General features: G+C 38.2%; 1 protein-coding gene across 1 annotated transcript; it reads right to left on the bottom strand.

Moving 5' to 3' along the window:
* Positions 1 to 43655: 43655 nt before the first annotated feature.
* DMP1 (dentin matrix acidic phosphoprotein 1) lies at positions 43656 to 55149 on the bottom strand. Its single transcript, XM_060654659.3, has 6 exons — positions 55058 to 55149; positions 50701 to 50775; positions 50205 to 50252; positions 47917 to 47949; positions 47681 to 47728; positions 43656 to 45844 (listed from the first exon to the last, which is right to left on the bottom strand). The coding sequence occupies exons 2-6, from the start codon at positions 50752 to 50754 to the stop codon at positions 44474 to 44476; spliced, it is 1554 nt and encodes a 517-aa protein (XP_060510642.3). The 5' UTR covers positions 50755 to 50775; positions 55058 to 55149; the 3' UTR covers positions 43656 to 44473.
* Positions 55150 to 72089: the final 16940 nt, after the last annotated feature.

Genomic DNA, 72089 nt, shown 5'->3' with positions numbered 1-72089 from the left:
TTTTAAGAGTTTCTTATGCTTTGGCTGTCTCCCACTCTAACCTCTTTTTTTTTTTTTTTTCCTTCCCCTCTCCCATGGGTTTCTGTTACATTTCTCAGGATCCACATAAGAGTGAAACCATATGGTATCTGTCTTTCTCTGTATGGCTTATTTCACTTAGCATCACACTCTCCAGTTCCATCCACGTTGCTACGAAAGGCCATATTTCATTCTTTCTCATTGCCACGTAGTATTCCATTGTGTATATAAACCACAATTTCTTTATCCATTCATCAGTTGATGGACATTTAGGCTCTTTCCATAATTTGGCTATTGTTGAGAGTGCTGCTATAAACATTGGGGTACAAGTGCCCCTATGCATCAGTACTCCTGTATCCCTTGGATAAATTCCTAGCAGTGCTATTGCTGGGTCATAGGGTAGGTCTATTTTTAATTTTCTGAGGAACCTCCACACTGCTTTCCAGAGCGGCTGCACCAATTTGCATTCCCACCAACAGTGCAAGAGGGTTCCCATTTCTCCACATCCTCTCCAGCATCTATAGTCTCCTGATTTGTTCATTTTGGCCACTCTGACTGGCGTGAGGTGATATCTGAGTGTGGTTTTGATTTGTATTTCCCTGATAAGGAGCAACGTTGAACATCTTTTCATGTGCCTGTTGGCCATACGGATGTCTTCTTTAGAGAAGTGTCTATTCATGTTTTCTGCCCATTTCTTCACTGGGTTATTTGTTTTTCGGGTGTGGAGTTTGATGAGCTCTTTATAGATTTTGGATACTAGCCCTTTGTCCGATGTGTCATTTGCAAATATCTTTTCCCATTCCGTTGGTTGCCTTTTAGTTTTGTTGGTTGTTTCATTTGCTGTGCAGAAGCTTTTTATCTTCATAAGGTCCCAGTAATTCACTTTTGCTTTTAATTCCCTTGCCTTTGGGGATGTGCTGAGTAAGAGATTGCTACGGCTGAGGTCAGAGAGATTTTTTCCTGCTTTCTCCTCTAAGGTTTGGATGGTTTCCTGTCTCACATTCAGGTCCTTTATCCATTTTGAGTTTATTTTTGTGAATGGTGTGAGAAAGTGGTCTAGTTTCAACCTTCTGCATGTTGCTGTCCAGTTCTCCCAGCACCATTTGTTAAAGAGACTGTCTTTTTTCCATTGGATGTTCTTTCCTGCTTTGTCAAAGATGAGTTGGCCATACGTTTGTGGGTCTAGTTCTGGGGTTTCTATTCTATTCCATCGGTCTATGTGTCTGTTTTTATGCCAATACCATGCTGTCTTGATGATGACAGCTTTGTAGTAGAGGCTAAAGTCTGGGATTGTGATGCCTCCTGCTTTGGTCTTCTTCTTCAAAATTACTTTGGCTATTCGGGGCCTTTTGTGGTTCCATATGAATTTTAGGATTGCTTGTTCTAGTTTTGAGAAGAATGCTGGTGCAATTTTGATTGGGATTGCATTGAATGTGTAGATAGCTTTGGGTAGTATTGACATTTTGACAATATTTATTCTTCCAATCCATGAGCAGGGAATGTCTTTCCATTTCTTTATATCTTCTTCAATTACCTGCATAAGCTTTCTATAGTTTTCAGCATACAGATCTTTTACATCTTTGGTTAGATTTATTCCTAGGTATTTTATGCTTCTTGGTGCAATTGTGAATGGGATCAGTTTCTTTATTTGTCTTTCTGTTGCTTCATTGTTAGTGTATAAGAATGCAACTGATTTCTGTACATTGATTTTGTATCCTGCAACTTTGCTGAATTCATGTATCAGTTCTAGCAGACTTTTGGTGGAGTCTATCGGATTTTCCATGTATACTATCATGTCATCTGCAAAAAGCGAAAGCTTGACTTCATCTTTGCCAATTTTGATGCCTTTGATTTCCTTTTGTTGTCTGATTGCTGATGCTAGAACTTCCAGCACTATGTTAAACAACAGCGGTGAGAGTGGGCATCCCTGTCATGTTCCTGATCTCAGGGGGAAAGCTCTCAGTTTTTCCCCGTTGAGGATGATGTTAGCTGTGGGCTTTTCATAAATGGCTTTTATGATGTTTAAGTATGTTCCTTCTATCCCGACTTTCTCAAGGGTTTTTATTAAGAAAGGGTACTGGATTTTGTCAAAGGCCTTTTCTGCATCGATTGACAGGATCATATGGTTCTTCTCTTTTTTTTTGTTAATGTGATGTATCACGTTGATTGATTTGTGAGTGTTGAACCAGCCCTGCATCCCAGGAATGAATCCCACTTGATCATGGTGAATAATTCTTTTTATATGCTGTTGAATTCGATTTGCTAGTATCTTATTGAGAATTTTTGCATCCATATTCATCAGGGATATTGGCCTGTAGTTCTCTTTTTTTACTGGGTCTCTGTCTGGTTTAGGAATCAAAGTAATACTGGCTTCATAGAATGAGTCTGGAAGTTTTCCTTCCCTTTCTATTTCTTGGAATAGCTTGAGAAGGATAGGTATTATCTCTGCTTTAAACGTCTGGTAGAACTCCCCTGGGAAGCCATCTGGTCCTGGACTCTTATTCGTTGGGAGATTTTTGATAACCAATTCAATTTCTTCGCTGGTAATGGGTCTGTTCAAGCTTTCTATTTCCTCCTGATTGAGTTTTGGTAGTGTGTGGGTGTTTAGGAATTTGTCCATTTCTTCCAGGTTGTCCAATTTGTTGGCATATAATTTTTCATAGTATTCCCTGATAATTGTTTGTATCTCTGAGGGATTGGTTGTCATAATTCCATTTTCATTCATGATTTTATCTATTTGGGTCATCTCCCTTTTCTTTTTGAGAAGCCTGACTAGAGGTTTGTCAATTTTGTTTATTTTTTCAAAAAACCAACTCTTGGTTTCGTTGATCTGCTCTACAGTTTTTTTAGATTCTATATTGTTTATTTCTGCTCTGATCTTTATTATTTCTCTTCTTCTGCTGGGTTTAGGCTGTCTTTGCTGTTCTGCTTCTATTTCCTTTAGGTGTGCTGTTAGATTTTGTATTTGGGATTTTTCTTGTTTCTTGAGATAGGCCTGGATTGCAATGTATTTTCCTCTCAGGACTGCCTTCGCTGCATCCCAAAGCGTTTGGATTGTTGTATTTTCATTTTCGTTTGTTTCCATATATTTTTTAATTTCTTCTCTAATTGCCTGGTTGACCCACTCATTCGTTAGTAGGGTGTTCTTTAACCTCCATGCTTTTGGAGGTTTTCCAGACTTTTTCCTGTGGTTGATTTCAAGCTTCATAGCATTGTGGTCTGAAAGTATGCATGGTATAATTTCAATTCTTGTAAACTTATGAAGGGCTGTTTTCTGACCCAGTATATGATCTATCTTGGAGAATGTTCCATGTGCACTCGAGAAGAAAGTATATTCTGTTGCTTTGGGATGCAGAATTCTAAATAGATCTGTCAAGTCCATCTGATCCAATGTATCATTCAGGGCCCTTGTTTCTTTATTGACTGTGTGTCTAGATGATCTATCCATTTCTGTAAGTGGGGTGTTAAAGTCCCCTGCAATGACCATATTCTTATCAATAAGGTTGCTTATGATTATGAGTAATTGTTTTATATATCTGGCGGCTCCGGTATTCGGCGCATAGACATTTATAATTGTTAGCTCTTCCTGATGGATAGACCCTGTAATTATTATATAATGCCCTTCTTCATCTCTTGTTACAGCCTTTAATTTAAAGTCTAGTTTGTCTGATATAACTATGGCTACTCCAGCTTTCTTTTGGCTTCCAGTAGCATGATAAATAGTTCTCCATCCCCTCACTCTCAATCTAAAGGTGTCCTCAGATCTCATATGAGTCTCTTGTAGACAGCAAATAGATGGGTCTTGTTTTTTTTTATCCATTCTGATAGCCTATGTCTTTTGGTTGGCGCATTTAATCCATTTACATTCGGTGTTATTATAGAAAGATACGGGTTTAGAGTCATTGTGATGTCTGTATGTTTTATGCTTGTAGTGATGTCTCTGGTACTTTGTCTCACAGGATCCCCCTTAGGATCTCTTGTAGGGCTGGTTTCGTGGTGACAAATTCCTTCAGTTTTTGTTTGTTTGGGAAGACCTTTATCTCTCCTTCTATTCTAAATGACAGACTTGCTGGATAAAGGATTCTCGGCTGCATATTTTTTCTGTTTAGCACACTGAAGATATCGTGCCAAGCCTTTCTGGCCTGCCAAGTTTCAAAGGAGAGATCAGTCACGAGTCTTATAGGTCTCCCTTTATATGTGAGGGCACGTTTATCCCTTGCTGCTTTCAGAATTTTCTCTTTATCCTTGTATTTTGCCAGTTTGACTATGATATGTCATGCAGAAGATCGATTCAAGTTACGTCTGAAGGGAGTTCTCTGTGCCTCTTGGATTTCAATGCCTTTTTCCTTCCCCAGTTCAGGGAAGTTCTCAGCTATAATTTCTTCAAGTACCCCTTCAGCACCTTTCCCTCTCTCTTCCTCCTCTGGGATACCAATTATGCGTATATTATTTCTTTTTAGTGTATCACTTAGTTCTCTAATTTTTCCCTCATACTCCTGGATTTTTTTATCTCTCTCTCTCAGCTTCCTCTTTTTCCATAACTTTATCTTCTAGTTCACCTATTCTCTCCTCTGCCTCTTCAATCCGAGCTGTCGTCGTTTCCATTTTGTTTTGCATTTCGTTTAAAGCGCTTTTCAGCTCCTCGTGACTGTTCCTTAGTCCCTTGATCTCTGTGGCAAGAGATTCTCTGCTGTCCTGTATACTGTTTTCAAGCCCAGCGATTAATTTTATGACTATTATTCTAAATTCGCTTTCTGTTATATTATTTAAATCCTTTTTGATCAGTTCATTAGCTGTTGTTATTTCCTGGAGATTCTTCTGAGGGGAATTCTTCCGTTTGGTCATTTTGGATAGTCCTTGGAGTGGTGCGGACCTGCAGGGCACTTCCCCTGTGCTGTGGTGTATAACTGGAGTTGGTGGGCGGAGCCGCAGTCCGACCTGATGTCTGCCCCCAGCCCACCGCTGGGGCCACAGTCAGACTGGTGTGTGCCTTCTCTTCCCCTCTCCTAGGGGCGGGATTCACTGTGGGGTGGTGTGGCCTGTCTGGGCTACTTGCACACTGCCAGGCTTGTGGTGCTGAGATCTGGCGTATTAGCTGGGGTGGGTAGGCAAGGTGCACGGGGGCGGGAGGGGCAGGCTTAGCTCGCTTCTCCTTAGGTGATCCACTTCAGGAGGGGCCCTGTGGCAGCGGGAGGGAGTCAGATCCGCTGCCGGAGGTTTGGCTCCGCAGAAGCACAGAGTTGGGTGTTTGCGCGGAGCGAGCTAGTTCCCTGGCAGGAACTGCTTCTCTTTGGGATTTTGGCTGGGGGATGGGCGGGGGAGATGGCGCTGGCGAGCGCCTTTGTTCCCTGCCAAGCTGAGCTCTGTCATCCGGGGGCTCAGCAGCTCTCCCTCCCTTTGTCCTCCAGCCTTCCCGCTTTCCGAGCAGAGCTGTTAACTTATGACCTCCCAGACGCTAAGTTGCACTTGCTTTCGGAACACAGTCCCTCCGGCCCCTCTGCTTTTGCCAGCCAGACTCGGGAGCTCTGCTTGGCCGGTGAGCCGCCCCTCCGCCCCGGCTCCCTCCCGCCAGTCCGTGGAGCGCGCACCGCCTCTCCGCCCTTCCTACCCTCTTCCGTGGGCCTCTCGTCTGCGCTTGGCTCTGGAGACTCCGTTCTGCTAATCCTCTGGCGGTTTTCTGGGTTATTTAGGCAGGTGTAGGTGGAATCTAAGTGATCAGCAGGACGCGCGGTGAGCCCAGCGTCCTCCTACGCCGCCATCTTCTGTCTCTATTCTTCTTTTTAAATATTGCTTTGGCTCTTCAGGATATTTTGTGGTTTATTCAAATTTTACAAATTTTATTTGTTCTAGATTTGTGAAAAATGCCTTTAGTGTTTTTATAAGAAATGCATTGAATCTGTAGCTGGATAGTATGGTTATTTCAACAAATTAATTCTTCTGGTCCGTGAACATGAAATATCTTTCCATTTATTTGTGTCATCTTCAATTTCTTTCATCATTGTCACAGTTTTCAGAGTATAGTTCCTTCACTTCATTAAATTCATTTTTAGGTATTTTATTTTGATACAATTATAAATGGGCTTGTTTCTTAATTTCTCTTTGCCTTATATATTTAGGTGCTTCTAGGTTTGGGTGCATAAATATTTATGAATGTTATATCCTCTTCTTGGATTGACTCCTTTCTCATTATGTACCGCTCTTTTTGTTGTTGTTGTTGTTGTTATACTCTGTTTTAAAGTCTATTTTGTCTGATATGAATATTGCTACTCTTTCTTTTCATTTCCATTTGCATGGAATATCTTTTCCTTCCTTCCACTTTCAGTCTGTGTGTGTCTTTAAGTATAAAGTGAGCTACTTCTAGGCAGCATATAGATAGGTCTTGTTTTTTATTGATTCACCTGCCCTATGTCTTTTGATTGGAAGATTAGTCTATTTACATTTAAAGTAGTGATAGGTATAACTATATGTATTTTAAATGAAGCTTAGGCCAAAAGTGATCTTGGATGAGAACAGAGGTTGGCAGTGGGGGTGTGAGGGTGGAGTCTCAGTTACTGAGAGCCCTTCTGTTATGTATGAGCACATTGTAGAGTTACATGTACCTCAAAAATTTACCAAGACACCTAAGATGCTATGAGAAGATTCCTGGGAAATACTGTTCCTTAGCATTTTCTCCAGTCTTGAAGAGTGAGCAGGAATTTTCATGATGAAAGTTTGGAAAGCAGCTTGTATAGAAGATACCAAGCTGAGGGAATTGAAAGCATTAACGACACAAAAATGTGTCAATGTAAAACAGAAGTTTCAGCCTGGCATAAGGTGAGTCTGTAAATGTATTGGCTAAATCCAACTTGCAAGAAGTATGTACCCCTATTAAGGAGTTATGGCACTGAGTGAAGAGAGCCTAAGATGTTTGCTGGAATGTCAGAGGCTGGGGAGTTGGCAAGGGAAGACAGTGGAGAATTATAATTAGTAAAAGGTCATGATCCAAGTTAATTTTAGAAAATAACTATAGTGGGGATTTTCTCTTAGTACTAATTCATGTTTTTACACACATTTTCCTCTTTTTTCTTCCCCTATTCATGTGGATCAAGGCAGCTTCCTTCCCTTATGGAAGGTTTGGAACATGGTTTCCTGGCTTTTGTTTTCAAAATCTTAAATCTGCTCAGAGAACAGGTTATGTCTCTTGGAAAATGAGAAATAAAAATAGATGAAAGACACATGATAGATAGATTGATTTCCCATGCTAAAATGAAGTTTTTCTTCCAGTTTGGGGAATTAGAATGAGGCTGATGATTTGGGAGCGATGCAGAAGAAATGAAACATATGTTTTATCTGTGATGTTGATGATGAAGGCTGCATGTGTGCTAGGAGGGGATATGTGAGAACTCTGGGTTTTTTGTGCTCAGTTTTGCTGTGAACCTAAAATTGCTCTAAAAATCAAGTATTAATTTTAAAAAAGTATTTATACTTTTTTGGACAAATAATAAACCACCCATTCTCCTTCCTTCCTATTACAGTTTAAGGAAATCAATTTATTTTCCCTTTAGAAAAAAATCAAATGCAGGACTTTCAGTTTCCTTATTCTTGGGTATTTGGGGGTATGTAAAGATGATTTTGGAACCATTACATACATCCACCAGGCTTTTCAGAGGTAGCGAACCCATACAGAATGCTGTATTTTCCATTGTGAAAAATAAACAATTTTTACTGGAAGAACCATTTTAGCCATATAAGCAGTTTATTTGGAAATAGAACAATCAAGCCAGTATGGTTTTTAAGTTTGCTCCGGAGTTACTATCCTGGGTTAAATTTCTAGCTCTACCAATCATCAGACACAGATTCTTGGTCAAGTCTTTGTTACAATCTATTTTTTTTTATTTTCTTCATTTCTAAAATAGAGCTAATAGGAATACATATCCTTCATTGATTTATTTGCAGATTAAAGTGAGAAAATGTATGTAAAGCATGTAATATAATTCCTGGCATCAGAAACTCCTCAATAAAATATATTTTTGTGATGGAGAATATTGTCCAGTCACCAAATAACTGTCTTGGAAAAAAATTCAATCATTTATTGAACAAGAAATTAACTGAGTTTTGAAAATCCCAACTTATGGCTCTATCCATAATTTGTCCAGGGAAATGGAGCCTGAACAGAAAGCAGCTATATGAAATAGCTGGTCATATGAAACAGAATGTGAAGTTTGGGACTGCTGAAGCAGCTGGAATTTGCATATCAGGGTACCAGAAGTAAGAGAGCTTAGTAGAGAAGGAACCGCAGAAATCTACATAGATGTCCTCTTGACTTAGAATCTGTGCATGCATATGGTCAAACTCAGAGAAGCCTAGTAAGAAGCAGCTACTTTGGGAATGTGAGCTGAGTATAAATACCAGAAAATACACAGTGCTGGGAGACAGTCCACTTCAACAACCAGAACAGTCATAATTTAGGCGTAGCACTGCTCCAGCCCTAGCATAAGGGATACTCTGGAACACTTTAACAATCTTAAAACCAAGCCTCAGGAGAAACATGTGCAGCTGCCAGTAAATTAATTCTCTGCCAGAGTAAAGCCCAACATTCTTTATAGGAAGATAGATTCAGAATCTAAACAAAAGCAGTCCATTGTCCAGCATAAAATTTAGTAATTACTAGGCACATGAAAAATGTGACCAAAATAGGAGGAAGGAAGCAATAGAAAGACTCACAGATGATAGACATGTTGGAATTAACAAAGACTTCAGGCAGCTATTATAAATATAGTCAAAAGTTTAAGAACAAAGATGAATATATGAGTAAACAGGTGGAAGAAACTCAGCAAGTAAATGAGAGAGGAAACAAATGGAAACTGTAGAACTAAAAAATGCCTGAAATTTTTTTAATTGGGAGAATTGGGCTCTAAACGCAGTTTGTATACTGCAAAAGACAGGTAAATAAAAACTATGCAGACTGAAACAGTGACAGAAAAAAGGCTGACAAAAAAAGTGAAAAGAGCTTCAGTGACCAGTTGAGTATTATAAAGTCATCCAACATATGAAGAAGAGAGAGCTGGGCAGGGAAGAAATATGTTAGAAGAAATAATAGTCAAAGAAGTGTTCAAATTTGATGGAGGATAACCCACAGAGAACATTGTCTATTACCAAATAACTAATGTCTCCAAGGACACTTATAATCATCTCCTCAGCAAGAGGTGAACATCTAAAAACTTAGTTTTGAAACTCCCAACTTCCCATTCTGGCCATGATGGAGGAATGAACCACAAGCAGGACAAACAAAGTAAACCACATCTGGGCATATTATAGCACAATTGCTTTAAACCAAATTAAAAATAAAATCTCAAAACATCCATAAGAAAAAGATATACTGCATGCTGGAAAGAAACAATAGAATATCCACTGGATTCTCAGAAATAATATAAGCCAGAAATAATGTAAACCAAAAAACAATGGAATGACAGGTTTTTAAAATTTTTTTAATTAACTTATTTTTAATTTACATCCAAGTTAGTTAACATATAGTGCAACCATGATTATTCCTTAATGTCCCTTACCCATTTAGCCCATCCCCCCCCCCACAACCCCTCCAGCAACCCTCTGTTCTCTAAATTTGAGTCCCTTATGTTTTGTCCCCCTCACTGTTTTTATATTATTTTTGCTTCCCTTCCCTTCTGTTCATCTGTTTTGTATCTTGAATTTCTCATATGAGTGTAGTCATATGATATTTGTCTTTCTCTAATTTCGCTTAGCATAATCCTGTAGTTCCATTCACATAGTTGCAAATGGCAACATTTCATTCTGTTTGATTGCTGAGTAAAAAAACAAAAAACAAAACAAAACAAAACAAAAAAAGAACAAAAAACCACACACATACAAAAAGCACACCACATCTTTATCCATTCATCTGTTGATGGACATTTGGGCTCTTTCCATACTTTGGCTATTGTCAATAAGATTGTCATAAACTTTGGAGTGCATATGCCCCTTCAAAACAGCACACCTGTATCCCTTGGATAAACACCTAGTAGTGCAATTGCTTGGTGGTAGGGTAGTTCTATTTTTAATTTTTTGAGGAACCTCCACACTGTTTTCCAGAGTGGCTGCACCAGTTTTCATTCCCACCAGCAGTGCAAAAGAGATCCTCTTTCTCTGCATCCTCCCCAACATCTGTTGTTGCCTGAGTTGTTAATGTTAGTCTTTCTGACAGTTGTGTGATGGTATCTCGTGCTTTTTATTTGTATTTGTATTTGATTTGTATTTCCCTGATGATGATGTCATCTGCAAAGAGTAAAAGTTTGACCTCCTCCTGGCCGATTTGGATGTCTTTTATTTCTTTATGTTGTTTGATTGCTGAGGCTAAGACTTCCAATACTGTGTTGAATAACAGTGGTAAGAATGGACATCGTGTTCATGACATGTCATGTTCCTGATCTGAGGGGGAAAGTTCTCAGTTCTTCTCCATTGAGGATGATATTAGTGGTGGGTCTTTCATATATGGCTTTTGTGATCTTGAGGTATGATCCTTCTATCCCTACTTTCTTGAGGATTTTTATCAAGAAAGGATGCTGTATTTTGTCAAGTGCTTTCTCTGCATCTATTGAGAGGATCATGTGGTTCTTATCCTTTCTTTTATTGTTGTGATGTATCACATTGATTTGCAGATATTGAACCAGCCCTGCATCCCAGGTATAAATCCTATTTGGTCATGGTGAATAATTCTTTTAATATATTGTTGGATCTGGTTGGCTAGTATCTTGTTGAGGATTTTTGCATCCATGTTCATCAGAGTAATTGGTCTTTAGCTCTCCTTTTTAGTGGGGTCTTTGTCTGGTTTTGGAATCAAGGTAATGCTGGCTTCATAGAATGAGTTTGAAAGTTTTCATTCCATTTCTATTTTTTGGAACAGCTTTAAAAGAATAGGTGTTAACTCTTCTTTAAATGTTTGGTAGAATTCCCCTGGAAAGCCATCCAGCCCCAGACTCTTGTTTTTTGGGAGATTTTTTGATTACTAATTCGATTTCTTTACTGGTTATGGGTCTGTTCAAATTTTCTATTTCTTACTGTTTCAGTTTTGGTAGTGTATATTTTTCTAGGAATTTGTCCATTTCTTCCAGATTTCCCATTTTATTGGCATACAATTGCTCATAATATTCTCTTATTATTGTTTTTATTTCTGCTGTGTTGGTTGTGATCTCTCCTCTTTCATTCTTGATTTTATTTATTTGGGTCCTTTCCCTTCTTCTTTTTGATCAAACTGGGTAGGGGGTTATCAATTTTGTTAATTCTTTCAAAGAACCAGCTCTGGGTTTCATTGAACTGTTCTACAGTGGTCAATTTTGTCTTCTAAATCTATCTGTTTTTTGGTTTCGATAGCATTGATTTCTGCTCTAATCTTTATTATTTCCTGTTTTCTGCTGGTTTGGGGTTTTTTTTTAAATTTTTTTTTTAATTTTTTTTTTTTTTATTTATTTTTGAGACAGAGACAGAGCACGAATGGGGGAGGGGCAGAGAGAGAGGGAGACACAGAATCGGAAGCAGGCTCCAGGCTCTGAGCCAGCATCAGCACAGAGCCCGACGCGGGGCTCGAACTCACGGACCGTGAGATCATGACCTGAGCTGAAGTCGGACGCTTAACTGACTGAGCCACCCAGGCGCCCCATGGTTTGGGGTTCTATTTGCTGTTCTTTCCCCAGATCTTTAAGGTATAAGGTTAGGTTGTGTATCTGAGCCCTTTCTTCCTTCTTTAGGAAGACCTGGATTGCTATATACTTCTCTCTTATGACTGCCTTTGCTGCATCCCAGAGGTTTTGGGCTGTGGTGTTATCATTTTCATTGGCTTCCATGTACTTTTTAATTTCCTCTTTAATTTCTTGGTTAGCCCATTAATTCTTTAGTGAGATTTTCTTTAGTCTCCAAGTGTTTATCTTTCCAAATTTTTTCTTGTGGTTGACTTCAAGTTTCATAGCATTGTGGTCTGAAAATATGCACAGTATGATCTCAATCTTTTGTACTTGTTGAAGGCTGATTTGTGTCCCAGTATGTGATCTATTCTGGAGAATGTTCTATGTACACTGGAGAAGAATTTATTCTGCTGCTTTAGGATGAAATGTTCTGAATATGTCTGTTTTTTAAGTTTTTTTTAATGTTAATTTACTTTTGAGACAGAGCACAAGCAAGGGAGGGGCAGAGAGAGAGGGAGACACAGAATCCAAAACAGGCTCCAGGCTCTGAGCTGTCAGCACAGAGCCTGATGCAGGGCTTGAACCCGCAAGCCGTGAGATCATGACCTGAGCTTAAGTCGGACGCTCAACTGACTGAGCCAGCCAGGCACCCCCTGAATATATCTGTTAAGTGCATCCAGTTCCAGTGTGTCATTCAAAGCTATTGTTTCCTTGTTAATTTTCTATTTAGATCTATCCATTGTTATAAGTGGGGTGTTGAAGTCCCCTACTATTATGGTATTATTATCAATGAGTTTATGTTTGTGATTAACTGATTTACGTATTTGGGTTCTTTCACGTTTGGAGCATAAATGCTTACAATTATTAGGTCTCTTGGTGGATAGACCCCTTACGTATGATATAATGCCCTTCTTTATCTCTTTTTACAGTATTTATTTTAAAATCTAGATTGCCTGATATAAGTATGGCTATTCGGCTTTCTGTTGGCGATCATTAGCATGATAGATAGTTCTCCATCCCCTTATTTTCAATCTGAAGGTGTCTTTAGGTCTAAAATGGGTCTCTTGTAAACAGCATATAAATGGATCTTGTTTTCTTATCCATTCTGTTACCCCGTGTCTTTTGATTGGAACATTTAGTCCATTGACGTTTACAGCAAGTACTGAAAGATATGAATTTATTGCCATTATGTCTCCTGTAGAGTTGGGGTTTCTGGTGGTGTTCCCTGGTCCTTGCTAGTCTTTGTTGCTTTTGATCTTTTTGTGTTTTTGTTTTGTTTTTTTCATCTTTTCTCCCCTCAGAGATTCCCCCTTAAAATTTTTTGCAGAGCTGCTTTAATGGTCACGAACTCCTTTAATTTTTGTTTGGGAAACTTATCTCCTTCTAGTTTTAATGACAGCCTTGCTGGATAAAGAATTCTTGGCTGCATATTTTTCCAATTCAGCACATTAAATATATCCTGCCACTCCTTTCTGGCCTGCCAGGTTTCTGTGGATTGGTCTGCTGTGAACCTAATCTTTCTTCTCTTGTAGGTTAAGGACTTTTTTCCTCTGGCTGCTTTCATAATTCTTTCCTTGCCTGAGTATTTTTTGAATTTGACTATGATATGCCTTGTTGATGGTCAGTTTTTGTTGACCTAATGGGAGTTCTCTGTGCTTCTGGGATTTTGATGTCTGTGTCTTTCCCTAGGTTAGGAAAATTTTCTGCTATGATTTGCTCATGTAAACCTTATACCCCTTTATCTCTCTCTTCGTCTTCTGGGACCCCTATGATTCTGATGTTATTCCTTTTTAATGAGTCACTGAGCTCTTTAATTCTCATTTTGTGCTCTTTTGCCATAGTCTCCCTCTTTTTTTCTGCTTCATTATTCTCTATAAGTTTGTCCTCTATATCGCTGATTTGTTGCTCCACTTCTGCTGTGGCATCCATTTGAGATTGCAGCTCAGCTATAGCGTTTTTTAATTTCATCCTGACTAGCTTTTAGTTCTTCTTCTCCACAGAAAGGGATTCTAATCTATTTTCAACCCCAGCTATTATTCTTATTATCGTGATTCTAAATTCTGGTTCAAACATCTTGCTTGTATCTTTGTTGATTAAGTCCCTCACTGTCATTTCTTCCTGTTATTTCTTTTGGGGTGAATTCCTTCATTTCATCATTTTGAAGGAAGGAAAGGAATTAATAAAGTAAAAAAAATAAAAATTAAAAAATTAAGAACAACGCAAAAAAATAAAATAAAGGATGGTAGGTCCTAGGTGTGTTTGGTCTGGTTGTTGAAAGAAGCTTGATAGATTAGAGGAAAAGGGAAAGATAAGAAAAGGAAAAAAAAAAGGAAAACATTTGAAATTTTGAAAAAATGGATACAATAAAATAGAATAAAATGAAATGATGGAAGTAAAATAGAATTTTTAAAAATTACAAAAAAGTAAAAATAGAGTAGAAAAATTTAAAGGAAAATCTTTTTAATAAAAATGGATAATGAAAATAAATGTTCTTTCTGTATTCAAGAATAAGACAAGAAAAAGAAAAAATAATGAATAGATGGACCAGCAAACAGATTGAAATATGATTGAAATTACATCAGTTTCCCCTAGAAGTCAAACTGTGAAGTACTTTATAGTCCATAAACTGTGTAGGCAGAGAGACTTGTGGTGTTCCTCAAGAGCACGGTTGGCCCAGTTGGACGGGGCTTAGTGTAACAACTCTGTTCTCCACTAGATTGTGCTGCTTAGCTTACTGGGGTGGATTGGTGTGGCACTTGTAGGCATGTATGCACATGTGTGGGAGGGGTGAAAATGGCATCACCCAGCTACCCAGTCTCTAGTAGCAGAACCCTGGGCTCTCCCTAACCTGCAATCAAGCACCCCTCCTTTGTCTCTGACTTCCGTCCATTCTCTGCTTCTACACTGTCTGTGACCAAGCTGTCAGTCTGCTAGGCAGCTCCTCCCTCCAGAGTTTTATCTCAGATGTGGCTGTTTACCAACCCCTCACATCTGAGGGACTGCAGCTTTGACCCATTCTGACCCTCTGGGGAAGGGTCTTGCTGAGCAATGGCCAAGTGCTGGCCACCCCCAGGAACGTTTACAAGACCATGCTGCTACTGATTCCCAGAGACTGCAGCTGGGCACCAGCCCACCCCAGAAAAACTTCACACGGTGGTGTAACAGCAGCAGTTCAGGGATTATGGCAAATCACAACACACGTCTGGTGCCCAGCTTCCCCCTTAACATCCTTGCTCCAACACCAGTGAATGTGGCAGTTCTACGGAATCCACTGGGACCTTTGCCTGTGGGGTGGTTGCACTGCCTCTACCAAATGTCCTCCCAGCGGGGGAACCGCCTCTGTTTGTCTGATCTTGGGGATTTGCCCTTCCCACCAGAGCACTGCCAGGTGGCAAGCTGCCGAGTTTCAGACTCTTGCACTCCCCTGTTTATAGAGTCTTAATGGAATTTAAATCCTCTCCTTTCTCCTTTCTCCCTTTCTTGTTTCAGTCCCTCATAGCTGTTTCTACTTTTCCTTTTTCTCTCTAGCTGCTTTGGAGGGGAGGTGCTTTTCCCATATTCACCCCCCATCTTCATCCTCTGTCTGTAAGCAGAAACAGCTCCCTGCCCTCTGTGCCGTCTCTCTCCTCCAGGTCACCTCTCCACGTGACTTAACTGCCAAGTTCTGTGGTTCAGGTTGTGCAGATTGTTGTGTTAATCCTCTAATCAGTTTTCTAGGTATGCAAGATGGTTTAGTGTTGGTCTGGATGCATTTCAGGGATGAGGGATGCAAAAAAAATTTCCATGCTATTCTGCCATCTTGGCCCTCTCAGTTTTTGTTTTTGTTTTTTTTAATTTTTATAACCTCTTATTTATTTACCTAGAATTCTAAATTTAAAAATATTATATTTCTTAACACTTTGAACAATTGTATGAGTGAGACACAACATGCTAGACTGTATTAGCCCCATTTTGCATGCAAGAATGGAAATATTACTCCTGTGTTTAGTATAAAACAGATCTGGGATAGAAACCCTGTGCTTCCATACTCACAACTGCTTATTTCTGTTGAGATTAAGAGTCAGTCACTTAACCAACAGGGCCACCCAGGTGCCCCCAAGATCACTGTTTTAAATAGAGTCACAAATATTAGAATATTGAATAATTAAACAAAATGTAATTTGAGTTTCCAAATTAATTTATCCTATCCTTTTAATACATATTACTTTGCTAATAAGTGTAATTTTTTATTTATAAAGCAGAAGTACCAAGTGGAAATATACTCTCCTCATCTGTCTGAGGAGATGTACCCCAGATGTACATTTTCTCTTTAATCTTTTCCAAATCAGTTTTTCTCTCCACCTCATCAAAATGTGTCTGTCAGTCAAGGTTAAAGAAAAACAGCATAGATCTATATTTAGATGAGAGACTTAAAAGAGGTACTTGCAATAACCTATTATAATTACTATTGTTACAAGTGGTTTTGTTGGATTATAGAGGGTGACCTTCTTGAAGTGTTTTTCAAACATGAATCAAATTCAAAACATGTTTTCTCCCAACTTGTATATCTTAACTCCCTTAAATACATGAGCATTTTAAGTGCAATATGAAGCCTTTCATGTTTATATTCAAATGCATATTTTCTCCTAAGCTTTCCCCCTTAAGGAAGTAATGGTAAAAAGATCAAAGTTCTAGTAAGATTATTTAATTCAGAGTTGTAACTTGGTCAGATCTCATTTTAAAACAGATTTTTCCCTAGAGGTTTATTTACGTTCTCCTGCCTCTCTATTCTATATTGTCCTTCAAGATTATATTAATCTATCAAAGAAAGATTATATTAATCTATCAATATTGCAGATTTTTAAGTAAAGAACTTTAATAGACTTTGATGAAAATATATCAGGTTTAATAATTTAAGAGTGTACCTAAAATATGTTCCACATATAGAATGGAAGGTTTCTGCCTTAGCAAAATATTTCAAGTAGCCATATTCTCCATTTTGTCTTACCTAGAAATGGAAGAGCAATAAGTTGTCTATAATTGATAGTGTCGGCATCATCCTTGCTCTATTACCATCTGGTTTTGACCAATGGGAGTCAGCATATCAGGACATCAAATGGTGAGAGGAGAGGTCAGGGTATTAACCTGTCCCTCTCCCCGCCCCATGTCTTGCTGTTATTGCCAAAACCTACCAGGCAGCCCCTGGTCAGAGAGCCTCAGACAGTTTAATCTCTTCCCAGGTTCGGCAACACTATTCCCTCCTATGGACCCTTCAAGTCCATGAGTGGTAACAATTTCTCACTGTTGCAAAAACGTGACTACCTCACCATCTCTGTATTTTACCCATGTCCCTACCTCTGTAAAAAAATCTTTTCATTAAGGGGCACCTGGGTGACTCAGTCAGTTAAGCATTTGACTCTTGATTTCGGCTCAGGTCATGATCTCATGGTTTGTGGGAGCAAGCCCCACGTCAGGCTGCATGCTGACAGTGCAGAGCCTGTTTGGGATTTTCTCTCTCCCTATCTCTGCTCCTCCCTCTCTGCCCCTCCCCTGCATGCTCTTATTCTCTCAAAATAAATAAATAAACTTTAAAAAAATCTTTTCATTATTTTCAGTTACATCTTTTTAAGGGTGCCATCTGTTTCCTCCTTGACCACAGACTGACAAAGTATGGTAGTAGGCATAATCCCAGGAAAGATTTGAGGGGTGCATCACAATGCCTCTATGATGTCTTTTTAAAAAATTCCTTATTTCATGTAGCTGTAAGAAAAACATTGCTAAGGATCCTACCCAAGACCTGACTGTATAGGCTGCAGAGTTGTAAAAACAGTTATATAAGCAATTTTATCAAATGATACTAGGTTAGGGCCTTGGCTGGGAAGAAGTGGAACTCTGAAACAGAATGGGAACATTTGGGCAGAAACAGACCATACCGAGAACTCAGAAACCCGATCTCTCTGAATCTTCCTTACCAACTGAAGCAGATTTTCACTGTCTTTATGGAAACAGACCTCCCCTGCATGAAATAATTCAAAGAATTTAATGATAGCTTTTTCTTTCAAGAAGGGGTACTGATTCTCTTCAGGGTCCTCCAACCACCTGCTTTGCTTCCAGATCCATAGTAGAAACCAGTGTAGTCCAGGTAGAGAAGATCTTCTCCCAGAGGAGATAGCACAGACACTAAAGAAATCATAGGGTCTTTTGTAGGAAATTTGTAGGGTCTACTAATTTGTGGTGGCAATTCCCGAGACCTTGCATAGAAATGGATTCCTAGGGTTTTAGAACAAGGAGAACGAAATATACATTGGATTGAACCAAATTTATCAATATGGATGCACACATCTGAGATTTGGAATTTAATGTGTTGCTTCAAGCATTTGGCAATGATGCCTGTAGTTTTATGTTTTTAAATTAAACCTTGACTCAATGGCTATAGATAATATGGCTGAGATGCCAGAATTTCTCTGACATACTTTAGAGAAAGGAGTGTAAGACTTAAAGATATGAGAATATTGGAAGGTACCTATTATGTTCAATCTGCTCACCACTCTCTAATGATATTGTCCAGAAGGTTTAGGAGACCCTTCTGCACCAAGACCTTCATTAGTGAAGGTAGCACTAGCATATTTGAAGAGCAGGAGGTCTGGTTTGCCACTAGGACTGGAAGATATCAAATGCCTGGCACACGAGGCAACTATGTAACCTGATCTTCCTGTCATGAACTGATGTTATCTGCTCCAGAAAACATAAAGTTGGATTTGTAGAACATTGTCCTCTTATTACATGGAAATGGTATATGAGACCAGGTGTACATAAAGAACAAAGAAATTCCATAAGCAGGTGGCTCAGGATCTCAGTAGGCTCTGGTAACAAAACACTCTCCCTTGGAGCCTTCAGACCTAAGAATGACAATGATGTCCCACTATTGCTAGTCCCTGGATACCTCACCATCCTTTTGGGATCCTTAGCCCTGCTTGTACCTTTGTAGGTAATTTCTTTACTACATTCTCTTTAGTTAAATTCTTTTGAGTGAGTATATCTGCTACTTGCTGGGACTCTGATAGAGTCACTGCACAAAATACATACATAAGCATGAGCATGTGAGTTCTCATGCACAGTCACACACACACACACACACACACACACACACACACACACACACAGTATTCCCCTTATCCAAGATTATTTATGCCACAGGAAGGAAAGGAGCTGGATGAGTTGAGAGAAATAATGTGCTCTTGTGGGAAGGAGATGATCTCTGGAATTACATATTCTAAAATCTAACACCCAGAGTCATTATCTGACTTTGGGTAAATTCCTTTCCTGTTTATACCTCAACTTATTAATCTGTAATGAAGAAAATAATAGTATCTCATTAAGTCATTGAGCTGATTAAACAATGTGTAATAATATATAAGGCACCTAGAATACTGTGTATGTAATAAATTTTATTTCATTACCTGTAGAAGAACAGTAGAGGATCATTTACCCAGGGATCTAAACACTGGAAACATTCAAACTATGGAATCTTTGTCAAAGCATTTGCTTTATGATCACTCATTTTTAAAAAAAAATTACAGCAGTCTAATAACTGAAGAAGTTGCTATGGCACATCTCTCATGGTAATGGTGAATTTCTACCAGCCTGCAAAGGGCCATCCAGTATTACAATCCATGCTATCCTCACAGTATGGTGGAAATCACAGTGGATGAAGTCAGTGATATCTTGGTTACCTGGCTATAAAGCATGACATATGAGAGAGTTTATAAAGAATATGTTTGTTCTTTTACATGTTTTACCAAGTCATTTTTTGATCATTCTTCTTGTAGTTAAAATATGAAAATTGTGGCAATAACTAATTGGGAAGAGGTGGGTCCTTGACACTCCAGATAAACAAGTTTCTACCTCGTGTGCTTTGCAATTGGCTGGCTGCTGATAAAATCTATACTCACTTTGAAGTATGTAGAGGATTATTTACCCCCTAAAGAACCACAAAGGCCCAATAAGATAATTACATTTTTATTTAATTTAGTTTAGCTCTTGCCTGACACTACAAAAGGGGAAAATAAAATAAAGCCAAGGGAAAAGTTAGTGTATTTAAAAATCGAAGTCATAAATTACTCTGCACTTACTAACATTGGGCCCTAAGTATTTCTCTAAACTTTCTGATAGCTGAAAAGAGAGAGAAACATTACTGGTTACAGGATTCACAAAGTGGATAGGTTTAAAATAAATCAGTTGTGCAGGAGGCATAGCGTTTCCCGTTAATGAAAACTGAGAGCAATTTGTCTATGAATCAACATAAGGTGGACTACAGGTAATTTTATCTTTCACAGCATTCCTTACAATAATTATGAGAGTGAGTTTCATCTCATGTAATTATTGCATGTAACTTTCCTATATACATTCAGTAAGTTATTCTATGAAGGTCAAATGATATAGTCAATGTTCATAGGGTATGTGTGGTCTTGTTTGGTAGTAGAACAAAATTAGAACACCTAGAAAAAAGTAATGTAATACATATCCACCCTTAAGAATTAGCAAAGAATTCAAGTTAGTATTCTTTTTAAAAAAATTTTATTTATTTTGTGAGAGAGAGGCAGACAAAGAAGGGGAGAGAGAATCCCAAGCAGGCTCTGCGTGGTCAGCACAGAGCCCAACGCTGGGCTCAACCTCACAAACTGTGAGATCACAACCTGAGCAGCAGTCAAGTCAGACACTCAACCAACGTGCCCAAGTGCGCTACCCAGGTGCCCCTCAAGTTAGTATTCTTATGATCTAATTTAATAACCTAGAGGGCTAGAGATTTGATGTTGCTGAACTAAGCCATATGCTTTGATTATCAATTAAATGGTGGCAAATAGATTTTCCAGCATCTCTGAATGTTAAGCCCAAACCAAGGCATGTGGTTGACTAACTGCCATCCTGCCTTCATAAGAGATCAACTGAGGATTTATAAGAAAGAGACAAATTCAACACAACAAATCTTTCTATTTGAATTTCCATTCAATTTCCATTTGAATTTCTACAAATATCCTATTGCTCTTTCCCTTTATTTCTAACTTACACCTTTTAAGAAGCTTTTTGAGTAGAGGCTGAACTGACACAGTAGGCTTCCAGAGTATGCATGTTTCCTTTCTTCTTTATTCTGACATTAATTAATCACGCATTATAAACCAAACACTGTGTTGAGTAGTGGGAATACAATGATGAGGAAGACATAATTAGTGCCCCAAAAAACCTGGTTAGACAGACAGACATGTAAATAGCTATTCCATTATAGTCTATGATACTACACCAGCCAACAAAAGAACACTTTTCTTGCAAAAGAAATTCAGAGGAAACTTCATAGAAAAGATGACTAAGATGAATTTTGAAAGATAGGTGAGAGTTTGCTGAGTGAAGAGGTAGAGGGAGTACAGAGTACAGAAAATAACCCATGGAAAAGCACAAAGTGAGAACACAGTTCTTCAAATACAGAACATATCCTGTGGAAAGGCACAAAATTGAGGAATGCATGGCCGGAGCTCCTGGGTGACTCAGTCAGTTAAGCGTCTGACTTCAGCTCCGGTCATGATCTCGCAGTTCGTTAGTTCAAGCCACGCACTGGGCTCTGTGCTGACAGCTCAGAGCCTAGAGCCTGCTTCAGATTCTGTGTCTCCCTCTCTGTCTGCCTCTTGCCTGCTCATGCTCTGTCTGTCAAAAATAAACAAACATTAAATTTTTTTTTTAATTTAAAAAAAGAATGCATGGTAAATTTGGGCAATAGCAGGTAATTCAGCAAAGAAGATATATAAGGACAGGTAAGGAAAGACTAAGGACTGAGCGTTGCCTCCAGCCAACAGCCAGCAAGGAACTAAGACCTTCAGAGCAACAACCTGTGAGGGGCTGAATGCTACCACACAAGCACACGAGTGAGATTGGAAGGAGATCCTTCCCCAGTTCAGACTTGATGTGACTGCTGCATACCTTTGTCATGATGTGTGAGACCCCCAACCTAAAGCAGAGGACTCAGCTCAGGCAAGCCCAGGTTCCTGACCAACAGAAACTATAAGATAATATTTTTGTTGTGAGCCTGTACATTTGGGGTGATTTGTTATTCAGCAATAGATAATATTAGAGGTTTTAAATTTCTGCTTCTAAAGTCTAAAGGCACCTTCAAATAATAAAACATCCCATGTTCTGAAATATTTTCTGTAGTGGCAACAAAATAAATACATGTTTAGGATGGTCAAGGACAGAGTAGGAAATGGAAGAGAAATTTAAAGTAGGGGTGCCTGGGTGGCTCAGTCAGTTAAGCGTCCGACTTTGGCTCAGGTCACAATCTCATGGTCTGTGAGTTCAAGCCCCATGTCAGGCTCTGTGCTGACAGCTCAGAGCCTGGAGCCTGCTTCGATTCTGTGTCTCCCTCTCTCTCTGCCCCTCCCCAGCTCATGCTCTGTCTCTCTTTCTCTCAAAAAATAAATAGACATTAAAAGAGTTAAAGGAAAAGTGGGTGGTACAAATCGGCAATCTCACCTTTGTGGGAACCAATTTAGGATATAAAATAACGCATAGGAGCAAAAGAGTAAAGGAGAAAAATAGGATGGTTTTGAACAAAAGAAATGTAGGCATGATGGGACCAAACCCTCCCTAGCATTAAGCTAGGTACTTAATGCTTTTTGAAGGAAGGGATGAATGAGTAATGCTTACCACATACCAGGTGAGACTTCATAATGCATGCAGCAATAGTAAATTGTGATGTAGAAGCAAGTCAATGCTCAAGATAGCATAGTGCCTTTCTGTTGGAATAGAGCATTGAATCAAGTTCTTTAGTGCCTTCGTTCTACTAAACCACAAGATCTTTTAGTGCAACAGGAACAATACATCAATTCTTTCAATTTTAATAGAATATATAGGGCATTTAGTATATCTTCACGTTGCATACAGTGATGATTCCTTTCTATCTCTTATTTCTTTTTTTTTTTTTTAATTTTTTTTTCAACGTTTTTTATTTATTTTTGGGACAGAGAGAGACAGAGCATGAACGGGGGAGGGGCAGAGAGAGAGAGGGAGACACAGAATCGGAAACAGGCTCCAGGCTCCGAGCCATCAGCCCAGAGCCTGACGCGGGGCTCGAACTCACAGACCGCGAGATCGGGACCTGGCTGAAGTCGGACGCTTAACCGACTGCGCCACCCAGGCGCCCCTCTATCTCTTATTTCTTAGTCTGAATAATATTGGTAATATTTCTTGTTTTTATTTCCTTTTATTCCAGTTTTATTGAGAAATAATTCACATATATCACTGTATATGTTTAAGGTGTACAGCATGATGGTTTGATTTACAGTTATTGTGAAATGATTACCACAGTAGGTTTAGTTAACAACTATCATATCATATAGATGCAACAAAAAGAAAAAAATTATCCATATGATGAGAACTCTTGGAATCTACTCTCTTAACAACTTTCCTGTATGTCATACAGTAGTGTTAGCTATAGCCATCATGTTGTATATCACATCCCTAGTATTTATTTATCTCATAACTGGAAGGAAAAACTTTTGACCTTTTGACCACCTTCCTCCAGTTCGCCCTCCTCTTGCCTCTTGGCTCTGGTAATCACACATCTAATCTCTTTTTCTGTGTTTGCTATTTTGTTCTGTTTTTGAGATTCCACATATAAGCAAGATCATGTAGCATTTGTTTTTCTCTGACTTATTTCACTTAGTGTAATGTCTTCAAGGAGCATCTGTATAATTGCAGATGGTAGAGTTTCGTTGTTTTTTATGGCTGAATAGCATTCCATTGTATATGTATGCCACAGCTTCTTCATCCATTTATCAAGGTAATGTTCTTAAAAAAGTTAAGTACAGAGGTGAAGAGTTCAAGGGAGCCAAATTAGACTTGAATCAAGAACTCCTTGATTTAGTCCTCCATGCTGTCTGTACTTTTACAAGGAAAAGGGCAGAATATTGGACTGAGATCTTGGCTTAATTATATTTTCACTACTTAAAGGGACCCTTTTAGTCTCCCTTTTTGAGTATTACATATCTTTATGATTCATGTTATAGTTTGTGACACTGGGTATGGGAAAAATTGCCTACTAGCAATAGAGCTAATGCTCCTGGAAAGAAAATAGCCACTCTTTGGTTCTTTTTTAAGGTTATATGATTCACTGTTGTGCTTCTTCCAGAAAAAGGAAGCCAGTTCATATCTGGCTTTAAGAAAATTAAGTTTTAGGAGGGAAGATGGCAGCGTAGGAGGACCCTGGGCTCACCTCGTCCTGCTGATCGCTTAGATTCCACCCACATCTGCCTAAATAACCCAGAAACCCGCCGGAAGGCTAGCAAAATGGACTCTCTGGAGCCAAGCATAGACAAGAGGCCCACGGAAGAGGATAGAAAGGGCAGAGAGGTGGTGCATGCTACACAGACAGGCGGGAGGCAGCCGGGTGGTGGAGGGGCAGCCCGCCCGGCAAGGCAGAGCCCCCAAAGTCTGGCTTGCAAAAGTGGAGGCACTGGACTGTGTGAGTTCTGACAGCCAGCAGGACTCAACATCTGTAATTTTAAAAGTCAACAGCTCTGCTCTTGGAGAGCAGGGAGGGCGAGAGGATACCAGGAGGGAAAGTTGTTGAGTCCCCGAAGGACAGAGCTCGGTGGGGGAACAAAGGCTCTGGCAAGAGCCATTTCCTCTCCCATCCCCCAGTAGAAATTCCAAAGGGAACCAGCTCCCATCACCAATCTTGCTTGTACTGCGCAAACGCCCAATGCTGTGCTTCTGTGGATCCGTCCCTCTGACAGGCCTCCCTCCCTGTGCTGCAGGGCCCCTCCCACAGGGGACCACCCACGGCAAAGCTAGCTAAGCCTGCCCCTCCGCCCCTGTGCACCTTGCGGATCCACCCCTCTAATATGCCTTTGGCCAAATCCCATCAAAGCAGCACCACAAGCCTGGCAGTGTGCAAGTAGCATAGACAGGGGCCACACCACTCCACAGTGAGTCCTGCCCCTGGGAGACAGGAAGATAAGGTACACAGCAGTCTGACTATGGCCCCAGCGGTGGGCTGGGGGCAGACATCGGGGCTGACTGTGGCCCTGCCCAGGAGCACAAGTTTCTCCAGACAGCACATGGGAAGTGCCCCGCAGTGTGGAGCTACCGCAGGGACTAGTCAAAATAATGAAACAGAAGAATTCTCCTCAAAAGAAACTCCAGGAAGTAGCGACAGCTAATGAATTGATCAAAGCAAATTTAAGCAATATAATGGAATAAGAATTTAGAATAATAGTCATAAAATTAATCGCTGGGCTTGAAAAAAGCATAGAGGACAGCAGAGAATCTACTGCTACAGAGATCAAGGGACTAAAAAATAGTCATGAGGAATTAAAAAATGCTATAAATGAGCTGCAAAATAAAATGGAGGTGGCCATAGCACAGATTGAAGAGTCAGAGGAGAGAACAGATGAATTAGAAGATAAAATTATGGAAAAAGAGGAAGCTGAGAAAACAGAGATAAAAAAATCCAGAAGTATGAGGGGAGAATTAGAGAACTAAGTGATACTATGAAACACAATTAAATACGCATATTTGGGATTCCAGAGGAGGAGGAGATAGAGAAAGGTGCTGAAGGTGTACTTGAACAAATCATAGCTGAGAACTTCCCTGATCTGGGGAAGGAAACAGGCATTGAAATCCAGCAGGCACAGAGAACTCCCTTCAGATATACCTTGAATCAATCTTCTGTATGACATCATAGTGAAACTGGCAAAATACAAGGATAAAGAGAGAATTCTGAAAGCAGCTAGGGATAAATGGGCTGTAACATACAAAGGTAGACACATAGGGTAGTAGCAGACCTATCTACTGAAACTTGGCAGGCCAGAAAGGAATGAAAGGAAATCTTCAAGGTGACGAACAGAAAAAATATGCAGCCAAGAATCCTTTATCCAGCAAGTCTGTCATTCAGAATTGAAGGAGAAATAAACGTCTTCCCAAACAAACAAAAACTGAAGGAATTCATCACCACTAAACCAGCCCTACAAGAGATCCTAAGGGAGATTCTGTGAGTGAAATTTTGCAAGGACCACAAAGGACCAGAGACACCACTACAAGCATGAAACCTACAGGTATTACAATGACTCTAAACCCATATCTTTCAATAATAACACTGAATGTAAATGGACTAAATGCTCCAACCAAAAGACATAGGGTATCAGAATTGATAAAAAAAAAAAAAAAAAAAAAAAAAAAACAAGACCCATCTATTTGCTGTCTACAAGAGACTCATTTTAGACCTGAGGACACCTTCAGATTGAAAGTGAGGGGAAGGAGAACTATCTATCATGCTACTGGAAGTCAAAAGAAAGCTGGAGTAGCCATAGTTATATCAGACAAACTAGACTTTAAGTTAAAGGCTGTAACAAGAGGTGAAGAAGGGCACTATATAATAATTACAGGGTCTATCCATCAGGAAGAGCTAACAATTATAAATGTCTTTGTGCCGAATATGGGAGCCCCCAAACATATAAAACAATCACAAACATAAGCAACCTTATTGATAAGAATGTGGTAATTGCAGGAGACTTTAATACTCCACTTACAACAACGTATAGAACATCTAGACAGAAAATAAAGAAACAAGGGTCCTGAATAATACATTGGATCAGATGGACTTGACAGATATATTTAGAACTCTGCATCCCAAAGCAACAGAATATACTTTCTTCTCGAGTGCACATGGAACCCTCTCCAAGACAGATCACATACTGGGTCACAAAACAGCCCTTCATAAGTGTAGAAGAATTGAGATCATACCATGCATACTTTCAGACCACAAAGCTATGAAGCTTGAAATCAACCACAGGAAAAAGTCTGGAAAACCTCCAAAAGCATGGAGGTTAAAGAACACCCTACTAAAGAATGAGTGGGTCAACCAAGCAATTAGAGAAGAAATTTAAAAATATATGGAAACAAATGAAAATGAAAATACAACAATCCAAATGCTTTGGGATACAGCGAAGGCAGTCCTGAGAGGAAAATACATTGCAATCCAGGCCTATCTCAAGAAACAAGAAAAATCCCAAATACAGAATCTAACAGCACACCTAAAGGAAACAGAAGCAGAACAGCAAAGACACCCCAAGCCCAGCAGAAGAAGAGAAATAATAAAGATCAGAGCAGAAATAAACAATGTAAAATCTAAAAAAAAAACTGTAGAGCAGATCAATGAAACCAAGAGTTGGTTTTTTGAAAAAATAAAATTGATAAACCTCTAGCCAGGCTTCTCAAAAAGAAAAGGGAGATGACCCAAATAGATAAAATCATGAATGAAAATGGAATTATGACAACCAATCCCTCAGAGATACAAGCAAATATCAGGGAATACTATGAAAAATTATATGCCAACAAACTGGACAACCTGGAAGAAATGGACAAATTCCTAAGCACCCACACACTACCAAAACTCAAATGGGAAGAAGTAGAAAATTTGAACAGACCCATAACGAGTGAAGAAATTGAATCAGTTATCAAAAAATCTCCCAACAAATAAGAGTCCTGGACCAGATGGCTTCCCTGGGGAATTCTACCAGACATTTAAAGCAGAGTTAATACCTACCCTTCTCAAGCTGTTTCAAAAAATAGAAAGGGAAGGAAAACTTCCAGACTCATTCTATGAAGCCAGCATTACTTTGATTCCCAAACCAGACAGAGACCCAGCAAAAAAAGAGAACTACAGACCAATATCCCTGATGAATATGGATGCAAAAATTCTCAACAAGATACTAGCACATCAAATTCAACAGCACATAAAAAGAATTATTCACCATGATCAAGTGGGATTCGTTCCTGGGCTGCAGGGCTAGTTCAACATTCGCAAATCAATCAATGTGATACATCACATTAATAAAAGAAAAGATAAGAACCATATGATCCTGTCAATCGATGCAGAAAAAGCATTTGACAAAATTCAGCATCCTTACGTAATAAAAACCCTTGAAAAAGTCGGGATAGAAAGAACATACGTAAACATCATAAAAGCCATTTATGAAAAGCCCACAGCTAATATCCTCCTCGATGGGGAAAAACTGGGAGCTTTCCCCTTAAGATCAGGAACATGACAGGGATGTCCACTCTCACCACTGTTGTTTAACACAGTGTTGGAAGTCCTAGCATCATCAGTCAGACAACAAAAGGAAATCAAAGGCATCAAAATTGGCAAAGATGAAGTCAAGCTTTCACGTTTTGCAGATGACATGATACTATACATGGAAAACCCGATACACTCCATCAAAAGTCTGCTAGAACTGATACAAGAATTCAGCAATGTCGCAGGATACAAAATTAATGTCCAGAAATCAGCTGTATTCTTATACACTAATAATGAAGCAACAGAAAGACAAATAAATTTATTCTATTCACAATTGCACCAAGAATCATAAAATACCTAGGAATAAACCTAACCAAAGATATAAAAGACCTGTATGCTGAAAACTATAGAAATCCTATGAAGGAAGTTGAAGAAGATAGAAAGAAATGGAAAAACATTCTGTGCTCATGGATTGGAAGAATAAATATTGTTAAAGTGTCAATACTACCCAAAGCTATCTACACATTCAATGCCATCCCAATCAAAATTGCACCAGTATTCTTCTTGAAGCTAGAACAAGCAGTCCTAAAATTTGTATGGAACCACAAAAGACCCCAAATAGCCCAAGTAATATTGAAGAAGAAGACCAAAGTGGGAGGCATCACAATCCCAGACTTTAGCCTCTACTACAAAGCTGTAATCATCAAGACAGCATGGTATTGGCACAAAAAACAGACACATAGACCAATGGAGTAGAATAGAAACCCCACAATTAGACCCACAGAAGTATGGCCAACTAATCTTTGACAAAGCAGGAAAGAATATCCAATGGAAAAGAGACAGTCTCTTTAACAAATGGTGCTGGGAGAACTGGACAGCAACATGCAGAAGGTTGAAACTAGACCACTTTCTTATACCATTCACAAAAATAAACTCAAAATGGATAAAGGACCTGAATGTGAGACAGGAAACCATCAAAACCCTAGAGGAGAAAGCAGGCAAAGACCTCTCTGACCTCAGCCGCAGCAATTTCTTACTTGACACATCCCCAAAGGCAAGGGAATTAAAAGCAAAAATGAACTATTGGGACCTCATCAAGATAAAAACTTCTGCACAGCAAAGGAAACCATCAACAAAACTAAAAGGCAACCGATGGAATGGGAAAAGATATTTGCAAATGACATATCAGACAAAGGACTAGTATCCAAAATCTGTAAAGAACTCACCAAACTCCACACCTGAAAAACAAATAATCCAGTGAAGAAATGGACAGAAGACATGAATAGACACTTCTCTAAAGAAGACATTCAGTAGGCCGACAGGCATATGAAAAGATGCTCACCGTCACTCCTCATCAGGGAAATACAAATCAAAACCACACTCAGATATCACCTCACGCCGGTCAGAGTAGCTAAAATGGACAAATCAGGAAACTATAGATGCTGGCGAGAATGTGGAGAAACGGGAACCCTCTTGCACTGTTGGTGGGAATGCAAACTGGTGCAGCCACTCTGGAAAACAGTGTGGAGATTCCTCAAAAAGTTCAAAATAGACCTACCCTATGACCCAGCAGTAGCACAGTTAGGAATTTACCCGAGGGATACAGGAGTGCTGATGCATAGGGCCATTGTACCCCAATGTTTATAGCAGCACTCTCAACAATAGCCAAATCATGGAAAGAGCCTAAATGTCCATCAACTGATGAATGAATAAAGAAATTGTGGTTTATATACACAATGGAATATATGTGGCAATGAGAGAGAATGAAATACGGCCTTTTGTAGCAACGTGGATGGAACTGGAGAGTGTTATGCCAAGTGAAATAAGTCATACAGAGAAAGACAGATACCGTATGTTTTCATTCTTAGGTGGATCCTAAGAAACTTAACAGAAGTCCTTGAGGAAGGGGAAGGAAAAAAAAAAAAGTTTAGAGAGGGAGAGAGCCAAAGCATAAGAGACTTAAAAAGTGAGAATAAACTGAGGGTTGTTGTGGGGTGGAAGAGAGGGGAGAGTGTATGATGTGCGTTGAGGAGGGCACCTGTTGGGATGAGCACTGGGTGTTGTATGGAAACCAATTAGACAATAAATTTCATATTTCAAAAAATAAGCATATATTAAAAGAAAAAAATAAGTTTTGAAATTTAAAGCAGTTTCGTAAGTTATTAATCTGAGTATATAAAAACTAAATTTAGAGCACCTGGGTGGCTCAGTTAGTTGAGCATCAGACTTTGGCTCAGGTCATGATCTCACAGTTCGTGAGTTCAAGACCCATGTCAGGCTCTATTCTGACAGCTTGGAGCCTGGATCCTGCTTCATATTCTGTGTCTCCCTCTCTCTCTCTCTGTCCCTCCCCTGCTTGCGCTCTGTCTCTCTCTCAAAAATAATGTAACCATTATATAAAATTAAAAAACTAAATTTAAATCCTTTCTTGACCTATATTCTAATCTGCTACAGTGATCCCAGTGGACTTTCCAGCCAGTTCGGATGGTCTGTGTCAAGTCACTGTCATCATCAGTATCTTCCCCAGTATCCTACTTCTCTATTTTCTTGTGTGGAACTGTTGCATTTGAGGTGTTTTGGGTTTTGTTTTTTGTTTGTTTGTTTTTGTTGTATCCTTTCACCTTCTCTAATCATTCTCCATGTTCTACAGATTATTCCTTATCCATGTCCCTTTTCATTATTCCTTCAACATTACCATGGTTACTCTCTACCATTACCTTAAGCCTAGGCCTCACTATGTACTAGATGCATTATTAGGTCTGTGCAGCTCAACCCCCATCTCCCAGAAACTGACCTGCTTCTTTTGTCTGCATTAGGGCACATCCGTTTTAAACAATTTGATCCTTTTCCACTGGGCTCAGGTGCTTGGTCTAGACTAGGCCAATAAATCTTTTCCCTGTGGCTGACAAAAAGTAAGTTTCTGTGGTGGCAGAAAATGTAAGTTTGGGCTATGCCCAACTTGGGCTATGCCCACAGAGAGAGCCCCTGTCTTCAAGAGGGAGGGACAGAATCAAATTCACAGGAGAGACAAAAGTCAGAGACAGAAGTCTGGCCGTGGCCACCTTCCTGCTTAACATAGTTGCTTAGGCCTGCTGCATTCCGGTCCTTTGACTTTCTTCTAGTGAATTCCTTTTTAAATTTCTTTAGTAATTTAAATAGCTCTAACTAAACATTGTGGGAGTCCCCTAATTATTCTCCCTGCTTCCTGTCTCTCCCTGTTCTTAATGTGCAGTTCCACTGGAGAGGTGGGGGTGGATAGTTACATTTTTCAAAGGTAAAGCTAACTACAGTATAAGAAATAGTTTGAAACGTTATTAGTGGCAAACAAGGGATTGCATCTCTGTAATGCAAAAACTGCCCACATTTCTGTCTGAGCTTGATGCATTCACCTATGCTCTGAATTCCACTCTTCAGCTTCTCAGGGACCACAACAACGAGCAACATTGCCACCTGCTGGGAGTTGGAGAATTTACAGAGCTGGGTTATCTATTGAAATATTCTTGAACTCCAGGGTTTGAAACTACCTTAAAGAATCCTGTTTGTTTGTTTGTTTGTTTGTTTGTTTTAAGAAATTTAAACATAAATTCCAGTTGTATTTAATAATAATTCTTATCTTTTAGGTCACAGTGCTATTCAGTTATGACTCTCAGATCTGAACTCTGGAATGATGCAGATTAGGAATTGCTGTTCTTGTTGAGTAATTTACATTTTTATTCTAGTTAGTGCCATTAAATTAAGCAACTTACAGCCTTGGTATATGTTTATTGCAGTAGAAGGAGGTTAAAAAGATACATGTGGTTCTCCATTCAGACTGGGAGGAGAAGTATATGTAGTTAAATTAAAAGGTATCTAACCAGAAAGATTTGTCACTTCTGCTTTTGGTAAGGATTGGTCTTTAATAAATTGAGAGTGGATAATCTAAGGTTGATAAGTAGCAAAATGGTATTTGCATAAACTTCTTCAGTGCTTCATTTCCCTTAATAAAAGGCAAAAAGAAGAAATGAAGATATATAAGTAATTTATATATATGTAAGATATATAAGAAAGGAAGACATATAAGTAATTTATGATAACTTGAAAACTATAAAACATTAAAAAGACATACATTAAATGAGAAAATTATAAATCACTATAATTGTAACTATGGAAAATATGCATACTTACAGAGTGGTGGCCAGGATATCAAGCTATGTATCCACTGATGGGACTCTTCATGTCAAGTCATGGTAGGGTGAAATTCTGGAGCTAGTAAATGCTTGCATTTTCTCTGTGGTACTCCTGTTCTGTATCTGATTATGAACAACATGAATGTAGTTTTGGCCAACCTGTGAGGCATTCTGTCCCACTTTCTTTTTTTTTTAAGTTTATTTATTTTGAGAGAGAGAGAGAAAGAAAGCATGCAAGTGGGGGAAGGGCACTGTCAGTACAGAGAGCCTGATGCAGTGCTTGAACTCATGAACCATGAGATCATGACCTGAACCGAAATCAAGAGTCAGATGCTCAGCAGACTGAGCCACCTAGGTGCCCCATGTCCCACTTTCTTGAATACAGCCTTTCCTTGGCCTCTGACCTTATGTGGGTCAGACTTCAATTTGCCATAATCCCTCAGAATTGCTTCAATCCCTTTACTCCTTTCCTTAATATTTGAAAAGTCAGGAAGGTACAGTCTAGTCTCAGAAAGAAAATTTTGACATTGCCTTTCAAGTACACAGTTTCTAGGAGACAGTGAAAACAGTTCTTTACTCTGCCCCTCACAACAGTTACCAACCCATAGGGAATCCAATTCTCATGGACGTAAGAAGGTCCTTTCTCTCAGCTGCCTCTTTTCTGTCCTTTTCTTTCTCCTCTTCTCACCTTTTATAACCTCCATTATTTTATCACCTCCGTTCTTATCCCTTGGGGTCATTTGATTCCTTCAAGCTTTCCCTTTAGTGAAGCTGAAGCCAAGGTAAGTGGAGAGAGTAATTCATATTCTTCAAGTCCTGTGTAGGGCAGGAAGAAGGACAAATGATACTTTGAGGTCCATCCTTGGAGTGAAACATTTAAGGGCAAAACTTTCTTTTACTAATATTGTCACCATTTTAAAGCATAGCAAAGTTTATCCTTTCTCTACCTATGTAAACTCCTTACCCTAGCTTTATATCGACTTGTGGAGGGGCAAAATGGGGTAGAGAAACAACCACCCCAGGAAGGAGATGAGAGAACTTTGAAGTTCTGTTTGAGGTGGACGTGGATATGGACCCAACAATATCCCAGTCAGGCTTCCTGCACCCTCCCTTCTGTTAATTTCCTTCTTTCCCATGGGGGACTTCCAGGAAATCTGCCACACTTAAAATTTATAAAGGATAGCTTGTGTTACAGAACAGAATGGTAATGGTCTCTTTCATGTCAGTTACAAAGTAAAGTTTTTGACCAAACACTGCATTTATATTCAGTTCCTTAAAATAATAGTTATAATCTGTGCCAAAAAGGGAAAGCCAGGATTTATGCTTTGTGTGTCTCACCATGAGATCTATATAGTCTGTAGATATTTCTCCTGCTCTGATTTCTTCCATCTGTTATATCTGTTTATATATCTGCAATATGTATTGCAGTGCAAGCACAGAGGGAAACCATTCATGAACTTAAGCAAGATTAATTTTGATGACAAGACAAATGTTGATAGAAAGCCAATGAGAGTGAAACTCAAGAGATGTTATATTCTGACTGGCCTTGGAATGGGCAGTTGACCAAAAAGCAAAAATATCCTTACATATTTTATGATAACTTATTGTCTTGAGCAGTTCCCATCTGTAAGTTGGTGATAACTATATGCTCCAGTTACTCAACTGTTGGGCCTATTTATGTGTTGACAGAGGAAGCAGAGAAGTCTGTGTAACTGATGTAAGAATTCAACTCATTATATAAAATGGGATTGGAGTTTGTTTAGTGCTTTGTTTCCAATATTAGACCTACAACTGGGACCCAAGAATGGCCCAGTTATGATTATATTATATTAGCTATTATATTACCACAGGAGTTTTCAGTGCTGGTTGCACTTTAGAATTATGTTGGACTTCAAAAACTACCAGTGTCAAAGCCCAAACTTAGACCAGTTCTTAAGTCAGAATCTCTGGTATGGAGCCTAAGTAAAGACTTTTTTTTTTTTTTTTTTTTTTTTTTTTAACTAGTCAGGTGATGTGCAACCAGGGCTGAGAACCAGTAGACAGCTTACAATGAAATAGAAGCAGATCTACATCCTTACCTCATTTTCATTACACTCATTCACAATAGCCAGATTTGCAAATTGTACTTGAATAATCAATGTCTCAAACTGAAAATTTGACCAATAATTTTAGTCCTTGATGTAGAAATTTACCAAATGGTTTCTAGCAGCTTCATGAAACATTGGTATAACTACCATTTGTTCTCAAGGAATAGTTTATGCACTGTGGCATTTTCTTCATTACCCATGTTGGCAAAGGCTAAATATTTTATTTATTTTAACTGACTCTATTGTGTATTTTTTCCATATCAAATTAATAATTTATAGTCTAAAAGTTAACTTTATCTAAATAATATAAAAGCCTATGGAGTACACATAAAAATATCATGAGAGCACAATTAAAGAACACATTTTTTTCAGTTATTAAGTAAAGGAAAGATTACCCAGTGTTTCTGGTAAGAAATCTAAAATACTACCCACTTCAAATTATGTTCACATAGTCTCTGATTATACACTGCTACATACATGTTAGTGAGAATATAGATTAAGCTACTATAATTAGGAGATCCCCAAATACAGTGGATTAAATAAGATTGAACTTTATTTCTTTCTCGTGAAACAACTAAGATGAGGGTACCTTTTGTTACAAAGAGGCTATTTCAACAGCTGCCAGTTTCCAGTCAGTGGGAAGAGAGGAAAGGAAGGAGGCAAAGCACACCACTTCTGTTAATGTTCTGTTGGCCACAATTCAGCCACATGTGCGTGCCTAGCTGCAAGGACGCTGAGAAGGAAAATGGAGTCTTCTGAACACCTATGTACCTAATTGAAAACCAAAGATTTCTGTTACTAACACAAAGAAGAGGAGAATGGGCACTGGGATAATTCTCAATCTCTACAGTATCTACATACTACACAGAATCTAAATATAATTGGAATACATAGGAACTATATGGTTTAAAATTGTATTTAGAGAATATTTATTTTTATTATGTTTCCTATTAACATTTAAGAAATGTGAAGTTTTTATTCCTTGCTAACTGGTGCAGTCACACTGGTAAACAGTATGGAGGTTCCTCAAAAAATTAAAAATAGAACTACCCTACGACACAGCAATTGTACTACTAGGTATTATTTATCCAAAGGATACAAAAATGTTGATTTGAAGGGGCACATGCACCCCAATATTTATAGCAGCACTATAAACAATAGCCAAATTATGGAAAGAGCCCAATGATGTCCATTGATGAATGAATGGATAAAGAAGATGTGGGGTGTGTGTGTATATATACACACACATACATATATTCAATGGAATACTACTCAGCGATCAAAAAGAATGAAATCTTGCCATTTGCAACAATGTGGATGGACCTAGAGTATGTCATGCTTAGTGAAATAAGTCAGACAGAGGAAGAGAAATACCATATGATTTCACTCATACGTGGAATTTAAGAAACACAACAGATGAACATAGGGGAAGGGAAGGAAAAATAAGATAAAGGTGGAGAGGGAGGCAAACCATAAGAGACTCTTAAATACAGAGAACAAACTGGGGGTTGCTAGAAGGGAGGTGGATGGGAGGATGAACTAACTGGTTGATGGGCATTAACAAGGGCACTTGTTGGGATGAGCACTGAGTGTTATATGTAAGTGATGAATTACTGGGTTTTACTCCTGAAACCAATACTATCCTGTATGTTAGCTAACTTAATTTTTTTTTAAGTTTAAAAAATTGTATCTCTTTGAGGGAATATTGTCCAAGATGGTGGCATAGGAAGGTCCTGAAACACCTCCTCCCACAGACACACCAAATCTACAGCTACATATGAAACAAGTCCCCCTGAAAAAGACCTGAAAAGTAGCTGAAACCTCCTTCACAACAAACAATAAAAGAGCCACATTGAAATGGGTAGGAGAGGCAAAGATGCAGTCTCACCAAAAACCCCACCTCTGATCACAATTAGGAGGGATTGAACAAACCCATAGCTTTTCGCTGACAAGTGTGGGATTCATGCCCCACATCAGGCACTTCCATTCTTGGGACCTCACCAGAAAGACATGTGAGTTTGAAAAGCAATGAGGCTTATGTCCAGGAGACCCAGAGAGCTCTGAGGTACTGAGATACTGTCCATAAAGGGCTTGCATTGAAGATTCACTAGCCCTGGGCCCAGTGCCAAAGCAGCAGTTTAAAAAGCACCTATATTATATGTGAAGGAGATTCATTTGATAATGTTAAAGTGTCTACTGGATGGGCAGGGGTCTGTTAGGACTCTCTTTAGGGGCAAAGGTGCTGGTCAGTGCCATTTTTGCACCATCCTTCTTCCTTGTTGGCACTTGGGACATGCACAGTCACTGCATTTTCCTGCTACTTTGCTAAAGCCAGTGGGAGCACCCCAGCCCTATGCTCTTCCACTACCCCACTAAGTTGGCAGACACACACAGTCCACACAGAGAACAGTCCTTGATCACATGGCTCTGGTTGCCCACAGTTAGTAGAAGGAAGGAAATAATAAAGATCAGAGTGGAAATAAACCAGAGACCAAAAAGACAGTAAAGAAGATAAATGAAACTAAGAGCTAGTTCCTTGAAAAACTCACCAAGAAAAAAAAGAGAGGAGTCAAATAAAAGTTAATGACTGATACCACAGAAATACAAAAGATCACAAGAGACTACTGTGAACAATTATATACCAATAAATTGGACAACCTAGAAGAAATAGATAAATCTCTAGAAACATACAATCTTCTAAGACTGTATCATAAAGAAACAGAAGATCTGAAGAGATTGATTACTAGTAAGGAAATTGAGTCAGTAATAAAAAACCTCCCATCAGACAAAAGCCTGGGACCAGATGGCTTCACTGGTAAATTCAACTAAACATTCAAAGATGCTGTAATACCTGTCCTTCTCAAACTTCCAAATAATTGAAGAGGAGGTAATACTTCCAAACTCATTTCATGAGGCAGCATTATCCTAATACCAAAACCGGACAAGGCCATCACACGCAAAAATTACAGCCAAATATCCCTGATGAACACAGAGGCAAAAATCCTCAACGAAACATTAGCAAACCAAATTCAACAATACATTAAAAGGATCATGTGTTATAATAAAGTGGGATTTATTCCAAAGATGCAAGGATGGTTCAACATCTACAAATCAATCAACATGATATACCACATTAACAAAATGACAGGTAAAAATCATATGATCATTCCAATAGAGTAGAAAAAGCATTTGAGAGAATTCAACATCTATTTATGACAAAAGCCCTCAACAAAGTAGGTATAGAGGGAATGCACCACAACATAATAAAGGCCATATATGACAAGCCCACAGCTAACATCATACTCAGTGGTGAAAGCTGAAAGCTTTCCCTCTAAGATCAGGAACAAGACAAGGATGCCCACTCTTGCCACTTTTATTACACATAGTAGTGGAAGTCCTAGCCAGAGAAATGGGCAAGGAAAAAAAAAGTCACCCAATTTAGGAAGAAGTAAAACTGTTACTATTTGTAGATGACATGATATTATATATGGAAAGTTCTAAAGACTCCACCAAAAAAACTATTAGAACCAATAAATGAATTCAGTAAAATTGCAGGGCACAAAATCAATATACAAAAGTCTGTTGTGTTTCTATATACTAAAACTATAAGAGAAATTAAGACAACAGTTTCGTTTAAAATTATATCAAAAAGAATAAAATACCTAGGACTAAATTTAATCAGGGAGGTGAAAGGCTTATACTCAAAACTATAAGACATTGATGAAAGAAATTGAAAAAGAGGCACCTGGGTGGCTCAGTCGGTTAAACATCCGACTTCGGCTCAGGTCATGATCTCACGGTTTGTGGGTTCAAGCCCCTTGTCGGGCTCTGTGCTGACAGCTCGGAGCCTGGAGCCTGCTTTAGAATCTGTGTCTCCTTCTGTCTCTGCCCCTCCCCCACTTGAACTCTGTCTCTATCAAAAATAAATAAATGTAAAAACAAAAATTAAAAGGAAATTGAAAAAGATACAAATAAATGGAAAGATAGTTTGTATTCATGGATTGGAAGAATTAGTGTTAAAATGTCTATAGTACCCAAAGCAGTCTACAGATTCAGTACAATCTATTTTTTTTCATTTTTTAATATTTATTTTTTAAATGGGGGTGGGCAGTGAAAGGGGGACAGAGGATCTGAAGTGGGCTCTGTGCTGACCGCAAGGAGCCTGATGCAAGGCTCAAACTCACAAACCATGGTATCATGACCCAAGCGGAAGTCGGACACTAAACCAACTGAGCCACCCAGCCACCTCAATTCAGTACAATCTTTATCAAAATACCAATGGCATTTTTCAGAAGAATAGAACAAAAAAATCCTAAAATCTGTATGGAACCATGAAAGATCCTGAATAGCCAAAGCAGTCTTGAGAAAGAAGAGCAAAGCTGGGGTTATCCTATGTCTCTCTGATTTCAAACTATATTACAAAGCTAGAGCAATCAAAACAGTATGGTATTAGCATACAAAATAGACACATGGATCAATGAAACAGAATAGAAAGACCAGAAATAAATCCAGGCACAGGTGTTCAATTAATTAATGCCAGAAAAAAATATACAATTAGGAAAGGACAGTCTGTTCAGTAAATGGTGTTGGGGAACTGGACAACCACATGCAAAAGGATGAAACTAGACTACTGTGTTACACCATACACAAAGTTAACTCAAAATGAATTAAAGATTTGAAGGTAGGACCTGAAACTATAAAACTCCTAGAAGAAAACATAGGGAGTAAGCTCCTTGACATGGGTCTTGACAATGAGTTTTTGATTCTGACTCTAAAAGCAAAGGCAACAAAAGCAAAAATAAACAAGTGGGTTCACATCAAACTAAAAAGTTTCTGCACAGCAAAGGAAACTAACAAGAAAATGAAAAAGCAACTTAACTGAATGTAATAAATTATTTGCAAATGATATATTTAGTAAGGGGTTAATATCCAAAATATATAAAGAACACTTACAACTCTGTAGCAAACAAACAAAAAATTGATTAATGGGCAGAGGATCTAGAGGTGCCTGGGTGGCCTGGGTGCCTGAAGCATCCCACTTCAGCTCAGGTCATGATCTCACAGTTAGTGGGTTTGAGCCTTGCATCAGGCTCTGTGCTGACAGCTCAGAGCCTGGAGCCTGCTTCAGATGCTGTGTCTCCCCCTCTCTCTGCCCCTCCCCCCACTCAAGCTCTGTCTCTCTCTCTCAAAAATAAATAAACATTTAAAAAATTTTTTTAAATGAGCAAAGGACCTGAACGGACATTTTTCAGATGGCTAACAGACACATGAAAAGATGCTCAACATCACTAATCATTAGGGAAATGCAAATCAAAACCACAGTGAGATATCACCTCGTATCAGTTAGAATGGCTGTGATCAATAAGGCAAGAAATTATAAGTGTCGACAAGGGTATGGAAAAAAGGCAACCCTCATAAACTGCTTGTAGGAATGTAAATTGGTGCATCCACTATGGAAAAAAGTATAGAGGTTCCTCAAAAACTTAAAAATAGAACTGCCATATGATTAATTCCTTTTCTGGGTATTTATCTGAAGAAAATGAAAATACTAATTCAAAAAGATATATGGATCCCTGTGCTCATCACATTGTTTATAATAGCACGGATATTGAAATAACATAAATCTCCATCAATGGATGAGTGGATTAAGAAGATATGGTGTGTATATACAATGGAATACTACTCAGACATTAAAAAAAGAATGAAATCTTGCCATTTGCAACAACATGGATTGACCTAGAGGGTATTATATTAAACGAAGTAAGTCAGACAGAGAAAAACAAATACCATATGATTTTACTTCTATGTGGAATCTTAAAAATAAATAAATAAATAAATACGTACGTACATACCTACATAGAACAGAATGGTGGTTGCCAGAGGGGCACTGTTTTGTACAATGGGCAAAATAGGTGAAGGGGGTCAAGAAGTACAATCTTCTAGTTTTAAAATTAATAAGTCCTGTAATGTAATAAACAGCATTGTGGTGCACATTTGAAAGTTGCCAAAAGAGTAAGTCTTAAAAGTTCTCATGGGGCATGTGGTGGCTCAGTCAGTTAAACATCACTTCAGCTCAGGTCATGATCTCCCAGTTTGTGAGTTCAGGCCCCGCATGGAGCTCTGTGCTGACAGCTCAGAACCTGGAGCCTGTTTTGGATTCTGTCTCTCCTCTCTCTGCCCCTTCCCCACTGGTGCTCTGTCAATCACTCCCTCAAAAATAAACATTTAACAAAAAAAAAAAATAAAAGTTTCATCACAAAAAAACAAATTGTAACTGCATGGAGACAGATGGTAACTAGACTTACTGATCATCCTACAGTGTATATAAATGTTGAACCATTATGTTCTATACCTGAAACTAATATGTTACATGTCAGTTATACTTCCATTAAAAATTATATTTGTTGGGGCACCTAGGTGGTTCAGTCAGTTAAGCGTCCAACTTGATTTCAGTTCAGGTAATGATCTCAGGGTTGTGAGATTGAGCCCTGTGTTGAGCTCCACACTGAGCGTGGAGCCTGCTTAAAATTCTCTCTCTCTCTCTCTCTCCCTCTCCCTCTCCCTCTCTCTCTCTCTCTCTCCCTCTCCCTCTCTCTCTCTCTCCCTCTCCCTCTCCCTCTCCCTCTCTCTCTCCCTCCCTCCCTCCCTCTCTCCCTCCCTCCCTCCCTCCCTCTCTCCCTCTCTCCCTCTCTCCCTCTCCCTGTACCCCTCTCCCACTGCTCACATGCATGTGCACACACTCTCTCTAAAAAAATACTTCTTGAACAAAAAGATATTTTATGATACATAATCTTCCTTCTTACATAGCTTTAGCTGCTAACCATAGCAAGTAATGCATATAACATGAATCAAGCTCTACTCCCAGCTCTTCCTCAGCACTGACTTAGATTTTTACAGAAAACAATAGTTTCACAAAACAAAATCCAGGCAGATCTTATGAATGTCAGTGTTATTTCTTTTATTTGTTTGACTGGATTCTAGCAGGTTAGTCATAAACTCTTTTAAGAATCTGATGAAAATTGTGGATCTTCTACCCACATGTATCAGCATTTCAAATAACTTTAGGGGGTTTAGGGATATAACCTCCATGAAGTTCAGTTTTAGAGTTCGTTTACTATATATAGGAGGATAGCCTCCAGTCTAGCCCATCATTGGAATTCTTATAGCTCTGATCCAAAGTAAGACACCTAGTGCAGAGTTAGAGCATAGTGTCTGCTCAATAAATGTTAGTTCCCCTGTATTTCATGAGAAATTCCCTTGGTGTTCCATACATTCCCTTTGGTATTAGTGTTATTTCTCTTATGTTCACCAACGTGGATCTCACGCACAGCCATGGAAGTTGACTTGGTCATTCCCATGGCATTAATGTTACTTACTTCCCTTTGGGTGTAGACATGGATCTTCTCCCCATCAGTAGGACATCTTTCATTCTTTTTGCTCATCCAGCATCTGAACCTCCTCTTACATATGGCACATACGTTACCACCTTACATGTCTGGTTAAAAGATAAAATTCATCTTGTGTTGTAGAAACTGAAAATGAAGATACTTTCTTTCTAGGGTCCCTTTACTAGTACATAAGCATTTAGCGTAGGATCTGACAATTTTATGCATCTACCATGGACTTTGAATTGAGAACTTCATTGTGATACAGTGAAGCAGGGCTCATGGAGAATGGTCTCTGGCAGCAGTGACAGCTGGAATCAGTAGTACCAGTATTATTAGCAGCATCTAGAGTCATTGCCAGTGATATCAGCAATACAAGCCAGTGTCTAGTGCCTTGTGGCAATCAGTGGCTTCCAGGCTGAATGAGTTCTTCACATTAAGCCATGCTTGCTAAAGAGCTCAGTATAAGCTTCCTTTTTTGGACATCAGTATTGCTAGTTTCTCCAACATACCATGGCATTTCTTTTTACAAAATCTTCAATAGAAATCTTCGGTCTGAAAATACATATATATTTTATGTATATATACGTATATATATACATATAAATTTTTAATGGGAATCTTTAGGGAAAGTAAGAATGAATTCTCCACTAATGTGACTCTCAAAATAACAGGTTTAGGGAAACAAGCCATTAGAAAGTGACTTTCTCAGTCACTTTCTTAGGTTCTTTACATGCTGAGAGAAACTAGAGAATGTAGCATTTCTTTGCTCATTTTTCAAGCAGATAAGACCATATTCATATATTCATGAATGCTCACTGCTTAAAATTTTCAGTGGTTCATCATTGAACAGAAATGGAATCAGACTCTGCTATTTCTTGGATTTTGGTGTAGGATACTTAACTTAGCTTTTCTGTGTTTCATCTGCTCCTATTTGTTATATATATATATTTTTAAAGTGAGTAGAGAAATTATAATATCGATGTCAAAGATGTTTTTGATATGTATATCATATATGAAAACCTAGCTCTAGGCAAGTACTCACTAATGAGGCTGTTCTCCCTTAATCTGGCATTCAGAGACCTTCATGTTGGATCCCAGCTCACCTTTCCAGCAATCTCTTATCTTATCACTTCCCCTTTCTCCTTCTCTCTTCCCAATGCTTTGGTAACACTAGATATTTTTGTCATACATTAACATGCCATGAACAATTTTGTACATCTACTCTTTTGTTCCCTGTGCTTGGAATGTGCTTCTCCCCTGTTTTCTTAGTCACTCCCCAAAATTTACCTCAGTTGTCCCAAAACTTCTTAAACTCTCTAAAGAGGTTAATTACTTCCTCACATGTACACCCTTGGAAATTTAATTAGAACCAGTTAATTAATCCATTGAGCTAGAGAACTCAAATACAAGTATGTGGATGGGCTTGCATCAGAACTCCTGGGATCCTTTTAAAAACAGAATTCTGGGTTTCACTTTAGACCTACTAAATTAAAATCTCAGGAGATAGGATTAGAGAATATTCTAATATTCTCAGCTTTGACATTGTAAGGGAATCGAGCTTATGGAAGGATGGGGAGGGTCAGACTGAAGGTTAGAAAATCTTTCTGATTCTCTTAATAAATTTGTAGGGGAATTCTGATGTACTCCAATGGACACATTTGAAAAGTAAAAGTGCTGATGTACAGTAGTTTCTTTCAAATAATTAAAAAATAAAAGAAATATGTTTCCCTGTAGATTCCAGAGTTTACACAAATGACAGTCTGGGATACCAGCAAGAACTAATGTTAAACCCAAACATTATGAACTTTTGGCATGGCCTTAAGCAATGTTGACAGCTTGCTTCATTTTCTTTTTTCCTTATCTCTAACAGGTATATTTAATAAAATATAAGCAATACATAAAGTAATTTTATCAAAATTCTACCTGAATTATAAATAAAATTTTCATGAAATAATTTAGGAAAATCATTTATTTTAATGGAAGAAAGGAAACTACTCTTTAATGTTTTAAAGGAAGAGTTGTTTAATACAGATGTTTCCTAATAATTAATATCACTATAAAAATAAGCACACATTTCTTCTAGATATTATTGTCTTTATTACAAAACATATTTTATGTTGAGGTAACATTTCAAAAGATATTTGGCAAAAATCAATTGAATTCTATGTACACAATTTTGCTATGTGCAACATATGTAAAAGACTCGGAGAATAGTTTTCCAGCATTGCACATAGACTGACTTTAGGAAAAAAATAAAGCTAAAAGTTTTCTATCTATTCAAAGAGGGATCTCTTTCTACTATTTCCCACCCAGCCTTCCATATCATATCACCAGTTGTAAGTGAGGCAGTGTTCATGGGAATTCCGCAAAAAGCATCAAAACAAAGTTTTGTTTATCCAAAATACCTCCTGTGCTGTAATTTGAAAGTGTTTCCACAAACTAAATATTTCATCATATAGGATTCACTGTTGCTTATCCCAAGGATAAACAGAATTCTCTTGTCTTCAATGGAGAAATCTTATGCAGTGCTCCAACTCTAGTGTCCTATTTTGAAGCCCTCCCTGATTATCCAAGGCACAGTTAGTCCCATGTTCTGTGCTGCCATGTATTTTGATCATACCTCTTACAGCACTCACCACATTGCATTGTTATAATTCTTGTTTCCCTCATATGTATCCCTCTTTAGCTTTTGAACTTTATTTATCCCTCTATAAGCTCCTCAGGAGCAAGAAACAAGCCTTAAGCTTCATTATATCCCAGCACCTAGCACAGTACCTGGTACGTAATAGAATCTCAATAACTGTTATGTTAATGAGTTAGTAACTATTTCAGTTGTGAAGCTGTACATCTTTCCTTGCTTCCAGTCTCATTGAGTGTGTTCTGGTATCATTTGACAGTATTTAAACCCCTATAAATTGGTGACACTCTAGAAACAAATATAATATCCAGCATTTCCTTTCAGAAAGAAATGGCCTCTGGTTGTCCTTCTGATAAAAACATCAATAAATTATAGTTATAATGATTTCCCTATTCCCCAACCCCCAAGACTCCTGTATGTAAGAGCCACTTCTTAGGAAAGCTAGTGATGCTGATGCTGATGCTAATAGCCATCTTGGCAGTCATTGTCATCTTGATCCCCAATGGGTTTGTTGTGATAAGCATCAACTGTTAATTTTCTGCTTTCTATCTCAGTGTTTTTTGACTGACCATCTTCCTCACTGCTTGATTTGCTCTCAGTAGAGTTGCTGTCTTCTTTTGATTTGCTGCTGTCCTGAGAATCACTGACATCATCTTCTTCAGACTGGCTGTCCTGCTCAGACTGGCTTTCTTTACTCTCGCTCTCTGCTGAGGCACTGTGAGACTGGAGGCCTTCCTGGCTAGAACTATTCTCGTCCTCAGTGGACTCTGGGCTTTCCTTGGATTCACTGTCATTGAGGCTTTCATTGGATTCACTGTCAGCTTGCTCCTCTCTTGATTCACTTTCTGAACTAGAGGGTTTGTTCAAGCTGTTCTCTTCACTGGAGTCACTATCTTCCTGATCTTCTGAGTAACTGGTGGTATTATCTGGGTTGTCACCCCTGGACTCACTCACTACATCTTCCTGAGATTCACTACTATTTTCTTGAGATGGCAGATCAACCTCTTGACTAGATTCACTGCTGGGGTCTTGTACATTTTGACTGTCTTCTTGAGATTGATTCTCCTCACTGTCTTCTAGAGATTCACTTTTGCTGTTTTCCCTGGATTGGCTGAGGCCAGCATCTTTGGAATTGGTGTTTTCTGTGGAGTCACTCTTGACATCTTCCATTATGTTGCTATCATCAAGGTCACCTATGTCATCCTCCTCAGAAATGCGGGACTTTCTAAAAATTTTCCTCCTCGGATACTCCATTGATTGGCTGTCAACTGAATCCTGAGTGCTTGCTTGCTCATCGCTCTTTCCTTTTGATTCGACACTAGCACTGCTCATTCTGAGGTTGCCTTTCTCACTCCTGATAGTGTCTGGATCATCATTCTGCATTTCCTCATCATCAAACTCAGAGCCATCCCCATGGCTACTATCCCCTTCACTGCCACCTCCAACCCAGTGTTCCTCACTCTCACTATCTTGAGCAAAGCCACCTCCCTCAGACCTGCTCTTCACCTCATTCTCATTGTCAAGGTCCCTGCTGTCACTGGTAGTATCTTGGGCACTGTCTTCCCCTCGCGGTGCACTGTCTTCCCTGGATTGTGTGATGTCAGCCGAGTCTTCATTACTTTTGAGTCTAGAGTTTCCTTCTTGTGTCTCTTCAGGTCCTGGCCCATTGTCATCATCACCAAAAGTGTCATCTCCACTGTCATCTTCATCATCATCTTTATCATCTCCTTCTTTTCCTCCATTCCTAGAGAGGCCACCAGCTGGTCTATGCACATGTTGATGATCATCAAGGCCCTCCTCTGATTCAACACTGTCACTAGGGTCTTCATTGGCCTGGAGTTTGGGGTTAACAAACATGTCAGTACTCCAGGAGCTGATACAGAGGGTATTATCTAGGCTCTTCCTACTTTCTTCTTCTTATGTCCCTCCTTCTAGCCCATGATCAGTTTTACTGCTCAATAACATCTCTACCAGAGGTTAAAGAGGAAGGAAGAGGAGTTGAAACTCAAGTCATTCCATTTTATATAGACACAGTTCACTCAATGCTGTAGAAATTTTCTCAAAAACATTTATAGAAATCACATTTATGAAATTCCAATCATATTGTAAGTCTGATCCCAGGAAGAAACTCAGAGAATTTTTTTTGTACATTAAAGAGGTGGTTTGTAATACTCATCAAATTGTTTGGTTTAAAACAGAGTTTTAAAAAATATTGGGTGATTTTTAAAAGACCCAAATATTTTTTTTTCTCAACTCAGGGGGGAAAAATGTACTAGGGCAGTATAATGAAACCTTTAGCTAAAATGATAGTAAAATATTACAGTAAGATATACATCTCACCCAAACCGTATTTATACTTCACCCACACAGGCAGAGTTGCCCGTAGAAGGCTTAGCTAAAAGACTGCAACTAGTGAGACCACCAGGGAAGCTTATTCTAAGTGTGAGCTCAGAGAGATTATCCCCATAAGTCGAACAATTGTATCCTCTACACAGACAAGGAAAGACAGTGAGTCTTCATTCATTATGCTCTAGAAAAATCTGTTCTCTCTACCATACCCCATAGCAGAGCATCCTTGCCAATTTTGTTTTTTTATTTTTCCACCTGCCCCTACTGATCAATGTCTGACTTTCCATTTGGGAGTACAAAATGATGACATGTCTTCCCATTGCTAGATTTACACTGGTGTGCTGGAACTAAGCATCTTTTTAGTTCCCATAATTCAATGGCACATATTGCACACTTCTCAAACTGGGACTATTTCATTTGAGAGCTCAGAGAATATGGAGGCAATAAATCACATCTCCATAAAACGGCCCCAATTCTATGCCTGTAAATTTCTAGACTGTTGCTTTGACAAACCTTTAGTAAATAATGGTAAAAACAAAAAAAACAAAAAACAAAACACCAAATAATTCATCCTTTAACTGGTTGAGGGTAGAGTGCAACATGGTTCAAAGCTTCAGGGAGAAACCTGGTTCCTGGAATCTCTGGAGCCCCACAGGTTTGAGTTTGGTCAAAATAATAGAAGAGCCAAAAAAGTAATGACATTTAGTCTTAGAAAAATGAAAAAAAAAAGTGTGCATGCAAGAGAAAGAAAGCCAGCTTTTTATTAAAGGGATATAATTATAAACTAAGTCAGCTTTTCTCATTCCCAGAACCACCATTGAGACTGTTTAGACAAGTCATTACTAAAGAAGCTGTTTTATTAAACTTTCTTCAGGGATTTCCTATTCTCTCCTCCAACAAGATACTTAACATGGAGGAGGTCTCTAGACCCAGCAAGTGCTTCATGTGAGCCAGAAGGCTTTCTCTGCCTGATCTGAACTACTCCAATTATAAAAGCAACATTTTAGAGTGATAAATGAACAATTACTTGTCTATCATGGTTTATGACCGTGTGTGTGTGTGTGTGTGTGTGTGTGTGTGTGTGTGTGTGTGTGTTTATATGAGCCACAATGTCTCCATTCTGGCCCCAGTGATATATATGGAACGAACATCTGAATTCTCCCACTCATTTTTCTCTTCTTATTTTCTGGGACTATTTAGCTAGCATAACCAAAGGTTAGAAAATATTACATTTAGAATTGTTGCCAGGTAATTTAATCTAACATCATTTCCTTCAACTCCTAAGTAGTCTGAAAAGTTAAGAAAGGTCTGTTTAATTACCTGTTCCTCTGAGCTAACTTTACTTTCTTCAGATGACTCACTGCTCTCCTAAAAGGAAAAAGAAGTTGTTTATTTTTCCTGTTAGTAGTTCCCAAGGAAAGAAAAATATATGATACACATCAGTTGCTTGCGGTTTGGATTTACTGCTGTCCAAATGGCCTAAGGTGATGAGAAGAGTGTTAAAGTAAATTTACTTTATGAGATGTTTATGACCAAAAAATGAACAAGATAGTTACCAAGGGTGGTGTTGGTGTCTGAGCCAAATGACCCTGTAAAAAAAAGGAAGAAAAACAAGTTACTCCTTCACAGATGGACCATGTCTTGCAAATATTTAAAGTCATTTTAAGGGATTTTTTTTCGGTTTCTTGTCATATATTTTACATTTACATGAGGTATGACATTTTATGGTGAAATGGCAAAAAAAAAAAAAAAAAAAAAAAAAAAAAAAAAAGTGAATGTGAGGTGACCCAATGGCCTGGAAAAGATCTTGTGGGAAGGTTTTTGTGTTTCTGATACTTCACTTGGAGAAAAAATATACTTTCTTTGAAGCTGGTTGTTCATACAACCTGGATGAAATGTAACATAGGAAAGAAAAACAGCATTGAAGCTTAGAACCTAGATTGAAGTCTCAATTAGCTCCTTGGTTTTGGTTTTATCCCTGAAAACCAACTGTCTGATGTTAGTGCTGAAATTCACATATTCCAGGAAACCCCTAAGTCTTGGGTAAACTGCAATGTTTGGTCACTCTGTGAATTTGAGCAATTCCCTTCACCTGTCCAATGTCAATTTCTTATTTATAAATTAAGAATATTAGCAACAACTGTGCATACTCCACAGACTTGCTGTGAGGATGAAATTGGAAACATCTTGAGAATTTTTCAGTATGATATAAAGAAACAATGCATTTTGAGAACATCACTTTATAAAATTCAGTAGTAGATAAAACTGAATTGAGAAAGCCACTAAACACTTCTTGAATCACATAAGATCACCTCCATGAGGAAAAAAAAGAAAAAAACAACCAAAAACCTAAGTCTGAAACTTAATCAGGGCATAGTTCTGATTTATTTCACTTTTTTTAATCCTGGTGCCTTCTCATCTACACTCCCCCTTTCCCTCAAGCACAGCAAAATCCTCAAATCCCTCCTGGTTCCAAGCTGCTAAGTGATGGTTATGAGCTGCAGAGTACAGCACTGGAGCTGCTATCAACATGTCTTTAACAAGCCTCTCAGCTATGCTAGGCAGGGGTATCTCCCCAGAGGAAGGAGATATAATCACTCTAAGTCTTTGCCCTGTGACTCTGCAGGCAGACACAATGGCAGGCTCTCAGAGATAACTCTGTCAGTTATCATTTGGAATTAAGGGATGAAAGGGAGGAAGACATCGGTATTTTTCTCATGCCAAATGTTTGTGGTACTCTAGAGTGTTTGGTTGAATAAGAGGGAAGATCTGCAGTGGCTACTTTTCAATTAACTAGCAGAAAGACATCTCTGATGAAAGTTCATATAAGAAATCCTGCAATGTCTATTCTAATCTCAGGCAGGGGCAGGACCCCATCTCAAGCCTCTGACATTATCTGGCCACCACTAATAGTGTTGTGCCCAAGCTGCATCATGTGCAAAAGCCAGCAGGAAACAAGGTCATGAGCAAAACACTCTGACTTAGCATAAAATTTTAAGCATTATTTGTAGTTTCAATCTTGAGAACCTACTGGCCTTCTAGACTTGGCCCCTTCCTGAGAGGGATATAACACCCTGATAGAGAATGTGGACTCTGGAGCCAGGGTGACCTGGGTTTAAAGTCTGGCTCTAACACTTACTAACAGTGTAACCTAGACAGACTAGGTTACTCCCTGTGTCTCAGTGTTTTCATGTAAAGCACAGAACAGCCTGGCAATGGTTCTTGAGCCATTCAGAGTCAACACGCAATCAACATTTAGGTGTTATTCCAGAGACTCTGGTATCCTCTCATTCTTCTTTCTCTTCTCACTTTCTAAGACTTGACCTCTTGCCTTCCAGACATCTCCTGGTAAAACAGATCTCTCGTCCTAATCCTTTAACAGCAGTCTTTTTTTTTTTTTTTTTTTTTGAGAGAGCATGAGCAGGGGAGGGAGGGGGAGAGAGAGAATCTTGAGCAGGCAGCATGACATGGGGCTCAGTCTCTCAACAGTGAGATCATGACCTGAGCTGAAATCAAGGGTCAGACGCTTAACCGGCTGAGCCACCTGGCACTCCAAAGAGCAGCCTTGGTTCACTGTCATCCATCCCCTTCTGCTACTGCACACATCCATTATGAAAATAAAGCTAAATGGAAAAAATGCCTCCTTACCAAATTATACTATTAAGTTGAAGTCGAAGCATTATATGAACTAATTTTTTTCATATGAACTAGAAATTATAGCCCTATATCTTAGATTATTAAGATATTCATTAAATCATTAGCAGTTTCAACATTTGCAGTGGAGCCAATTTGGTTATACTAATATATTAAATTAAAAATATTTTTTAATCTTATTTCTACTCACCGTCCATTCTTCAGAGCTCTCAGATTCAGTATTATGATACCTGGCTACCTGGAAAATTTAGTATACATGGTTAGCCCACAGAGAAATTTCCAAGGCAGTAGCTATGGACACTTAGGAGCAGTGATAGTCAAATTTTAGCGTGAATCAGAATCACCTAGATGCCATGTTAAACCAAATATTGCCACATCCTTAGAGAGTACAGCTCAGTAGGTCTGAGGCAGGACCTGAGAATTTATATTTCTAACAAAATCCTACTTGATGCTGCTGCTGTTCAGGGGATGACACTTTGAGAACCATTGATGATGAAGAAAAACGAGAATCCTAGCTATGTGAATAAACAGCATAAGGAATAATTCAGATGATATTTTAAAGAAAACAGCTTCCTAAGAAACTACTGTTTTCATCTAGAGCCAGCCATCTGGCTTATAGCCAATGCAAATTGTGGGATCTTAGGTATAAATGATCTTTTTTCATATATCTCTGCCCTGATACTTACTGGGAGAGCACAGGACAACCCCCAAAGGAACAAAAGCAGGATGCTGGTCTTCATAGCCGGCAGTGGCAACTCTGCCTGTGATGAAGGACAGAAGATGTTTTCCTTAATGCTAAAGAAATATAGCTTTAACTTTTTGACATTTTCTTCCTATTGAAAAGCACAGCTCATCCAAATGTCCATCAACTGATGAATAGATAAATAAAAAGTACTGTATCTATACAATGGAATATTATTCACCCATAAAAAGGAATGAAGTACTGATACATGCTACAAAGCAGAGGAACCTTGAAAACATTATACTGAGTGAAAGAAGCCAGGCACAATATTGTATGATTCCTTTTGTATGAACTGTCCCAAATAGGCAAATCTATAGAGATAGAAAGGATGTGTTTGCCCAGGACTGGAGGAGAGTTTGAGAGTGATAGGTTAAGGAATGAATTTTGGAGGTAATGAAAATGTTCTAAAACTGATTTTGCTGAAGGTTGTACAGCTCTATGCAATGGCTAAAAGTTAATGACTGTACACTTCAAGTGTGTAAAGTATATATTGAATTATATCTCAGTAAACTGGTTAAAAAGAAACCTCACTTCTAAGAGACAAATTGGAAATACTTCAGTGAGAAGGTCTATAAATGCTTCTTCCCTAACACACAAAATAGGACAAATAGAGGAACAAGTAAAGAAAGAGGAATCGAGAAATTTCTGATCAATTCACTTTTATGATAATTATGCACATTATTGTGGCACAGCAACCTGGCAAATATACACTTAAACCAAAATGTACTGATACCATCAATAGGTCATCAGCATTTGTCTATATACATACACACATTGGTTCTCAGTCACATTTATAACTTCGAAATAATATTTAAACAACATAGATTGTTTTTGCCTTTTGTCTTCCTGATCTACAGAGGTTTACTATGGCAGCTTACATAGTACAGCTCCAGAAAGCTCTTAATATCTACTGTGCTACAATTGGTCATATATTACACATAGATTATACTAAATTCTTTCATTTAAATGACTAATTCAGTCATTTGCATTACTGAAGGATCTCAGGAAGATTAGAGCTTTGGGATGTACTTGTGAATTACGCTGAGAGAAACATGCCAAATCAAACTGTATTTTCCTGAAGGGTGGCTTCATTTCACACCTCAAGAACTGGTGGTTTGGAAAACAACTTGTTCTGTATCTAAAAATAGATGTACTACATGCTAATGCAAAAGGTTTTGAAATGATCTAAAGGAAAAATAATTTACCCAGCACTTGTTAGCCTTGTAGTTGCCCTAATAAATTAGTCAGATGGATTTCCATACATTTTGTGCAAAATCCTGCAAGTTTATTTCAGACTTCACTTTTGTTTCTAAGATACTCTGAATGATTTTAATCTCCGATCTAAGAAATAAGAATACATTGCTCACTAATGTCTGGATATGCTGAATAATGTCTGTAACATTGAGCTCTAGAAGTCATCTAATCTTATTTTTTAATTCATTCAAGAAAACAGTAGAAATCCTAAGGAAACTGAGAATGTTGCTCATTTCTACTTTCAGCTCAAATGGTCCAATAGATTCTCCCATTTTATATCATGAGCATTATCTCACTTCAACATAGTTGTTCTCCATTTGTGTTATTTTCTTTATTCTAATTCAGCATAGTTCATATTAGTCTTTGTGTTTTGATATTTTTAGTTCTTTTTCAAATCCTCTACCTAAAATTAACAGAAAACATATGAAAATGCTCAACTCCATCTAAAACAAACCTAATTCAAAAAGATATTCCTTCTGAAGGAAACCGGAATATCTTGCATCCCAAAATATGCTTCCTTGACATAAAAATTATTTTAAACTAAAGGCCTTTGGGAAACAGCAAATGCAAGAAAGATGCTCTGATCCTCCTTTATCTTCCTGAAAGCAAGAAACTCCCATGTGAAAGTTGGCTTCACTATACCAAGAGGAAGGAAGACATTCTCATCCTGAGAGAAGAAAGGTTAAGGCTGAGAGAAATCTGTACAAACCTTGTTAAACTAATCTTGTCTTCCTAATCACTTCCCTGTAATTTACATCCCAGCCCAAAGCCCTTTGTCTTGTCAGTTCTTTACAGGTGTATTGTTCCTTTATCTAAAAGGTAGAAAAGCCTTCTGTGGTCACTCCTTCAGGTCTTCATTCTCTTATGAAGGCTCTCATGGAGATGTAAAAATGTTAATGAAACATGTTTGCTTTTCTCCAGCTAATCTGATTTATGTCAGTTTAATTCTTAAACCCAGCTGGAGACCCTACAAGAGTAGAGGAAAATTTTTCCTCCACTCTATTTCCCCTTAGTTCCCACAATCAAAGTTTTTTTGTTTTTTGTTTTGTTTTGTTTTTTTTAAGTTCATAGGTTTATTTCTTAAGGAACATTTCCCTTAAATGTGATATTCTCAAAATAACTACATGCTAATGGTTTTGGTGTCACAGGTCGAATGAAAATTAGATTGTTCACCATTTTAATTTTCAAAGTGAAATTTGAATAGGGTGATAATCTCTGATGTTCTTCTGAAAGCTAGCAATATTCCAGACTTGATAAAGGCCAATAGAGTTCTCCTCTTGTTTTTGTTTTGTTTTGTTGATTCTCTTTTATCTAAATAGGAAAAAAAAAACTTAAGGGATGCCCTAAACTAATGAATGTTGTGTATTTTTGCAAAGAAAGTATGTGTTTCCAGTGTTCAAGTTTCTTAGGGATAGAATATTACGAAACATAAGAAAGATGCAGTAACTTGCTTGTGCTTCTAGAAATACCATTTAGCACCCTGACCTAAAGCAATAATTTCCTGAACAAAAATAAAAGACAGCCTGGGGTCCTGTAAGAGCTGAAGTTGCCTCTCATAGAATATATAGTCTGCCATCAAGCATTAAAGGAAGTCAGATCTTTAACCCTAATTTAGGCTTTCAATTAGAGTTTTTTATTTTATTTTTTTAAGTTTATTTATTTATTTTGAGAGAGAAAGCACAAGTCGGGGAGGGGAAGAGAAAGAGAAGGAGAGAGAGAGAATCCCAACCAGGCTCTGCACTGTCAGCATGGAGCCTGACGTGGGGCTTGAACTCACAGACCATGATATCATGACCTGAGCCAAAGTCAAGAGCTGGACGTTTAACTGACTGAGCCACCCAGGTGCCCCTCATTATTACTTTTTTAAAATAAAATGGAATTTGGCCAGGATATGATTATATCAGGATTTCAGAGAACCAAACAAATAAGGCAATAAAAATATCAAATCCTTCCAATTATATTTGTCTTGAGGTCAATTACAATCAATCCCACATCATATGCCTTCAACCACATTAAAATAACTCCAAGGTGCCCTAAAATTCAAATTCAAATTGGAAGGTGTCTAAGCATTTGAGGCACATTGGTCCACATTACCATTTTGGGGTAGGTAAGTGGACTAATGCCCTTAGAAAACTGTTCACACATTTTAACCAACCAAGCACATCAAAGTAGGATAGTGCATTTGGCCCTCAGGTAAACAGAAAGTATGGTTCACTAGAAGCTATTGCTCCTAAAGAAAAGACAGGTTGCTTGAAGTACTGCTATTACACGTGGGATTTTCTAGATGTAACAGAGAATGCATTGCCTGACCACAATTCCCATTTTCTATTATGGAAGACAGACACTTCTGATATAGATGAAGTGGAATAAATGCAGTAAATAAAAATACACATGGATTGGAACATATATTTCTTAAGTCTTCTACGCCAGAAAATGTTTTTAGAAGATAGTTATACTCAACATTTTATTGCATTCTGTTTGCAAGGCATGCTAACACAAATACCTAAGTAGACAATACAAAAATATTGTAATTATCACATCCTTGGTTTATTTCAGTAGTCTTAGCATCTTCTTTCAGTTACTCAGTTCATAATGAATATTATTGGATACTATCTAGATGAATAGCATTAAATGATTTTAATTTAAAAGACTATATTTTGGAAGTCCTGCTAGTCTACTTTAGATTCTTTCATAATGTTTTGTAGGCCATGAACGTCATTATATCCATAAAACCTAAATGTAAAATTTTGTTTTGCTAATTAAAGCTAATCTTCAAAATGACTCTCCATAGGCCTCCTGAATGCAGAGGTCTAATTAGAGTAATATAGAGAACATCTGGTTCTATTGACTTAACATGTCACTTGAATATCATTATTTGCTGTGGCATAAACATCAGGCACAAAACTGGGAATCATTTTAACCCAAGGCTCAGCTCTCCCCATCTTTCTTCTGCATGGCATAACGCCTCTCAACATGTATACATGTTTAATATTTTCCAAACATAGCAGAAGTCATTTTAAAATTTTTCAAAAATGAAAATTTCTTACCCTCTTCAGTTCACAAAGACTTTTCCCCAAAAGTCTCAACAATGAGTCTGAAGTTCTCACAGAGGAAATCTGTGCCCAGTGAAGCCACCCTTGTGTTGATGTTCTGATGTTCACTTCTCTGATGGTGCAGGAATTTAAACTCTGCTTCAGCTTTTCATAGCCAATCAACCTCAGGCAGGGGGTGACTGACATCACAAGGTGTCACCGGGACTCCAATACACCCACACTTCCTCCAACTTGCAGAGGCAGATTTTCCCTAAAAAGCTCTTGTGGTTCCCAAATGACTAGACTAGTTTCCATTAAATTGAAGATCTTCCTAAAGCTTTATTTTGATTTCTAAATATATGTCATTCACATCCATGAAGGCTTATGAGCATTATAAACAATGACAATGTTTTCCACCTACTGACAGATCCCAGCAGACACATGGATGGGAAAAGGAGAGGCAAGGAGTGGGCAGAAAGTTTCCTGTTAATGTACATTTCCAGGTTGTACATGAAGAACCTTCTAAAATACTAGATTTGCCTAAATTGATGGTGTTGAGAATATAAGCTTTTATCCTCTCCCTTCTTATCTTTTAACAACCTCTACTGCTTACCTCGTTTTCCTCCCATCTCCCTAACCCCTATATACACACAAAAGTCCAAAATTCTTGGTAATCTAATGAAGCATTACTTACAGAATTCTGTGGTGATTGGAAATGTTAAGTTACCACCCTAAGTAATTTTTGTTTTTAACCAAAAGTAATTTAAATCTAACACTTCATTATTCCCTCCAACTTCTTGCCACATTTTGGATTTAACTCTGGTGACTCTGGGGCTCCTTCGTGGCTCAGTCAGTTAAGCATCCGACTTTGAGGTCATGATCTTGCAGTTCGCAGTTCATGAGTTCGAGCCCTGCATTGGGCTCTGTGCTGACAGCTCTGAGCCTGGAGCCTTCTTTGGATTCTGTGTCTCCCTCTCCCTCTGCCCCTCCCCTGCTCGCTCTCGCTCGCTCGCTCTCTCTCTCTCTCAAAAATAAACATTAAAAAATGGTTATAAAAAATAACTCTGGTGACTCTTTGAAATCAGAATTGGATAAAAGGGAAGCCTAGATGGGTGGCATATGGAAAAATCAAGTTCCAGGAGACTCTGCCATCACTGAAAATGTAGTGAAACGGATAAAACAGTAATTGCCAGGACTCTTCAGGGGAGTACTGAAGATTGTTGGAGGGAGCTGGAAGTGAGTTGGCACCTCGCAAAGAGAATGCTTAAGTAACAATGGGATGATCACTGAACAACTATTTAAAGAATATAGGTTACCAAAATTTAACTTCCTCAGGAGTGGAGATATTTGCTTTGTTTACTGGTGTATATCCAGGACCCTAATACCTAGGTTCCTGAGTCATAATAAATACTCAATAAAGACTTTTATGAATAACTTAATAGATTGCTTTAAAATGGGCCAATCTATTAGTTTGTGTGACTCACTCTAATTTTTTGAACATGTTGATGACTATTGGAAGTTTTCTTTAATGTTTATTTTTGAGTGAGAGAGAGAGAGAATGAGCAGGGAGGGGCAGAGAGAGAGGGGGATAGAGGATCTGAAGCAGGTTCTGCGCTGACAGCAGAGAGCCCGATGTAGGGCTCAAACTCACGAACTGCAAGAACATGACCTGAGTGAGATCATGACCTGAGCAAAGTCAGATGCTTTAACTGACTGAACCACTCAGACACCCCTGGCTGTTGGAAGTGTTAGTTGATACTCCTACCAAGCTGGTTCTAGAGAATTGGGGTATGCAACTTTATCCAGAAAACAAATATCAAATATATGAATTCTCAACTTATTCATTGTGAACTCAGTGAGGTGGGAGGGGGCAGAAAATGAGGAGAAAGGAGTCTACTTTGATATAAGGTTGATTAGAAGACCAGACTTAATATGAGGAAGCTATAAATTCCCAATGTTCTGTTCTGGTTCTCAGTTACACTCCCAGGTGGTTTCATGGGTCTTGACTGAGGTCTATCATATAAGAACCTTTTAATCATATGTCAGAGTGGATCCTGGGAAGATTTTGGTAGAGGATGTTATAGGACATTGTTTTAGAATTCAAGATAACTCGCTCAAATGGTTGTCTTCTGGGAGTTCAGCTGAAACTCTTATTCTGAACACTTCAGTTCTCCTTTACATTGCCTCTTTTTGTGGCTTGGCCTTCTCACATGGTGGCTGGGGTCCAAGAGCTGCCCAAAATATCACTCTCTATATTCTATGGTCAGATCAGTCACAGGGCCATCCCAGATTCAGAAGGAGAAAAAGTCTGTGCCTTTTGGTGTGAGGATCAGAATGAATGTGCAGGGAACAGAGGAAAGGTTCAGGCCATTTTGGAGACCGGTTACAACACTACATGATAGGTTATACCCACAAACTCCAAACAAAGTGGCTGAGGACAAACTGCCAACTACCACAAGACCTACGTTATCTATGCAGGAGTAAGCAGTATATGTTCTGCCAAAGCAAGCCCTATGCAGGAGTAAGCAGAAGGAAGCATTTGTAACAATACCAAAATCAAAGCAATACAAAAAACTCCTAATTGCCCAACATTGGAAGATGCTAACAAAGTCATTATTTTTTTAACAGAAGTGTAGTTTACATACAATATTATATTAGTTTCAGGTGTACAGTATAGTAATTCAACATTTATATACATTATGAAGTGATCGCTATAATCTAGCTACCATTGGCCCCCATACAAAATTACTACGTATTATTAATTATATTCCCTATGTTATACATTGTTTCTCCATGTCCTATCTTTTATAACTGGAAGTGTGTACCTTTTAGTCCCCTTCCTCTATTTTGTCCCTGTAACCCATTCCCCCTGGTAACTTCCAGATTGTTCTCTGTATCTATGAGTCTATTTCTGTTTTGTTTGTTTTATTTTTTAGAGTCACATATAAGTGAAATAATATATTTGCCTTTCTTTGATTCTTTTCACTTAGCATAATTCCCTCTAGCTGCATCCATGTTAGGGGAAATGACAAGATTTCATTGTTTTTTATTGCTGAGTAATATTCCATTGTATATATACATCTTCCATTGTATATATACATCTTTATCCATTCATCTATTGATGAACACTAAGGTTGCTTCCATACTTGGCTATTATAAATAATGCTGCAGTGAAATAATTGTTCATATATCTTTACATATTTTGGATATTAACCCCTTAATAAATACATTATTTGCAAATATCTCCTCCCATTCAGAGGGAAGCCTTATGTTTTATTGCTTTCCTTCTCTATGCAAAAGTTTTGTTTGTTTTTTTTTAGTTTTATGTAGTCCCACTTGTTTACTTTTGTTTTTCTTGCCCTTGTATAAGGAGACAGAGCCAAAAAATATTGCTAAGACTGATGTCTCATACTATCTATGTTTTCTTGGATTTTTATGATTTCTAGTCTTGCATGTATTTAATCCACTTTGAGTTTATTTTTTATATGGTATAAGAAAGTTTCATTCTTTCGTATTTTAGCTGTTCTGTTGAAGATTAATTGACTGCATAAGCATGGGGTTTATTTCTAAATTCTATTCTGTTCCATGGATCTATGTGTTTGGTTTTGTGCAAGTACCATACTGTTTTAATTGCTATAACTTTGTAATATAGTTTGACATCAGAGAGACATATGATAACCCCAGCTTTGTTCTTCTTTCTCAAGATTGCTTTGGCTATTCAGGGTATTTTTTGGTTCCATACAAATTTTAAGTTATTTGTTCTAGTTCTGTGAAAAATGCCATCGATATTTTGATAGGGTTTGAATTGAATCTGTAGATTTTTTTTTGAGCACCATGGACATTTTAACAATATTAATTATTTCATTTCATGAATATAGTGTGTCTTTCCATTTATTTGTGTCATCTTCAATTTCTTTCATAAATATTCTATAGTTTTCAAGTACAGGTCTTTCGCCCTTTTGCTTAAATTTATTCCTAGATGTTTTAATCATTTTGATGCAATTGTGAGTGGCATTGTTTTCTTAATTTCTCATCCTGATCACTATAAAATTCATTATTTTAAAACTTTATATAAAAGAGGATAATTAAACATTTATTCTGTGTTTCTTTATGAACTATGCCACTGAGTAACAGATGAGGAAGTTTCTCTTTATAGACATGAATGAAGAAGGAAGGATATAATTAGAACACCATCACTTTGCAAACCCAAATCAAATTGCAGACTCAGTCAGCAGAACCCAGACTGGGAACATTTATAGGACAAACACCCTGATTTCATCAACAACTAAATTCAAGTAAGAGAGCGAGAGAGAGAAACCTATAGATTCAAATAGACCTAAGAGACATAGCAACCACCATGTGTAATAATGTATTAATTTTATTTGTATCCTAATTCCAAAAAACATGCTGGAAAATATGAAATTTATTAAAAAATTGGAGATGTGAACACTGACTTGAAATTTTATGATTTTAAAGAACTATTATTATTAGCATGATAATGGAACTATAGTATTTAAGCATTCTTAACTTAAAGATACTGAGATACTATGATGTCTAGAATTTGCTTCAAAATAAGTGAAAGATGATAAGTGGGTAGGGAAACAGATGAAACCAACTTTGCCATGAATTAATCACCCCTGAAGCTAAGTATGGACAATAATTGTATTATACTATTTCTCTAATTTTATATATTTTGAAATTTTCCATTCTAAAAAGTTATGGAAAAAAATTATGCCTGATACTTAACCAGGCCTCCAGCATGCATAGGGTTATCAAATGTTTTATTGTCTAGGAAATCTATTTCCTTATTTTATGTTATCAACACTAAACTCAGATTTTTTATAATTAAAGGGTAACATTATAAAAATTACAAAATTATGATTATTAGAAACATTACTTAATAATTTAAAGTAGAGGGCTCCTGGGTGGCTCAGTCAGTTGAGAATCTGACCCTTGATTTTGGCTCAGATCATGATCCTAGGTTCATGGGAGTGAGCCCACATTGGGCTCTGTGCTGAACGTAGACCCTGCTTAAGATTCTCTCTCTCTTTGCCCTCTCCCCTGCTCACACTGTGTCTCTCTTTCTCTAAAATAAAAATAAAAATAGAATTTAAAGGGCAGTCTATACAATTTAAGTGTATGAAGTGCAGATGGAATAGATCATTTTATTGTATGTGAATTATATTTATTAAAATGCAAACTCAACACAATGAGCATTCAATAAGATGTCCTGATAAGATACATAAATTAAAGATTACAATTATCGCTTCTTCCTTACTCATGTGATATTATAGTTTTGAATTTAAATGGGTGAAATAAAACACACTAAATACTGTGGCATCTTTCTCCAGGCAATATTCTTGTGAATTAGTATCTTGTTTTCATTTTAAAACATGTAATTTAGGTAAAGTAAGGTTATTTTCTGGGGAAAAAATGAAACTTTTTTAAAATTCCAATATAGTTAACATTCAGTGTTATATTTTATCCATTACTCAGTGCTCATCATGGTAAGTGTACTATTAATCGTCTTCACCTATTTCACCTATCCCCCAACCCACTTCCCCTCTGGTACCATCAGTTTGTTCTCTATAGTTAAGAGTCTGTTTTTTGGATGGTCTCTTTTTTTCTTTGTTCATTTCTTTTGTTTCTTAAATTCCATGTATGAGTCAAATTTAATGGCATTTGTCTTTCTCTGACTGACTTATTTCAACTTAGCATTTCTTCTCTAGATCCATCCATATTATTGCAAATAACAAGATTTCATTCTTTTTTATGGCTGAGTAGTATTCCATCATGCATCTATGTGTCTGTATGTATGTGTCCATATACACCACAGCTTCTTCATCCATTCATCTATCAGTGGACACTTGGGCTTCTTCCATAATTTGACAATTATAAATAATGCTGCGGTAAACATAGGGGTGCATATATCTTTTCACATTAGTGTTTTCTTCTTTGAAACAATTAGGTTTTTTAAGTTTGCATTTGTATATTTGTCAAACATTTGCTCAGCTGTTGATTTTTGTATTTTCTTTGTGTTAGAAACTGTTCTAAGCACTGGCAACTACCTTAGATTCTACCAATAAAAAAACACATGCAAAGTATTAATACAATATAACATCACATCTTAAAGAATTAATAGGCTCTGATAGATAATACAGTTCCTTAATCTATACATATGTATTAAAAAGACTTCTAGCACCATATTTTTTTGTGTGAATTCAAAAAACACATACCCAAAACAACACAACAGAGTTTTCTAAGTTATCCTTACGTTAAAAGACATACAGCAAAATATGAGATTTCAGCTGCCTGCAGAATATGTGGAATGGAGAAGAGATAGAGTGTGAGGATTGAAGCTAAAAGGAAAAAAAAATAATAAAATAATAGCCTACCATTAACTTAAAATAATTAATAACTCAGTTGTCTGCTACCTAAGGCAAAACAGCAGTGGATAAGGTAGAATATGTAAAGGAAGAAAAAAGGAAAATACTGCCTAGAATTATTACATATCATTTTCACTCACATTCCATCAATGGAATTTACTCCATTCATGATAATGAATGATATGGCCATATCTGAATGCAAAAGTGCAGAGGATGTGGTCTTGAGCTGGACAAGTGCCTCCCAGAGACAACTCTCCCCATTGTAGAAGAAAGAGCACACATGGTTAGTGGATAGCTAGATTTTCTGCTTGTCTGCTAAAAGCTTCTGAGCTTAAGAATATGTTCAAAGAGGGGCACCTGGGTGACTCAGTTGGCTGAGCATCCAACTTCAGCTCATGTCATGATCTCGTGGTCTGTGAGTTCGAGCCCCACGTCGGGTTCTGCTGACAGCTCGGAGCCTGGAGACTGCTTCAGATTCTGTGTCTCCCTCTCTCTCTGCCCCTCCCCTACTCATGCTCTGTCTCTCTCCCCGCCCCCCCCCCCCCCGTCAAAAATAAATAAACATTGAAAAAAAAAAAAAGAATATGTTGAAAGATATTCAGTAAAAGGAATTTGTCAACCAGAACATCCAACTCAAATAAAATTAAATAAGCTGTTATTATGGGTCCTTGCATTGGTTTACTCATTTAATTCTTACATTAACCCTATGAAATAAGCACTCTCATTATTCAAAATTACAAATGAAGAAACTGAAATTTCAAGAGGTTAGGTAGCTTGCCCAGTGTCCCATAGTCAACAAATGACAGAGCAGGGATTTTATGTACTTTTGAAGTCTTTAGTTTCCACCAGCAAGCTGTTTAAATGGTCTTCTTAATACTTTTCTCACTTGGATATTTTGAGGAGAAAGCAACTGTCTCCTTATCCCCCCTTCACCTTGTGATTAGGGAGTAGGGGTAATGCAAGTGTATTGCAACTCTCTCCAGAAAAAAATCTCTCCTTTCCTCTCCTCTCTCTCCCTTATAAGCTGGAAGTGGGTCATCTTGTTTCATAGTCTCTAGGTCTGCATTACATAGATGAGCTGCCTCTTCACATCTTTAGGATGTTAGGAAACTATTATATCAGCCCCTATTGTAATGTTCTCAGCCTTTGAAACCTCATTTAATAACATGTTGTGTTTTCTGTTTTCACCACTGGACTGTAAACCTCCTCTAGTTCAGGAAACATTTGTCAAAAGCCTGTTGTGTCAAGTACTGTGGTGGGCATGAGATATAAAATGAATAAGTTATAGTTTGGGCCCTGGAGGAACTTTCTGGGATCATGGAAATGTTCTATATTTAGATGGTTCAGTGTGGTACCCAGTAGCTATACATGGCTACTGAGCTTAAAATGTGGCCAAAGGAAGTGTGGAACTGAGTGTTTACTCTTATTTAATTTTAATTAATTTAACTTTAAATGCTCGGTTAACACATGGCTAGTGGCTACCACATGGTGCAGCACAGATTTAGAGGAAGAGTAGGCAATTCTTTCAAATCAAAACCACAATGAGATACCAGCTCACCCCTGTCAGAATGGCTAACATTGACACCTCAGGCAGCAACAGATATTGGCAAGGATGCAGAGAAAGAGGAACTTTTTGCACTGCTGATGGGAATGCAAACTGGTGCAGCCACTCTGGAAAACAGTATGGATGTTCCTCAAAAAATTAAAAATAGAACTACCCTACGACCCAGCAATTGCACTACTAGGTATTTATCCAAAGGATACAGGAGTGCTGTTTCAAAGGGGCACATGCACTCCAATATTTATAACTGTGCTATCAACAAGAGCCAAAGTATGGAAAAAGCCCAAATGTCCATTGACTGATGAATGGATAAAGAAGATGTGGTATATACATACAGTGGAATATTACTCAGAGATCAAAAAGAATGAAATCTCAGCGTTTGCAACAACATGGATGGAACTAAAGTGTATTATGCTAAGCAAAATTAGAAAAAGACAAATATATGATTTCACTCATACGTGGAATTTAAGATACAAAACATATGAACATAAGGGAAGGGAAAGAAAAATAATATAAAAACAGGGAGAGGGACAAACCATAAGAAACTCTTAAATACAGAGAACAAACTGAGGGTTGCTGGAGGGGTTTGGGGTGGGGGGAATGAAAAAAACAAAAGATATATACCAATATGTATAATGAAAAACAATGTTGAGTTAAAGAATACAAAAACAGAAGAAGCCATATTGTATGATATCATTTATATAATGTTTGAAAGTAAGCAAAACTATAATGATAGTATTTTAGAATGCATAAAAGTAGGGAAGTGATTACATAATTAGGATGAGAGCTGCCTTTGGGAGCAGGGAGGGGATAGAGGTGGGGAAGAGGTGTGGGAGAAGCTCCTGAGGAGCTAAGCAGTATTGTTTTGTAACTTGGTAGCTACATACACATTTGCTTTGTAAATTTTGTTAAAGTTGTACATTTGTTTTATGTCTTTAGGTAAGTGTGTGTATATATATACATATATATATGTATATATACATGTAAGTGTATGTGTGTGTGTGTGTGTGTGTGTGTGTATATATATATATATATATATATATATATATAGCCTTTTAGATAAATATTCTTTTTTTAGAAAATTAATATTGAATGTGATCGTTAAGGTCAGCTCCTCTGAGTTCCTGATGCAGTTTCACCATTCTAATCTTAAGTAAACAAGTGCTTGTAATATTTTTACACCAGAATTTTTTGAGTTTTTAAAAATACTTCTCTTCTCCATAATGGTAGTTAAATTAATTCTTTGTATTGAGGTTTGGGAGTGGATAAAAAAAAATTTAATTTTCCTATTTGTGAGAACAGTTGAAAATTGCATCTTGCTATTTGGAGACTTTGGGAATTTAACAATACCACAACTTAGTTATTTGAAAAAGGTTGATTTTAGTCTGCTGCAGAAATTGATTCTTTTCCAATCTGGAGACCTCAGAATGTTCTGATCTTGGAGAAAATTGCTAGTAGAATAAAAACGGATAGCAGTGAGTACATCATGTCCCTCATTTTTCTTTGCCAATCTTAAATGATGCTTAGAATAGACCATAGCATCAGTTCTCCAAGTTGTCCTACTTGGGACTTCCTTTTTACAACTCTCCACGAGCCAACCAATGAAAAAACTGCAGAAGAGTCAACTCTTAGTTTGCAAAAGGAAAAAGGTTTTCCTGGAAAAGAGTAGCTGAATCTGAAGGTAAGCCTTTTAAGATGCATCTTATTGTCAATGACAGACCAGTAGCAGTCATGATAGAAATGTGTGAAAACCTTCACTGACACCATCTAATAAGACAAGAGACAACAGGTGCTGGCAAGAATGTGGTGAAAAGTGAACCCCTATACATTGTTAATGGGAATGTAAGTTGGCCCAACCACTATGGAAAATAATATGGAGATTTCTCAAAAAATTAAAAACAGACCTACTGTACTATCCAGCAATTTCTCTTCTGGGTATATACCCAGAGGAATTCAAAACAGGATTTTGAAAAGATATATGCACTTCCATGTTTATCACAGCATTATTCATAATAGCTAAGATATGGAAACAACCCAAATGCCCATCGTGAATGAATGGATAAAAAAAATGTGGAAAAGATTCCATATACACAATGAAATATTATTCAGCCATGAAAAAGGAATGTGACTGGCTTGTCCTCCCATTTTTGAGAACATAGACTTTGAGCACATTATGCTAAGCGAGATATGTCAGAGAAAGAAAGATCTGATACTTGTCTTTTATAGTTTGTCTCGATTGGGTAGTTCTAGTTCTCCATTGACCTTAATCACAGGGCATGGTAATACTAAGAGACACCCTAACAGATCTCCTGTATTCCAGACATAGTCTTCCTTACCTCCATTATGGAGTAGTAGTTCAATTTCACCTTGGTATCATAATCAGTCACCCAGCCAATACCATAGCTCTCTTATTACCTGCTGTTTCAGAGGCATGAGAAGCTCTAAGAGGCCAGGCAGCAATATTAACTTCCAGTCCAATGGAATAATTGTTGTGTCTCTTTGGTGGAAACATTGCTCCCTCTAGAACTAAGACCTCCAGATCAGCAAAGCATAAACTCACAGTTACAGGAAGCAAAAATTTTGCCAGTGGATCACTAGAGACAATAGTGAATGGTGCCACTCCAATTTCTACTTCCATGATTCCTAGATTCATGAATCCTACAGTAGAAACAGCACCATATATTGGATACTGATTCAGAGCACATGAAGCTTTCTGTGGAACTTTGCCCCAGTGCAAATTATTGCCACCTGACTGGCATTGTACTAAGTCTTCAAAAGACCATTTACCACTCTATCAAGCCAGTCACATATATACCACTTTCATTTGATGATGAAGTATCACTGTGCATGCCTAACTTTATAGCTTCATGAGTCAGGTAACACCCAGTTCATGATAGGAAGCTAATGTCATGTGGTAACATGGTAACGCATGGTCAAGTGTTCAATCTCTACAAAGGCTCAGTAGCAGGCCAGGAGCTGTTTCTCAACAGGAGAGTACTTACCTGCAGATGATGTCAGGACTTTGCTTCAAAATCCTAAAGGTCTATGATGCAACTCACCTGTAGGGGCCTCCCAAAGGCTCCAAACATCATCCCTATCTGCCATTGAAACTTCACGTACCTTTGGATCTGCTGGATCATTTGGACCAAGTGGCAGAGCATCTTGCACAACACCTGGACCTGTTGCAGAGCCTTCTCTTCTTTTGGACCACACTCAAAACAAGCAGCTTTTGGGTCACTCAATAAATGGACAAGGATAACACTCCCAAAAAATAAATATATTGTCTCCAAAATCCAAAGAGGCCCGTTGCACCTTGTGCCTCTTTCTTAGTTGTAGGAAGGGCCAGATTCAACAGTTTACCTTTCATCTTAGAAGGGATATCTCAACATGCCTCATACCACTGAACCCCCAGAAAGTCCACAGAAGTAAAAGGCCCCTGAATTTTAGTTAAGATTTATGTCTCACTTTCTAACATGCAAATATATTACCAGTAAATCTAGAGTAGTTTCTACTTACTGGGTCCAGTCAGCAGAATCTCTTGAGTTGCATCAGTGTAATAGACCAGTGTGAAGTCTTCTAGAAGGCACAAGCAATCAAAATTCCTACAAAGTAAATTATGACATAGGGCTGGAAAGTTGATAGGTATAGTGAAGATAAAAAGTGAAGGTGTGTTACTGCTTTGCCAGCTGAAAGTAAACTGCTTCTGGTGGTTTTTATGGATAGAGATGGAGATAAAGGCATTTGCCAGATTGGTGCTGCATACCAAGTACCAGCAGATGTGTTAATCTGCACAAGCAATGAAACCACATCTGGTATAAAACCACATCTGGTATGGCAGCTGAAGTTGGAGTCACCACCAACTTTATAGTTGCACAGGGATGTGGTGGGAATCACCACCCTTGCATCTTTCAAGTCTGTGATGGTGGCACTAACCTCTGTAATCTTCCAGATTCAGTATCACTTTTGATTTACTATTTTCCTAAGTAGAGTCAGTTCTAATGCTTCCACTGGACTTTCTCACTATAAAAGCCCTCACTCTACAGGTCAGGAAACCAGTGTGGGGATTCTGCCATCTGTTAGTATGTTTACTCCAGTTACTCATTTTGCAACTGGGGATATAATCAGAGAATGAGTTTGAGGACCTAGTGGACCCACTATGAGATGGACCAGAGCTAATTGTTCACCTGACCTCCATTAGCCCCTTCTCTGACTGGTGAGCCACAGTGGCATTTTGAGTCTCCTAGAATTAGTGTCAGTTTAGAGCCAGTGTCCTGTAGTCCCCACAATATCTCATTGCTTTATTTTCCCCAGTGATGTACAGGCCTGGTAAAAGGCTATAGGCCCCCTTGGGGAAGATTAGAGGAAAGATCAACAGTATAAGTTTCTGGTAGTGTATTTAAGGTCCTTCCTCAAGGAGTTCTAGATCTATAAACAGTTTCAAGTCTGGGAATTGATTGAGGGACTGTAAATCTTTGTTTTTATTATTTGAATTAGACTTTTGACATAGAATTTTTATGCTTATACAGACAAAGAATTTATTAGGCTCACCATCAGTTTCACTTCTAGGAGCACCATGATTAACTAGCCAATACCATACATCTATACAAGTCAGACAATTTCAGTTGCTATTTTGACTTTGCTATCCAATACAGTAACCATACCCACCTTACCTTTAGCAGTTGAGTGCACCATTTGACCCCTGCCACCTTAGGGATCCAGTTATCTTCATTGCATTTAGGCTTCAAATTGAATAGCTGAGATTCCCACTGTAAGGTCTGGCTTATAGATAAGAGCAATCGTGGAGCTTTTCAGTGATGCTGGGGCTTCCCTAAAAAATGTATTTCTCAAAGTATTGATGAGAGTTATGTCTTCTAGATTCTCCAAGTATAGGCAAGTAGATCTTAAATGACAAATCCACTCTAAAATTTCAATCTCCCTGAAATCCCTTCCTCTACATCAAATCAAGAGAGGTCAGGCATTTCCAGTTCACTCACGGTTTGCCACCTTTTGGTCCATGTTTCAATCAACCAACAAGTCAGACTCTTAGAGCACTTTCTAACTCATTGAACTGCAATATTAAATGTAGAATCTCTGCTTAGCCTATATCAATAACTTCGGCCTGATTCAACTTTATGTTCCTTCTGCTATTATCCCACATCCTTAATATCCATTCCCAAATATTTCCTGGATTTATGCTTATATAAATACAATGAAAATGAATTACTAGAAAAATGGTCACACTTGGATTTCATGGCAATGTCACATTGCTATAAATTGCTTATTCTCAATTCCTGTCCTTCTAAAGTCTAACAAAACAGTTTACACGTTGTAACTACTCCACTGGCCAGGTTTTGATTAGCATTGATGTGGATACTGTAAACACCTATAAGTGGATAAGATTATTTCAAAGTTCTAAAAAGTTAAAGTTGTCAATGGTGTTGCCAAAGCTCTAGCTATAGACATCCTGGATTGGGACATTTCTCCATCAAACACTCCTCTGAAGATAAGTAAAAGAGGTAAGGAAGAAGACATTTAACCAAATTTATGTATTCACAACAGTAATATTACTGAGCTATTCCTTACCTATCTGATAAGTTGAGAGTAAATTTACTTATCAACAGCCATTTTGTTTTAAGGTGGCAGTCTTTTTCTGAAGCCTAGAGCCATGAAGCATAATGTGGATTTTTTTTTCTGATTGTTTTTGTAGGAGTTTTCCTATCTTGTTTATCCTGGGTCTAGTCAGAATGGAAAAGAGGACTATGATAAGATTCTCTGGCTGAACAAAATGGCTGCATTTCTTTAACTACTTTCTTGAAAATGAAATTCAATCCTAACAACTGGCAGATAATGACTGATGACAATTTGAGTACCAAAAGATAAAACCCAGAACCAGTATAAACATCAGTCTTTTAACTGTTCTTCAGACAAACCAAAAAAGGCGAGGAGACATACGTAAAAAATTAAGACTCAAACCTCAGAAACCTAGAGTTAGAGAGATTTCTGAGAAGAAAACATCTACAGAGTTAGTGCACAACAATTTGACCTCCAGAAGAGGCCTCAAGTTCAGTTAGAGATGAGAACTGTTAACTACCAGAACTCAAACAATTGAAGGCCTCTAATAGCTAAATGGAGGAGACAGAGCGTAGATCTCCCTGTCTCCATGAGGCAGTGAGAAATGGCAGTGGAGAAGTGCCATGTTGCAGGATTTAAACGGGGTAATTTGTGTGCAAAACACTGGGACTAAGAGGAAATAACAGTGTGTGTTCAGGGTACAAAGAGTAATCAGCAAAAAAAGAAGCAGAAATCATAGGAGTGATGTAAAGTCCAAAGGTGGTGATATAGGGGTGCCTGGGTGGCTCCAAGTCAATTAAGTGTCTGACTTTGGCTCAGGTCATGATCTCAGGGTTCATGAGTTCAAGCCCCGCGTTGGTCTCCATGCTGACAGCTCAGAGCCTGGAGCCTACTTTGAGTTCTATGTCTCCCTCTCTCTCTCTGCCACTCCCCCACTTGTACTCTGTCTCTGTCTCTCTCTCTCAAAAATAAATAAAACATTAAAAAAAATTTTTTTTTATTCAAAAGTGGTGATGTAGAATGGGAATATTTAAAGAGCAGTCAGCCATTGAGAGTAGGGAAAAGGCTAGCAAGAGAAGCAGAGTCTTGGTTTTAGCAGAGATATACCTTCTAAGATGGTAAAAATTAGCTTGGGCTGGAAAGAGTAGACACAGATAAAGCCAGCTGAAAAATTAACAGAAAAAAATATCTCACTCTCAAGGACACTGTAAAATGACATAACAACCCTCTACTGTGAGTTACTTCTGCTTTATTAATCTCTGAGAAACTTTGTTCCCTAAAATTATAGATTATTAGAGACTCCGGTATTTAAAATTATATCAATAAAATTAAAAAAAAAAAAAACCACTCTTGTCTGAAGGGTCTGAGGCCCTTGGACACAGAGAATCATTCTCAATTTACAGCCTAGATGCGGAGGTTCAGATAAGAGGTTTCTGAATACAGCAGTCCACATCTATCTTACCTGCACTTTCCAAGGACACCAGAGCCTGGGTCTACTTCACACTCCCGACCTGATGATGAATCCTTTAGCCACAATCCTGCTTTGCTTTGAGCCTCTTAAACACTGTTTCATTTAAATATCACCTAAATTTCACCCTTTCCCAAGATCCTGTAATAGTTCGTTCTTTTTCTTTGTTTGCCAAGATACTGGAGTTTGCTCTTATATTCAGTGTCCTTCCTCACATGGGGTCAGTAAGCCTCATTGTGTCAGACAACAGGTTCGCTGGTGATCTTAGGCTGATTGGGCTAGGCCAGTTCTGGTCAGTATACTAGAATGTGAGGAGAAAGCTATGCAGAAGCCCAGTTAGAAGGATTAAAGGGGATTGCCATTTGGGGATGACGAAAGAGTCTGCTTACTGGAATTGGGATATTCGGATAATATTGACAAGAAGTAAATGTGCTTTGGTGCCAAGTGTTGGTCTGTTACAGCCTAAGTATTTTCTGCCTTCAGTTCAGGTTGGTCTGAAGATGGGGAGATGAAGTTGGGATAGCAAGGAAAGATTCAGTGGATTCAAGTGAGGAAAGTACCAGGGAATCGGAGCTGGGTCCCAGCTAGTTGCAGCTGAAAGGTGGGAGCAGGGGGAAAGGGCCATGATATAAGCTCAAGCCTGGCAGTCCCTGACTGTGGGGTTTGCCTGGGGCCTCACACAGGGAGACACCCAGGAACTAAATTCTGCAAATGACAAAGCATTTCCTTGCCACAACTTCTTCATCTCTTTGAAGAGAAAACTACTAGGGAGGAAAAGAAGGAAAGGGTAAAAGAAGATGGCATATAGCCAGTGGCAAAGCCCAAAATAATGGACTTGGGAGTAAGAGAAGCACCTTCTGAGAAAGCTCTCTGTAAATACAGTGTTTCAGCAGAGCTGGGACTGTGCTAACTACTAGAAAACACACAGAGTCCAACATATTGTGATCTTTACACTTTAGACTGTTTTTCTGAGCTATATGAGAGCCCTGTAGGAATTGACTTCTGTTTTTTAGCATATGAACCCAAGGTCCCTGTGCAGAGGGAGGAAGTTGGGAACATCTTGTTGTTGACTTGTTTCGTCCTCTAGAGGATTTGCTTGCAAGCAGCAGTGAATGGACCACTGTGAGAACACAATGATATTTTCATCTATGACTGAACTATTCTATTCTGTTCCTGCTCCTTTTAGGGAGAGGAAAATTGTTCCTAGCTATTTTGGTCCAAAATTTTTCAGAACTTCCATTACAAACCATAAAGCAATTTTGACTTCTGGGAAATCCCTTTTCAGTTAATAATTTAAAATGTATTTATATGGGTAGGTATGACTCTCTAAAGGTTATCTTTTTATAATCTTTTTTAAGGTTATATTTTATAAACAAACAAAACCCTTATTGCATTCCCTGATTTGTGGTGTGAGCAGGTGTGGAAGGAATTCCTAGGTTAAGTGGAGAGGATAAAATGATTGCTGAGAGCCAATTTTAAGGTCGTTCATCTTCAGTCAGATACAAAGTAACCCATGCCACCAAAAAGAAATCTTGAATCCTCAGCAAAGTCACCATCACTTCCATGATAGCCTCTTGTTGAAAAGATGACAGTGTTACCTCGGGTCTTTTACTGTAGCACAAATAAATCCAAAAACCTATCCCCCTACCACCATTCTTCCCACCCCCCTATACATACACCACTATTTCTTTCTTTCTTATTAGACCACTGCTTAAAAAGTGGGGAAGAAACTTACAGGTTTGTAAAGAGAAAAGTGAATGTGAAAAGTGAATATGAAATGACTTCTAGCAGCAATAATGTTTTATAATGCTTCTCTAAACCAATGGCTTTCAAATCTTTTTTTTTTACTACAGCAAGTCAGAATGATATTTTAAATCATGTCTTAGTGTATGCATACTTAGACATATTGTGTGTGTATGCATGTAGAGGCAAATATTGTTAGGTTTCATAAAACACTACCTATAATGCTCTTAAATTTTTCCTTTTTATTCTTTCATTTTACAAAATGGAAGGCATGAGTCACTAAATTGATTTCATGACCTAAGTAAAAAGTAATTTAAA

Source organism: Panthera onca, chromosome B1 (genome assembly GCF_046562875.1).
Source record: "Panthera onca isolate mPanOnc1 chromosome B1, mPanOnc1 haplotype 2, whole genome shotgun sequence".
Lineage (NCBI taxonomy): Eukaryota > Metazoa > Chordata > Mammalia > Carnivora > Felidae > Panthera > Panthera onca.
The sequence above is the reverse complement of the archived record's forward strand: the minus strand, read 5'-3'. Positions and strand labels throughout refer to the sequence as shown.

Excerpts from the sequence above, each read along its gene's own strand:
- DMP1 (XM_060654659.3), bottom strand. The coding sequence starts at position 50,754 with ATGAAGACCAGCATCCTGCTTTTGTTCCTTTGGGGGTTGTCCTGTGCT. Across the intron at positions 47,729-47,916 it reads AGACACCAACACCACCCTTG|GAGAGCAGTGAGTCATCTGA; the intron begins GTAACTATCTTG and ends TTTTCCTTTTAG. Across the intron at positions 45,845-47,680 it reads AAGTTAGCTCAGAGGAACAG|GCCAATGAAGACCCTAGTGA; the intron begins GTAATTAAACAG and ends CCCAAACTCCAG.